We start from the raw sequence: 72,089 nt of genomic DNA on the forward strand, positions 1-72,089 counted from the left end.
CCGAGTAAATCCAAACACTTTCCATGCTAGATATATCATAGGCGGTTCCCAAACAGAAAATAAAGTTTACTACTTTTTCCACCATTCTTTCACAATCCATGGCTAGACGTATCCACGGGTGCCCTCCATACCAACACTTTCCAAGGAATTTATTATTTGACAACATAAACTAAATTCATTTTTCATTTCGGGACTGGGCATCCCTAATACCTTTGTCGTACTCTCGTGCAATGACAAGGTAATATACACTCATCTTGAGAATAACATATCCAGCATGGAAAATATTGGCCACCCCTACCGCTTCATGAGCGGTACGAGCACACAAAAGGTAAATTTTATTTTGAAAATTAGAGATGGCACATACAAATTTGCTTAGAACGGCATGGAAATACCGCATATAGGTAGGTATGGTGGACTCATATGGCAAAACTGGGTTTAAGGATTTTGGATGCACAAGTAGTATTTCTACTTAGTACAAGTGGAGGCTAGCAAAAAGATTGAGAAGCAACCAACCAAGAAATGAAAAATCACATAAGAGAGCATTAAGCATAACTAACACCGAATAATGCACCACAAGTAGGATGTAATTTCATTGCACAACTATTGACTTTCGTGCTTGCGTAGGGAATCACAAACCTTAACACCAATATTCTTACTAAAGCATCATTACTCATCAACATGACTCACATATCACTATCATCATATCTCAAAACTATTACAAAGAATCAAGTTTATTTTGTCCAATGATCTGCATGAAAGTTTTTATTATATCCCTCTTGAATATCTATCACCTTGGGACTAGTTTCATATGTTTCAATTGCTTTTTGACAAGCTCAAACAAATTTAAGTGAAGAACATGAGCATAAAAATTTTCATCTCTCAAAATAATATAAGTGAAGCATGATAGAATTGAAAAACTACTCCAAAAAGATATAAGTGAAGATCAAAAGAGTAGTTAAGTAAATGGGTAGCTATTTGAAGACTCTCTTATTTAAAAGTTTCAGATCTAAGTATTTTATTAAAACATCAAGCAAAACAAAATAAAATGACATTCCAAGAATAGCACAACTCATCTGAAGAAGCAAAAGCTTAGGCTCAACCGATACTAGCCGATAATTGTTGAAGAAGAAAGGTGGGATGCCTACCGAGGCATCCCCAAGCTTAGATGCTTGAGACTTCTTGAAATATTATCATGGGATGCCTTGGGCATCCCCAAGCTTGAACTTTTGTGTCTCCTTAATTCCTTTTATATCACGGTTTCCCTAAATCTTAAAAACTTCATCCACACAAAACTCAACAAGAACTCGTGAGGTAAGTTAGTATAAATCAATGCAAAACTTTATCATTCTCTACTGTAGCAAATCACTAAAATTAGTATTCAACATTGCATACTAAATTGATGTAGGGTAGAACCCTAGGTGCCCGATCTTTCACGAAATGGAGGGGATCCTACGACAAACACGAAGAAGACGAGGGGAAATACGAGGGAGAAACACTCAAACCAACAAGATTCGGTCACACATATGCTAGATCCTCGAAACACAAAGAGATACACGATCCAAATCCAACATAGGACGATACAAGCACTTCGGGTAGCCAGAATTCACACCTAGAGTATTTGTCATATAGTTGGTGCTCTTGAAGCTTTTCCAGTACAAGACGAAGATGTTCAACATGTTCTTCTTTATCCTTGGAATACATAAGGGTATCATCTAGATACACCATGATGAACTTGTCGAGGTATTCCATGAAGATATAGTTCATCAAATGAGAGAAGGTTGTTGGAGCATTGGTTAAGCCAAAAGACATGACGGTGTAATCGTATGAACCATAATGAGTAACGAATGCGGCCTTCCTTCACGAACCCGGATCTGGTGGTAACCCAACCTCAAGTCGAGCTTAGAGAAGACCGAGGAGCCAACAAGTGGATCATGACGATCGCTGATCTGAGGAAGCAGATACTTGTTATGAATTGTTGCTTGGTTGATAGGTCGGTAATCTTGGACCAAACGGTTCGTACCATCCTTTTTCTTGACAAAGAGATAAGGTGCTCCCCAAGCAGAGGAACTTCAAAAAATGAAACCTTTGCAAAGGGAATTGTCGATTTCCTCCTTAAGTTTAAGGAGTTCATGCAGCAGCATGTTGTAGGGTCGCTTGGCAATAGGAGTGGTGCCTGGTTTCAAGTCGATGACAAACTCGACAGCTCTAACTGGGGGTACTCCTGCAAGTTCTTTTGGAAAGACATCTTGGAAGTCGCAAATGACTGGAACGTGTTCAATTCCCTCTAGAGGTGATGCGTTCAACACATTCAAGGAATAAATCCGGGCTTCGACATTTTGAACAAGACGAGCATAGTAGCTTACTATCTCATTCGAAGGATGTAGGAGATGGACAGTTTTAGTGCCACAAATGATAGAAGCAGCATGTGCTTTGAACCAATTCATTCCCAGAATGAGGTCTATATTGGAAGACTTCAAAATAATGGGAGATACATGTAATTCCAACCCTTCAATTTCAATGGGGACGTTATGGCTAACCATGGAGGTTTGACATTGGCCCGCAGGAGTGTGTACCACTAGTGAAGTGTTCATGTTCTCACATTTAATGTCGTGCATGTATGCAAAAGCTTGTGACATGAATGAATGTGATGCTCTTGTATCAAATAAAACAGATGCTGGTACTGAATTAACAAGAAGAGTACCCATCACAGTAGCAGGCTGGCCTTGAGCTTCATTTAGATCAATGTGGTTAGCCTGACCACGACTACATAAATGTCTGGCATTGTTGTTGTTGTTGCAGGGCTGGTTGTTACCACGTCCATTACAACGGACGGTTGAAGGAAGTGCAAGTTGGTTTTGATTCTGATAGCATTCTCTGGCACGGTGACCTAGACAGCCACACTTGAAGCAAAACCCATCATTGGGACGAGGAGTAGGAGCTCGAGGTGGTGCAGCTCGAAGAGGCTGCCTCGATGGTGGAGGAGGCAGGCGAGGTGCAGCATAGGACGGCCTTGGTGCAGTGGTAGCTGGTTGATACATGTTGTAGGGGACCCATATACTATGCTTCTGTGATGATGAGCCCGAAGATGAGCCAAATTCAGGGTTGCGCTTGAAGGCTTCCTTGTGTTCCTGCAGACCAGTCTCTACCTGAATGGCCTTGTTCACCAAGGTGGCGAAGTCTTGAACAAGGAGCACGAGCTTGATATCAGGGGGAAGTCCTTCACAGAAATTTTCCTGTCTGCGAGCATCCGTAGCGATATCCTCTTCAGCATAGCGGGACAAGTAAAGGAACTCCCGCTGATAAGCATCTACGGTCTTATTGCCCTGTGCGAGGTCGCGGTACTCTCGCTTCTTCCTGTCCATAATTCCCTGCGGAATGTAGCGGGCATGAAAAGCAGCTTGGAACTCCAGCGAGGTAATGACTGTTCCAACAGGTTGTGAACGCCTGTGACTAACCCACCATTGAGCAGCGGGACCCTTGAGGAAATAGGATGCGAAAGTGACATAGTTGGCAGGGTCAACATTTGCAGACTCCAACTCATAAGTGATGTCGCGGAGCCAATCACCAGCATCAAGGGACTGAGTTGAACTACGGTAGATAATAGGGTTGAGACGCATAAATTCCTGCAGAGTTACTAGGGCTAGCTGTTGAATCATATTAGTCGCGGAAACTGAGCCACACTACAAAAAAACCACTTCCATGATGATACGTATTTGTCACAGTAGGTCACGTTTTCTGTCATGCATGTACATCCATGACGATTTTATGACAGAATCAAGATAGTCATACATGTGCTGTCGTATGTTCCACAACAATACCAAAATTAACATCACGGAAGTGTCCACTTCCATGACGATAAATGGCGTGTCATGGAAGTGCTTTCATCAAGGGTTATCGACACGTGGTATCGACCGTAATGGGTCGCCATTAAGCTATCAGGTTCTGGTTTGGATCTGATAACCCATTAACAGTCGGGACCAATGGGGACTTTCCATGTGTAAAATTCTCATTGGCTATAGCAACCATGTACCAGCTCCGTGACGGGAAAGATGCCAACCACCCAATGGACAGGAGTCACCTATGATACATCGACACGTTGCAAGGCCCAACAACGGCCCATTTATGTTAAAAAGACCGGCCCAGTCAAAATTAGCGGGCTGGCCCATTAACGGCCTGCTTGCAGACAACCCATTCACAGTTAAGGCTCGTATGAATAGTGCCAAATCGGCCTATCGACGGCCCGTTCTATTTTTGTCATCATTGCGGCCCATGGTCACTACTGGACTTCCACCCTATTGTGTTTTTCAGCATGTTAACGTCTGATGAAATACATGGGCCATATGTGGCCCAACGTCACATCAGGCCTATTAACGGCCCATATAAACGCTAATACTAATCAAGCCCGACCGCACTTCCGGCCTAGTAAAGGCTCGTGTAGTAGGTCGGCGCATTTACGGCCTTTCTGAATTTCGGCATGTGAACGATCTGCATTGTAAATGGGCCACCATGAGCTGAGATACATTTCGGCCTGCTAATGACCAGTGGGTTATTCAGCACATTTCAAGCCCAATGATCTTTCAGCCTCCTAAAAGCAATGGGCATAATCTGGCACAATTAGGGCCCAATCTCACTTTTGGCTTATTAAAGGCCCATGTTATTTATGGGCCATATTAGGCCTGTGAGATATTTACACATGTCAACGGCATGTTGTTACTGAGGGCCCAAATTATGTTTAGGCTTGTTATAGACCCGTTGTGGGCACATGCCTACCAAAAATAAGAAAGCTTATGTTGATTTAGGGCCAGATATTTTTAGTGGGCTACATGCCGATTACAACCCATAATCGTTTTAGCCCAATTGGAATTGTGGGCCTGACGAATGCTAGCACGTTGTGCTCCGACGAAGCTTTCGGCTGAAAGGAGATCGATGATGCCGAATAAATTACTAAGATAAACCTACACTATACAAAAATAGCATCGTAATTTCTATAGCCTTTGGCATCACGATAAATGTTGTATCACAACAAAATAAATTACAACCATACAACAAAAGGCCTGTTGGCATAAAGTTTATAGTCCTTGCAGAAAAAAGCGCCATCAGATGTATAGAAGCACCGATCATTCTACCTGAGTGCTAATGTTTCAGGCTATAGAATCTGATGAAACAGCATGATCTTACCGTTTTTTCCGCCATTGCTCTTGAACAACAAAGCAAATGTATGATAGACTAGTTTCAAAACCATTCATATCTTGATGACATTTGTCAACCACTATTCTTGCTTCATTAACGACCTCAATTAGGGATTGAACTTGTGTCTGGAGCACAAATATATTGTGAGCCTCAATTCCGCAATAAATCACAGAATAGCCCAAAGTCACACCAGCCCCAAAATCAGAACGGCTGGGGGACTTCCTTGATATTTATAACCAGTACAAACATAATATTACATCAGGTTGAGCCAGAGTGCTCAACATTCTGTTACAAACTTGCAATATAGGTGGTGGTGGAATACAACGGTGGTGTGACGGTGATACAACACTGATTCAATAAAATAAAGCCAAACATCAGAGTGAGGCTTGACTATTTTATTCGTGAAGTGGAAGCACTATGGATGATACATGTGGTAGAATCCAAGACAACAGATGACTAACTAGGAACACCTCTAAGCGTCGGGCTTGCTAGCGCAATCTCCCTCCCCAACCTCGTCCTCCTCTAGGTCTGGCCAATAAAATAGCTAGGGACAAGCCTGTGAGTACGTTGGAATGTACTTGCAAACATTATGAACAAAATATATAGTGAAAGAAAATGCTCATGATAGGCTATGCCAAATGCACATGCTGATCCGAATTAAATCATGGCATGATAATGTTAACCTGGTGTGGATAAACAACATACAACGTTAGTAATAACCAAGTAATTAAAGTGGAACATCAGGCATTAGACCGCCCAAGGAATTCCAAGAAAAACGCCAAACAGGTGACTGAAAGCGACGCCTCGAGAGGTCTTGAAAAGAAATGCCAAACGGGTGTCTAAAAGAGAATCAGTCGAGACAGGACCGCACGAGAACTCAAGCGACGCCACAAGAGGTCTTGAAAATAAATCGAGTGTATGAGGTAGTCCAGCCATCCCTTGAGACACTAAGGAAATAAAAAAAAGGGAAGTGGTTTAGTCCACAATAATATTGAAAATGATAGCAATACTCATAACAATAGTATTCAAAATAACCATGACAACGTTGGTTATGATAATAATATCCTGCAAATAGTTCATGCTCAAATTAATTATTTCCTCCAAAGACTGACACCGGGACCGATACTTGACCCTTCCCAACTATATCCTTGACCGTGGACACGGCTATTTGAATCTATGTAACTCTGAAGAGGGTGTACTCTTTACCCATGTGTATAGGATTTCTTTAGACAACACCAAGAAGCTGACTAATTCCCATTACGGTCTTTGGGTTGAAAACACACCTGACCAGCACACACCAGAATAACTTTCCAAATGCCAGGAATCACCCAAGGCATCTTTCAAGAAAAACTCTAAGTCGGGGAGACCATCGTCTCGAGTAGCATGGGCTCACTATTAACACACGCGGATTACAAGGGGTGCCCCCCTCTCGGCCCAGCCGGATACACCCATGCCACCTGACCTGATGACTGGCATTAGACCATGGTCGTGGAACCCTCATCGTGGTCTCTCTAAGTGATGTGCACATGGAAAGGGGTTAACAACTTACTAAGTCGCACTCCCCTTGCGGGAAGACAAGTGGCAGCACGGTATTTCGTTAGGCTTAAGGGAACAAGACTCTATCTAGGTCGACTCAGGATGTGTTGTTATTAAGACTGACATGTCTCACATGCCACAATGACAACGTCGTGTCATACCACAGCCCGTACCCATCAGCACGTCCAAGGCAGGAGATACACTCCTGGATTCTTCCCATATTCGCATGTTAGCAAAATTCCTGATGAATGCAATAGTGCCCACATGGCATGTAATAGTGTTCATGCAATAGTGCTCAAATTGACATGACTAGTGTATGCTTCTACTATACCTACTATACGGTGCAAAATACTCCGATGCAACCATGCAGGCAATTCATTATAACCCAAGTCCAATAATGCTTGCCTTGACCAAAGTAATCAGCAAGGGGTTCTTTGAAATTTCCGGTAAAGTATCCCTCTTCTCAAAATATTTTTAATTAAATACTAAAATAAACTAGAGTGAAAAACAAGAATTTCAGAAAAAGAATTAGTTGAAAATGATCCGTGGTTTAAAAGTTATTAAGGATTTAAAACCAGGGACCTCTTTGTCAAAAAAATATCTGCCAGTGGGTCCCTGAGGTAAAAACTAAAAGCGCCTCTGATGGGAATACGCTTCCCAGCGTAGAAAATGTAAAGAGGCAAAAGACACTTTCATAAACAAACAGAAACGAACATAACACTAACGGGTGGGCCCCACCCGTCAGGTTTGAAATTCGAATGCGCTCTACGCGTGCGTGAATAGAGGGGATGCGGTGGTCACCGGTGGCGATCACCGGTGTTCTAGGAGGCGGTGATGATCGGGATGTGTTCGGGGTGGTACCCTGCATCGGTGGGTGGTGATGGTGGTCGCCGACGAGCACCAGAAAAACGGCGAGGTCGTCTCCGGTGGACGGCAGCGGCGGGTGGCTGTGGGCTTCACCGGAGGGGGTTTCGATTGTCAAATTGAAGCGTGGGATCGATGAGTGGGTATGTTGTGAGGCTACTGGTAGATTTTTGGAGGTGGAGGTGAAGTAACGGCTTCGTGCTGGTCAGGGAGGGTGGCGGCGGATCGGTGGTCGAAGCCGGGGAAGAAGACCTCCCCGAGGTCGTTCGACCCCTCTCCGTGGCGATTGGGGAGGGGTGGAGGTGCAGTGAGTGTTGAACAGGGCTCGGGGTGGCCTTTTATAGGCGGCCCAAGGAGGTCAGAGGCGGAGTGGATCATGTTGGAGTTAATCCGGCCGATGAGGTTGGTTTGGACGACAGGCACAGTCGGCGTGGAGTGGATGAGGTTGAGAGAGTCTCTTGAAGTGCCAGCATGATGAGTCTTAAGTTCTATGGCCTTATCTGTGGTGCGGCTTGTGCACGGGCATGGCGGCGAGGATCGGCTCTGGTGACTGCCAGACGGGCGCAGAGCGGTTCGAGCGGTGGGTCAATGATGTAGAGGAGGTGTCGCATGGAGAGGAGGTAGGCAGGGGAGTGATACGTCTCCAACGTATCTATAATTTTTGCTTGTTCCATGCTATTATATTATCATTCTTAGATGTTTTACAATCATTTTATAGCAACTTTATATCATTTTTTGGGACTAACCTATTGACATAGTGCCCAGTGCCAGTTGTTGTTTTTTGCTTGTTTTTTACTTCGCAGAAAATCTATACCAAACGAAGTCCAAATGCAGCAAAACTTTTTCGAGAATTTTTCTGGACTAGAAGGAACAACTTGGGACAAAGAAGTACCAGAGGGGTGCCCCGAGGGGGCACAACCCCCTCCCCCCAGGTGGGTTGTGCCCACCTTGGTGGCCTCCCGCACCGCCTCTTTGCTCTATAAATACCCCAAAAATCCAAAAACCCTAGGAGAGTCGACGAAACACAATTCTAGCCGCCGCAAGTTCCAGAACCACAAGATCCAATCTAGACACCATCACGGAGGGGTTCGTCATCCTCATTGGTGCCTCTCCAATGATGCATGAGTAGTTCATAGTAGTAGATGCAGGCAGGAGTCGGTCTACCAATCTTGGATGTGATGCCTATATAATGATCATTGCCTGGATATCCTCATAATTATTTGAAGTTTTATCAATTGCCCAACAGTAACTTGTTTACCCACCGTATGCTATTTTTCTCGAGAGACTAGTGAAATTACGGCCCCGGGGTCTATTCCTTATCATATTTGCTTTCCAATCTATTATTTGCCTCTTTTATTTTTAGATCTATTTTTCCAAAAACCCAAAAATACCTTGCTGTAAATTTTTGTTATATATTTTATTTCGCGTTTCCACGAGATCTATTTATCCAATCTACTACAAAATAATTTATCTTTTACCCGGGAGGGATTGACAACCCCTCTTACGTGTCGGGTTGCAGGTATTTGCTCTTTGTGTGCAGGTACTGTTTTATAGTGTTGCTTGGTTCTCCTACTGGTTCGATAACCTTGGTCTCATCACTGGGGGAAAAGCCTACCGTAGTTGTGCCGCATCATCCCTTCCTCTTCGGGGAAAATACTGACACGGACAAATGCCATCAGGAGCGGTGGGGAGTGAAGGCGTGGGTCGGCCATGTTGATCCTGTTCGGTCGCCGTGGCTGAGGGCGGTGGCAGGTGCACCGGCCATCCACTGTGCTGTCATCGGCGAGTGGCCGACCAGAAGGGCCCCGGCGACCCATTAGTGATGGGAGGAGCCGTGGACGAGGAGGACATGCGATTGAGTGGAGTGCACAACGTCATTTTCCCCTCCTCTGTCTGCTTCTGAAGTTAACTAAATTTTACTGAAGTTTTTTACAGTGGTGAACAGTGCACAGAAGGTGTTTGATGAAATGCTAGAGAGCTCTAGGCATTTTAGAAATTTCTGAGAATTTTCGTGGTGCTGTGTTGATGCACAAGAATGAGTTTGGCAAAGTTTCAGAATTTTTGGAGTAAGGAAAATTGGGTTTTGACCATGAAATGTGAATCTGGTCCAAATTTGAATTGCCTGAATTTGAAAATTTTGAACTGTGGAACCTCATGTTTTTGGTGAAATGGGTGGTGGGTACTGTATAGTTGTTGGGGAAATTTTTGTGGATGCAGAAGAGTCATAGAGAATAGGGTTCCTTTGTAAACCAAAGAAACCCTGATAAATATAAATTCCAACTTGGGAATTTAATCAAAATGAGAAAAATATTTTTGTGGAGAGCAGAGGTGTTGGACACTGTCCTAGAATGTGAGAATGATTAGGATAGTAATTTATCAAGACAAAATAAATTTTTGGGAAGAGTTAAAATTATTTGAAAAGAGTGAAGTGACCAAATCCTTGGAATATTTTTAATGCCACGGAAACTCTTCTAATATGATAAATGCATTTGATATTTAAAAAGTTACCAAACCAAAAATTCATCCAAATAAGAACCATTTTAAAATTTTGAAAATCCAAAGGAATAATTTTTGGGTGTTACATATATCACTCTGTCTAGCCGGAAGATTTTGCTGAGTGGGCGATTTGGACGAGGTTACCTGGACAACCAACCCAGAATTACGCAGGAAGGTGCTTTTGCACTGTTAGTGGAGAGATACTAATGCACTGCAGCAAGAGGTGACATTGTGCTTGTGGTAGTCTCGTCACCTTCAGGTGGTTGTGGCTGTTCAATCATTTGTTCCATAGCTTGCTGAAAGTTTGAATTTGTAGATTAGTGTACCAGATAAGTTACTAATGAGACAAAAACAAACAAAATAGGTTTCACATTTATACATGTATTTTGGTGAACTACTGTAATACATTAGCATGTATTGTAGTGCCAACTACATAATGAAATCACTTTCGGAACATGTGTCCATGTAGCATGCCTACTGTATTGTCTATTTCCTCACATTCATTGTCATCTAAGGATAAAGAGACATGGTTTAAAGTAGGATGGGCATAGTATGACATCATTCATATCACAGACAAGCAGATATCAAACAAATAAGCTATTGTATCATTGTGTGGGCATGCGAACATCACAACGCCTTCACTCATGGAGTCGTATGTACCATCGCCGTTGAAGATCATGGTGCGCTTGTTGGTACACTCAAAGGACTTGTGGCCTCGGCCGCCCCATGTGAAGCATTTGAAGGAACTTGTCTTGATGGTCTCATCTGTTGGAGTAGATGATGATGAAGGTCTTGGCTTGAAGTTGCTTGTAGTAGGAGGACGACTTAAGGTGGTCGAAGTTGTCTTGTAACTTGACTTGTCGACGTTGCTTGTAGATGGCTTCGTTGAGGTAGAAGGTGTTGGAGTCATTGAAGCTTGGGTGTTGGAGAAGCCATAGGACTTGGATGAGAACTTGGCATACTTGAAGTCATCTTGCACTTGACGTTCCGCCTTGGTAGCTTGGTGCACTAGATCGATGAGGTTCGAGTATGGTTGGAAGTCGGTGATCTCCTTGATAGGATGATTGAGTCCATTCAAGAAATGTTCCATAGTTTGCTCATCATCTTCCGTGACATTGGCTTGTATCATGGCAATCTCCATTTACTTGTAGTACTCTTCAATGCTTTTGATTCCTTGCTTGAGGAGTTGGAGTTTCTTGAAGAGGTCGCGGTTGTAGTAGGTTGGCATGAAACATGCTCTCATGACATCCTTCATTTGCGCCCAAGTTGTGATGGGTGGTTCACCTCTTGCCTCTCGGCGCTCAATGACTTGTTCCCACCAAATGAGGACGTAATCTTGGAACTCAAGGGACGCCATGGCCATCTTCTTCTCTTCCTCATAATTGTGCAAACGAAAGATCTTGTCGACCTTGAATGCCCATGAAAGGTACTCTTTGGGATCATCGCTGCCGGAAAACTTGGGCATGGTGAATTTTAGCTTGCCGTAGCGTTGCTCTTCATTGTGTTGGGGTCAAGGGTGATGACGACCTTGACGAGGAGGATTGTCTCTCTCAACTTTCTCTTGTCTTGGAGGATTTCCATTGTCTTCTTGCACTTGGTGAACTTTAGGTTCTTGTCGAGCTTGTGGAGGAGCTTGAGGAACTTGACGATGCTCTCGTGATTGATAATTCCTTTATTGAACTTCATTGCGAAGTGCTTCTTCTTGCTCGCGTCTATGGCAGTTGCGTGTGGCAACTGTGCGACTTGTGTCGTGGAGTGCACGTTGCGCCTTGCGCTGCTTGTTGTTGTTGTTCTTGATGTTGGGCCTCGGCATCTTGTTCATCTTGGTGTTGGCGTGCTCGTTCTTCCTCTTGTAGGCATAGACGGTGACGTTCTTGTGGTTGTGCAAGGGTAGCTTGGTTTTGACGATGTCGATGCTCTTGCGCTCGAAGTTGCTCTTGAGCATCGGTTCCGTGTAGAGGATTGCGGTTAGCTCGACGGTCTTGGCGCGCGGCTCGGTGAAGAGTGTTTGATGTCGGTGTACTCGAGTCGGAGATGGTGTCGTCGGAGTGTTGACTTGAGCGGCTCTGTCTTGAGTAGGACGAAGAGGTAGAAGAACGGTTGACCAACAAGGCACGAATCTCGTCCATTCTTGCATTACCCTCTTGCTTTTGTTCATCGAGTTTGTTGTCAAAGTAGTCTCTTGTACGTTGCTTGGAGAGTCGCAAGTCAGTGGTGAGATGGTCGATGCGGTCGCTCATTGCTTGTTGTTCTTGATGCAAAGCTCGTTGTGCACCGAAGAGGTGGTTCTTGGTGACGTAGGAAGTCATGTCGTCCTCTTGCTCGATGAAGAGTGGGTTGGTAGAAGTACTTGGCCTATCTATCATTCCAAGAAAATATGTGAGTGGGAGAAAGAGAAGAACTTATACCAAATGTACCTTGACCGGTGTTGAAGATGTATCAATGATCACTCAAATGTGTAACAAGGAAATAACACAATTGGTACCAATTTTTTTTGATTCTCACACCTACACAAATAAAAGCTTATGGTGGAGCTCAGTTAGTATGGTGGCACAAAATTTGATGCAATTGTTAGTGAGCCACAATAATGTTGGAAAAGATTCACAAATTTGCAAATGCAACAAGTAGACCAATAGCAAGATATGGTTCACGAAAACACACATGCAAATAGATAAGTGGGGTCGTGCAACCAAGGAATGAGCCAAAATGTGGAATCCACGAAAATGCTCTTGTTGCACAACACTAGAGAGACGCTAGCACGATTGCACAATAGGCGGATACGAAACTTGTGCACAACCTACTAAGCAAAAATGCAATGACTTCTATCCCAACTATGTTATATGTATGGTATTTCGATAATATGATCCAAGATGATTGAGTATGACAATCTTAATGATGTATGATGCTATGGTTCTTGCTTAAAAGCTCTTTGCTTATCTTTACTTTCTGCTCAAAAGCTTGGTTGGCTCTTTCTCTTTTGAGATCTTTTCTCATGCAAAACTTTACGAGCCAAGATAGCAAATGTGTATGCGATGACAACCTTGTGACACAAGAGATGATACCAAGATATGCACCACGATGATATGGTATGTATGGAATGGGAAACTATGGTCACTAATGTGCACAAGTAACATTGCCGACAATACTCAAAGGCTAGTCTCGATAGGCAAGGTACGCAAAATGGACTATGGGGTTATCAATGCAATGGCAAGAATGTACAATGATGTGTATCATGATACCAAGATGATTTGGAGGTTAATGTTGTTGCTTATGGTGAACGGTGTCAAAATGGTGAAGTGGTTGATGTCGAGTCCTTGGCGAAGATGAGCGGCAGTGATGACGATGTCGAACTGTTCCTAATTAACCAAAATACCCTAGGAAACGATGAACCGCGAGTCAAATCTCAAAACCAAATGTGTCAAAATTGTGTCGGAGTGCGAAACGAGTAAGCAATGGTGGGGCGGGAAACGAGTTGTGGTTTTGGAGTGCATATGCGGAAGTGGATGCGGAACGGTGGTGGTGGCCGAACTGAAATTTGTCAGTTTCGTTAGAGATCGTCGGACGTTCGATGATGGTTGGACGACCGGTACATGTCGGACGTCCGTTGCTTGGGCAATTTCGGGCACGTGATGAACTTGGGTTTTCAAGGTGGGGGTGGTAAAATTGGTCAAATTCAAATGATTTTGTGGATGGAAATGGTGGAGATGACGGGGGAAAGCTAGATCCACTCATGGCAAAGCAAATCCATGGATCAAATCCAATAAAACTTCATCATAGCAACAAATCCCAAAAAAATTGGGGCTATTTTTGGTGGGGATTTCTGAAATTGGGGAAGAACACAACAAAATCAATCTAGAAAACAAGATGTAGGGGCTCCTAATCCATGAACAATGTGGCTCATGATACCAAGATGATGTAGGGTGGCAACCCTCGGGCCGATCTTTCATGATTGGAGCGGATCCTACGAAGAACACGAGAGGGAAACGGGGGGAAGTACAAGAGAAATCACCCAAACCAACAAGATTTGGTCACACATATGCTATATGCTCGAAACACGAAGAGATACACGATCCAAATCCAACAAAGGACGATACATAGGGTCACTAGTTCTTTTCCGTGAGGAGGTCTTGAGGTCTTCCCGTTAGGGGTCTTGAATCCAAGTGGATCTTCTCCGAGGAGGCGACGGTCTCTCTCGGTGGAGTAGATCCGGATGGATAAGCGAGGCTTTATCTCACATATGAGCTATCACAACGCTAACCCTAGAAAGAGGGAGAAGGAGGTCTATTTATAGTCTAGAGTCACTAAAGGGTAAGTGGGCTTCGGCCCAACACGCGGGCGACATACAGGCGTTGGACGTCCGAACATCATCGCCGGTCCGGTAGCTCGCGGGGGATCGGACGTCCAACCAGGGTCTGTCGTCAAATGTTTTGGCTCTGTTGGCGCTTGGTCGATCGTCCGGTCGGGGTCAGATGTCTGGTGCGTAGGTCGTCCGGAGGTCTCCATTCTTCCAATGTTTTGGCTCGGACCCGTAGGTGTCGGATTTCCGGAGGGCGTCGGTTGTCCGATGGCTGGAGGGTGTCGGCCGTCCAGTAGCTGTCGGTCATCCGGCCACTAGAGCCTCTTCTGGCTGGGACTTGGGTCGGCTGGTTGATGCTCCAGGCATTGGTCGTCCGGTCAAAGTCGGTTCTCCGACGGCTGGGGACTTTCCGGCTGCTTCTCTTCTCGCTCCTTGTACTTGGTGCCCTCGCCATCTTGTCCCTTGGGTATAGCTGCTCCGTGGTTGTCCTCTAGGTACCTGATCACACATAGTGTTTCTGCTTGAGGTAGTAGCCATGTCTCACATGTAGTAAGTGGTAGTTCGGAGAGGAGCGAGTTCACCTTATCTTCGATAGCCCTTGCTTGAGCTCTTGTCATTGGTCCAAGTGGTGTCGTGGGAGACGTAGGTAGGTCCATGGGGATGACCTTGGGATGCTCCGCATCATCCACACCCCTGCCTGTGCACTTATTAGGACCTACCTCGACGATACCCGGTAGCGCATTTGGGACAGGCCCGGGGTCTTCTGTCGGCACAACAAACCCTGGGTCCGTTGCCCAGACTGTGCACAAGCACGAGAATAGATCACAGCACCAAGGTCACACCAAAGCACAAGAGATCAGATCTTCAAAGGGCCAACATGCAGCTCAAGAGGACCAAGACTAAGCTAGAGAAGTAAGATACTACTAAGAGAGAAGCCTCCTTTGTCGGGCAGGCGAGCCTGGCAAGGATGAGGTCGTCCCCAGAAGCAAGCCTCTGGTCGCTCGGCAGGCTTGCCGAGGCCTACGGAAGCAGAACCACCTCACCACACCACCTCATCACGACGCAAGTCATCGATTAGTGCTGTGTCAAGCCGCAAAGTGACTAAGTGACAGCCATTCGCCACATGGCAGCAACTCCCTACAGGCAATACCTACAAGTGACACCCGTCCTGCGACGTGTCGAGCGAGCAGGTGCGAAGCTGGCAAAATAGCCCGACAGGGCCTGCCGGGAAAGCAACGATGTGACGTTGAGCGGCGCATTTAATGCGCTTTCTCAGCCTGTAGAGTTAGGTATGATAGCACTGTTTGCTATCTAATCAGTGCATATTGACTGATTTGCCACTGTGGTGACCCCTTTGTCTCTAAAGGAGGCCCAAGGCAACAGTAGAAAGGGTTAGCGAGTCCACCCCTACACAGATTCATATGCGCGTAGCCGTTTTCGCCCAAAGGCAACCCTGCCGGGCAAAGCGTGTTGCGCTCGCCACCATTTTTCCACCATCAATACACCAAACGAGGGGTAGGGTTTTACGCCTCATGGTGGCCTGAACCTGGGTAAAGACTGCATGTGTGATCTCTGTCGTGCTGCTTGATGCTCCTTTGCTCTTTGCTCAACGTGCCATCCCCCCGCCAAACCAGCAAGGGACTCTTGGTCCCATAGGTGGCCGTGGTTTTCCATGACATTTGTTGTATTGCATCTTCTTACTTTACACATCATACCTGTGAATATGACAAGTGTTCATGTTTCTAGAATATACTATATCTGATTACACCATGTTCTTACATAAGACTATTGTTCTTGTGTATCCAACATCAGACACTTATGATGAGGCACCTTTAAGTCGCCACTGTGATATTGGTTGCGTCTTGCATATGATTTCTAGCATGCATTGCTTCTAATTTGTTGATATGTCAGACAATTTGAATTTGGCAGTGTGATACTGGTTGCTTCTTTCATATGGTGTCTAGCTTGCAGTCCTTCTAATATGTTGAAATGCCTTCTGCTTAGTTACCACATCATAGGTGTGAATATGTGCCGTCATGTTTTTCGTACATATTCCATCCTCGTATCGTGTGTTTGCCTTACATCTGAGTAGTGTTCATCAGTATCATGCATGAATGAGTTCTGAAGAGCGAATTTTATTCCTTTTTCTTATCGGTTTGACTACACAATGCAAAATCAATACATCGGAAGGAAATTAGTAAGGCAGTGGATGATGGTGGTCCTTCGGAGCAACTAGAACAAAGGGCCTCTACAAATTCTACTCCACCATCCTCCCAACAAGATTCGCAAGACAACACAAGGCTGGAGAATCAACGTAGTTGTGTAGATGATGAGCACATCTCCCCTACTCCACCATCACATGTATTTGCTCTAACTTGGCACTGTTATATGTGGTTTCGTGTTCCGTATGATGTCTAGTTTGTATTGCTTCTAATTTTGTTGAATTGCATCTGCGTAGCTTACAACTTACACCTGCATCAATCACTTACCCAGAAGACACATTTAACTTGGGAGTGTGATGTAGTTTGCATCTTGCATTGTCTTCTAGCTTGTACTGCTTCTCATTTGTTGAAATGGCACTTGTGACAAGACACTTTTTACCTGCTAGAGTGATATTGGTTGCATGTTCATATGGTGCCTAGCTTTCATTTCTTCTAATTTTGTTGAAATGCCTTCTACTTACTGTTTTCATACATATTCCATCCTCCTATCATAGGTGTGAATATGCAATGATGTCGTTTCTTGTATATATTCCATCCTCCTATCATGAGCTTGCCTTACATCAAAGTAGTGTTCGTTTGTATTATGCACCAACCAGTTATGCAGACTAATTTTATTCCTCTTCTTATGGTTTTGACTTCAGAAGGCAATATCAAAAAAGAGGAAGGAAAAGAGTAAGTTAGGGGATGTTTGATAGAGGCAAAGGTGTCCCATCTTTCGATGAGAAGGTGATTATAGTTTCGATGGAGTAGACTTTGACGATACGACAACACACCGGCAAGGACGGCGTGCCTTAGCAATCGCTAAACCAACTCCGAGAGGTTATTGACCACGCCGGAGCATGATCAACATGACCGTGAGGGTCTATTTCCTGCAAGCAAACGAAGAGCAAGCAAGAAACAGATATTGCGATCTGAATATTGCGAATATAAGATGAAAGCTTTATTGATCAAGGTGGGGTTCTGTGAAGCCTTGGTCTGGTCGTTGAACACAAAAGAAGTGTGTCAAGTTGCAGCTATGGCGAACTTTTAATCTAAACAAAACCCAAAGTCTAAACGACTCCCTAAGGGTTGTATATATGGAGGAAGAGGGGGGGAATTTCGTGGCCCTTGGAGGAGGGGTCTGAAACTAACCCTAACTCTTGTTTCCCCGCACATACAGACTCTAAAAACAACCTATACTTAAGTATTTTGAAATTACATGGGCCTGGCCCAATAATAAGGTGACATAACACCTAGAATAGCCTCTAGACAAAATTTATGAAGTGGCATCCTGTATATTTTGTCCAAGGCTTCATGCACTCCTTATGATGGCTTCAAAGTCCTGAAATCATCACTTGTAACTCCATCCTTATTCCCCTTGCACATGCCATCATCTCCATGCTTGGTCTTGCTCCAGTCTTCATCCCTCTTATCTGACAGAGGCGAAGGTGTCCCGATATTTTGATGAGATGGTGGCTATAGTTTCTGTGGGAGTCGACCTTGACGATCCGACTACAAATGTGCGAGACGTCGCGCCTTAGCAATCGCTAAACCAACTTCCGAGGGGTTATTGACCACGCCGGAGCATGATCAACCTGACCACGAGGGTCTGTTTCCTGCGAGCAAATGAAGAACAAGCAAGAACTGAGATTGCAATCTGGATATTGTGAATATAATATGAAAGCTTTATTGATCAAGGTGGGGTTCTGTGACGTCTTGGTCTGGTCGTTGGACACAAACGAAGTACGCGAAGTTGCAGCTATGGCAAGCTTTTAATCTAAACAAAACCCAAAGTCTAAACGATGCCCTAAGGGCTGTATATATGGAGGAGAGAGGGGGAATTTCGTGGCCATTTGTGGAGGGGTCCGAAACCAACCCTAACTCTTGTTTCCCCACACATACGGACTCTAAAAACAGCCTATACTTAAGTACTTCGAAAATACATGAGCCTGGCCCAATAATAAGGTGACACAGCACCTAGTATAGCCTCTGGACGAAATTTATGAAGTGGCATCTTGTATATTTCGTCCCATGCTTCATGCACTCATTATGGCGGCTTCAGAGTCCTGGAATCATCACTTGTAACTCCGTTCTTGTTCCCCTTGCGCATGCCATCATCTCCATGCTTGAACTTGCTCCAAGGTTCATCTTTCTTGTCCAAGCTAGGCCCTTCATTTGTTAGCAAAACAAATGTATCCAATTTAGGCAGCATCATATTCTCATGAACATTAGAATCGTTACCAAGAAACGAAAGTACCTGATAATTCAATTAGCATGCGCAAGCTCTAGTAATTGGTCCAGTATGTATAGCAGCAGGAGCTGTGGGTGTAACAATGGTATTTATGTCCTCATCATCCTCCCCTTCTTGAAATGAAGTCGTCCTCGATGAAAGTTCATCATCCTCACCCAAATAAGGCTTCAAATCTGCAATGTTAAAAGTGGGACTAACCCCAAAATCTGCAGGCAGCTCAAGTTTATATGCATTATCATTTATTTTCTCTAACACCTTAAAAGGACCATCAGCACGTGGCATTAGCTTTGATTTGCGCAAATTAGGAAATCTATCCTTACGCAAATGTAACCAAACAAGATCTCTAGGTGCAAACACAACATGTTTTCTACCCTTATCTCCAGCAAGTTTATATTTAGCATTCATACGCTCAATGTTTTCCTTAGTTAATTCATGCATTTTTAAAATCAATTCAGCATGTTCTTTAGCATCAAAATTAACCTTCTCCAAAGATGGAAGAGGCAACAAATCAATAGGTGCATGAGGTAGGAAACCATACACAATTTCAAAAGGGCACATCTTAGTAGTAGAATGCAATGAACGATTATAAGCAAATTCAATATGAGGCAAGCATTCTTCCCACATTTTCTTGTTATTCTTCAAAACAGCCCTAAGCATAGTAGACAATGTTCTATTGACTACTTTAGTTTGTCCATCAGTTTGGGGGTGACAAGTAGTACTAAAAAGCAGTTTAGTCCCCAACTTAGCCCATAAACATCTCCAAAAGTGGCTAAGAAATTTAGTATCACGATCTGAAACAATAGTGTTTGGCACACCATGCAAGCGAATAATTTCACGAAAGAACAAATCAGCAACATTAACAGCATCATCGCTTTTATGAGATGGTATAAAGTGTGCCATTTTTGAGAACCTATCCACGACAACAAATATGCTATCCCTCCCCTTCTTTGTTTGAGGTAAACCTAAAACAAAGTCCAGAGATATATCCTCCCAAGGAACACTAGGTACAGGCAAAGGCATATATAAACCATGAGGATTGAGTCGTGACTTAGCTTTTTGACATGTAGTGCAGCGAGCAACAAAACGCTCAACATCCCGTCTCATCTTTGGCCAAAAGAAATGTGTAGCAATTATATCCTCCGTCTTCTTGACGCCAAAGTGTCCCATTAATCCTCCTCCATGCGCCTCCTGCAACAACAAAAGACGAATGGAGCTAGCTGGAATGCATAGCTTGTTAGCACGAAACATAAATCCATCGTTAAGAATGAACTTGTTCCAAGTTCTCCCTTCCTTACAATTCTGCAATACATCTTTAAATTCAGCATCATGCACATATTGATCTTTGATGGTCTCCAAACCAAATATTTTAAAGTCAAGTTGTGAAAGCATAGTATAACGACGAGATAATGCATCAGCAATAACATTTTCTTTACCCTTCTTGTGTTTAATGACATAAGGGAAAGTCTCAATGAATTCAACCCATTTAGCATGTCTACGGTTCAGTTTTGCTTGACTTTTAATGTGTTTCAAAGATTCATGAGCAGAATGTATAACAAATTCCTTTGGCCATAAATAATGCTGCCATGTTTCTAAGGTCCGAACAAGAGCATATAATTCTTTATCATAAGTAGAATAGTTCAGACTAGGCCCACTCAATTTTTCAGAAAAGTATGCAACAGGTTTGCCATCTTGTAATAACACACCTCCTAATCCAATTCCACTAGCATCACATTCAAGCTCAAAAGTCTTATTAAAATTAGGAAGTTGGAGTAAAGGAGCATGTGTCAACTTATCTTTCAATACCGTGAAGGCTTCTTCCTGTGCGGTACCCCAAACAAAAGGCACATCCTTCTTTGTAAGCTCGTTGAGAGGTGCAACAATGGTGCTGAAATCTCTCACAAAACGCCTATAGAAACCAGTGAGGCCAAGAAAACTCCTCACTTGGGTGACCGTTTTGGGCTGCGGCCAACTCTCAATAGCTTCAATCTTGGCTTTATCAACTTCAATTCCCTGTGGAGTAACAACATAGCCAAGAAAAGATACTCGGTCGGTGCAAAAGGTGCACTTTCCAAGGTTACCAAACAAACATGCATCACGTAGAGCAATAAAAACAGCACGTAAATGTTCCAAATGTTCCTCCAAAGATTTGCTATAAATCAATATGTCATCAAAGTAAACTACCACAAATCGTCCAATGAAAGCACGTAGAACTTCATTCATTAACCTCATGAAAGTACTAGGTGCATTAGTTAACCCAAAAGGCATGACTAACCACTCATATAATCCAAACTTAGTTTTAAATGTTGTTTTCCATTCATCTCCCAATTTCATACGAATTTGATGGTATCCACTACGCAAATCAACTTTGGAGAATATTGTAGAGCCACTCAATTCATCAAGCATATCATCTAGCCTCGGAATAGGATGACGATAACGAATAGTAATATTATTAATGCCTCTACAATCAACGCACATACGCGACGTACCAACCTTTTTCAGCACTAAAATGATAGGAACAGCACAAGGACTAAGGGATTCGCGTATATAACCTTTGTCGAGCAGTTCTTGTACTTGACACATAATCTCCATCGTCTCCTCTGGATTGGTACGGTATGGTGCACGGTTGGGTAATGATGCACCGGAATTAAGTCAATTTGATGCTCAATCCCTCGAATAGGTGGTAATCCCGGTGGCACGTCTTGTGGAAAGACATCAGCGAACTCCTGCAAAATGTTAGTGACAGCAGGAGGCAAAGAGGAAGGCACGTCCTTGAATGAAAATAATGCCTCTTTGCACACAAAAGCATAGCAGATAGATTTGCTAAAATCTAAATCATCAATATCAGATTTGGTGGCAAGTAAACATGCACTTTTCAATTTAATTTCAGAAGCAACACTAGATGGTTTATTATTAGGTTGCATTTGTTGCTCAAATTCTTTTGCCACAATCTGATTTTCACTTTTATTTTTCTCCTGTTTTACTTTATTAGCTCTATTAATATCATCTTTCAAAATGGAATCAGGAGTCATAGGAAGCAAAGTAATATTTTTATCCTTATGAACAAGAGTATACTGATTGTTTCTACCATGGTGTATAGAATTTTTATCAAATTGCCATGGTCTGCCAAGTAATAAGGAACATGCTTGCATAGGTACCACATCACAATCAACATAATCAGCATATGTAGAGATACTAAAATGCACACGAATAGTACGTTTACCTTAACCTTGCCGATGTTGTTGAACCATTGGATGTAGTAAGGATGTGGATGTCGTCTTGTGGTGAGAGATAGCTTCTCCACCATCTCCATGCTAGCCAAGTTATTGCCGCTCCCTCCATCTATGATGACGCAAACAGAACGTTCCTGCACAACTCCCTTTGTATGGAACAAATTATGCCTCTGATTTTGCTCAGCTTGTGTAACCTGCACACTCAAAACACGTTGAGCAACTAAACATTCATACTTGTCAGCATCTTCAGCAGCCATGTATTGCGTCTCATGATCCGAATCCTCTCCACCGTGTTGTTCATGTGTAATAAGAGCCAAAGTCTCCTCATCATAGTCACTAGCGGACTCATACCCACCATCCTCAGTAGCAATCATCACACACTGAGATTGGCATTCTCTCGCAAAATGTCCTCTTCCCTTACAACGACGACAAATAATATCACTTGTGTGCCCTGTTGATGCCATGGAAGAAGAAAAGCTCTACATAGGTTCGGCAGGTGTGCTCTTGGTAGATAGTGGTGGTTGTGCCTGCTTTCTTGTATCACGGCTGGAGGTGGCACCTGATGGAGGTGCTGGTGGAGTGGAAGTAGAGGATGCACGTGGTGTCCATGATGAAGATCGACCTACAGAAAAGTTAGTTCACGCCAATGCCTGTCGATCCTGCACTTCACGTTCAGCTTTACAAGCAAGATGGAATAAACGAGTGATATTAGTATACTCCTTATACTCTAGAATGGTCTGAATCTCTCTATTTAATCCACCCATAAAACGTGCAAGCATAGCTTCATTCTCCTCAACAATACCACATCTAATCATGCCAGTTTGTAATTCCTGATAATATTCTTCTACAGAATTTTTTCCTTGTCTTAAGCACTGTAATTTTTGAAGTAATTCACGTTGATAATATGGTGGAACCCAACAAGTACGCATAGCAGTTTTCAAAGTAGCCCAAGTAGCTGGAATAGGATATAATCTACAATGTTTAGACCACCAAACACATGCAAAGCTAGTGAAAGCACAAACAGCAGCAGGAACACGTCTCTCCTCAGGATATTGTAAACATGTAAATCGTTGTTCAGTTTCTAACTCCCAAGTAAGATATATATCAGGAACATATCTACCCTCAAATGGTGGAATATTCAATTTTAGTTTAGGAAGATGGTCAGGTACCTCAGGTGGTGGTGCAGCCCTACCGTTGCGATGATATGCATGAGGACGCCTTGGTGGTGGTGGTGGTGCTGGTGGTTGCACGTAGTTCTAATTTTGATCAACCTCATCCTCGTAATGGTCCTCCACCTCTGCAGTAGCAGCAGGAGCGATAGAAGCACCAACAGTAGGTACAACAGCACCAGAAGTTTGACCAGGCTCAATGGGAACACGTTGTGCTCGTCCCACTTGATTTGGAAGATGATGTTGTTGTTGTTGTAGAGGTGCGACAGGTGCAGTGGGCGGTGGAAGACGTGCGAGCAATTCATTAAACCTGTTATCGAGCTTTGTTTCGAATGCCTTCTCAATGCCATCTATCTTCTCCATGGCCTCTTCAAATCTTTTTAGCACATCTTCCACATGTCCACTCATCATTTGCTGAAACTTATCATGTGACTCTTTGTTAGTCATCTTCTCCCAGTCAATCGTGTCGGGTTGTGATCCTCCCATGGTTAGCAGCAATAGAAACACACAAGAATATGATCCTGCAGACTACTAGAAAATAGCACTGGTGGAGTGTCACAAATCCGTCAAGCAAATCTCAAATTCTTACCAGTTCTTACCCAGCAGCAGGCGGTGATCGGCAACCGTCGTAGTCAAAATTCTCAAAGCTTGGATAGAGCGATTACCAGGGAGAGTCAAACGCACGACGTAGATGTATGTGGAGCTGGGAAGGCTTATAATATGGTAGCAAAAAGGGTCAGCAATAATCAATTCAGAGATGCAAAGTTGAATAAACGCTCAACGACGGTACTGTGCTGGTCCTAGGCTAGACCGTACTAGAGATGCGAGCCTAGAACACTAACAAAATCACGGCGCTGCACGTAAACAAGGGAGAAGCATGCTCTGATTTTTTTTCTTTTTTTGTCACTTTTTTTTGCACTTTTTTTTGCTTTTTTTTGCTCCGCAAAATTTTTTTCGAAAAAGTCTACAAATGGTCTAAAAACTACCTAGCCAGAATTTTCCAGACTTAGTTTTTTTTTGAGTTTGGAACTATTTTTCTTCTGCGGGTAGCACGGAATCTCAGGAGTCCTACTCTGTCACGACTCGAAGTATCGCGTGATCTGGAAATCGAAAACAAAGCAACAATTACTAGACTCGGACTAGGACTGGTGGTGAAGATGAATCTGGTGGAATCTCGGACTGGTGGCGGCGATGAATCTGGTGGAAATCGGACTGGTGGCGGATATATGTTGTAGGTGGACTCGGATTGGCGTGATGGCGGCGGATATGTGGTGGCGTATATGGACTCGGATTGGTGGTGAATATGTGGTGGTGAATATCACTTGATAGAGGCGAAGGTGTCCCGATGTTTCGATGAGATGGTGGCTATCGTTTCTGTGGGAGTCGACCTTAACGATCCAACAAAGAACGTGCGAGATGTCGCACCTTAGCAATCGCTAAACCAACTTCCGAGGGGTTATTGACCACGCCGGAGCATGATCAACCTGACCACGAGGGTCTGTTTCCTGCGAGCAAACGAAGAACAAGCAAGAAACTGAGATTGCAATCTGGATATTGCGAATATAAGATGAAAGCTTCATTGATCAAGGTGGGGTTCTGTGACGTCTTGGTCTGGTCGTTGGAAACAAACGAAGTACACGAAGTTGCAGCTATGGCGAACTTTTAATCTAAACAAAACCCAAAGTCTAAAAGATGCCCTAAGGGCTGTATATATGGAGGAGAGAGGGGGAATTTCGTGGCCCTTGGTGGAGGGGTCCGAAACCAACCCTAACTCTTATTTCCCCACAAATACGGGCTCTAAAAACAGCCTATACTTAAGTACTTCGCAAATACATGGGCCTGGCCCAATAATAAGGTGACGCAGCACCTAGAATAGCCTCTGGATGAAATTTATGAAGTGGCATCTTGTATATTTCGGCCCATGCTTCATGCACTCATTATGGTGGCTTCAGAGTCCTGGAATCATCACTTGTAACTCCGTTCTTGTTCCCCTTGCGCATGCCATCATCTCCATGCTTGAACTTGCTCCAAGGTTCATCTTTCTTGTCCAAGCTAGGCCCTTCATTTGTAAGCAAAACAAATGTATCCAATTTAGGCAGCATCATATTCTCATGAACATTAGAATCGTTACCAAGAAACGAAAGTACCTAATAATTCAATTGGCGTGCGCAAGCTCTAGTAATTGGTCCAGTATGTATAGCAGCAGGGGCTGTGGGTGTAACAATGGTATTGATGTCGTCATCATTATCCATGCCAGGCCCTTCATGTGTAAGCAAAACAAATGTATCCAATTTAGGCAGCATCATATTCTCATGAACATTAGAATCATTACAAAGAAACGGAAGTACCTGATAATTTAATTGGCGTGCGTGAGCTCTAGTAATTGGTCCAGTATATGTAGCAGTAGGGGCTGTGGGTGTAACAATGGTATTGATGTCCTCATCAATGTTGGTGGTCCTCCGGACCGAAACAAACAGAGGCTCTCTAGATTTGCCACTGCTACTGCTACTGCTACTGCAGTTAAAGTCCCAAGTCTATATGATGAATTCATCTCCCCTACTCCACCATCGCAGGTGCTTTCTCTAAGTTGACTATGTGATAATTGTTTTCATGTTGCATATGTTGTCTAGCTTGTATTTCTTCTATTTTGATTAAATTGCATCTGCTGAGTTTATACGTTATACATGTGCATATGACATGCCTTTCCGTGTCTAGAATACACTGCATCTATCTGTCATTCCATGTTCTTAAATCAAAGTACTGTTGTTGTGTGTCTCGCATCAATCACTTATGATTGGATGCTTTTAACTTGGCTGTGTGATAGTGGTTGCATCTTGCATTGATTTCTAGGTTGTACTGCTTCTAATTTTTTGAAATGCCACTTATGAAAAGACACTTTTAACTTGGCAAAGTGATGTTGGTTGCATCTTTTATATGGTGTCTAGCTTGCATTACTTCTAATTTCTTGAAAATCCTTCTGCTTAGTTTACACATCGTTAGTGTGAATATGTCATGCCGTCCTGTTTTTCTTACATATTCCATCCTCCTCATATGATTGTCTTACATCAAAGTATTGCTTGTCTGTATCATGCATCAATGAGTTCTGAAGAGCGATTTTATTCTTTTGTTCTGTGGGTGCGGCTTGACATGGCAAAGTCAAAAAAGAGCAAGGAAAAGAATATAGTAGGGAATGGTGATACTCGTTGGGTGCAATGGAAAAGGATCTTCCCTTGAGATTCTGCTAGTACTTATAGTGCAGTAGAAGGTGCAAGTCCACCGGCTAAATCTACAAACACAGTATCACCTTCTCCACCAGTTGCAGCATCCCCTTCAACTATACCGACATCTCAATGAGTTACTCGTTCGTTTGCTCCGCAACTGCCATGTTCCCAAGCTGCCTTCACACCTAACACTACTTTTGAAGCATTGTTGACACAACAGGACTTGGCAAGAACAAATGAACCTCATGAGCATCAACACAAAGATGGTACCTGACCGAGTCAAGTTGTTGTTGCATGCTCCTTTATATGTACTCTCACATTTTGATGTGCACTAACACTTTCCATATTCGTTGTTGAACTAGCACCACTGACAAGCGAAAATAGACATTAGGGACAATGCTTGACAGGTTAACAAAATCTAAAGGAGAAAGAATGGAGATTCATTTTGAGGTAGGCTTAAAAAGGCCACGTGATGCTACATAGTTAGCCAAGTTAGTATCAGAGGCAGCCGTTGCTATTAGGTATCATGCACGTATCCTCCCAATGTGGATCCACTACAGGAATGAGAAAGACGATACCCACTTTAACACCTTCCTTGACCATTTATCCGTAAGTAATGTTATTCATCACAATTTTTATATTCTCTTGCTCTGTCCCATACTTTCTAGATTCCTCCTAATAAGACTCACATTCTTTTTTCAATAGATGAGGTTCAAGTTAGATCTGAAAGATGATGCAACTAAACAAGCATGCACTCATGTTTTCCAGTCCGCTCTACTACAGTAACAGTATCACCATAGAAAAACTCACTTTGAAGGCAAGGCTAACAATGAAATCGCCCAAACATCTCCAGTGGAATATATTATAGATGAAGACTGGACAACCCTTGTTAAACACTAGTCTGATCCAAAGTATCAGGTAGGGTATATGTATTTGATCAAATCACATATTGAACTCGTATTTACGTATGTGCCTTACAAGTGTATCTTCTTCTAGGCTAACTATTTGAAGAACAAGACCAACTGTTCTAAAGTGAAATTCCAATAGACAACAGGATGTCATAGCTATATTGCACACCGTGGGGCTCTTGTAAATAGCTGCTAGTTCCTTCTTTTTCTGTGCCATATTATTGTATCTATATTAACTTGTTCCAATACAGAGGAAAGCCCGTGTGGACCAAAAAGAACCTGAACCGAATGCAGTGCAAATCTTCAAGGATTGCCACACCAGCAAGATGAAGGACGTGAGCACACTAGTTCAAGCCGCTGTTGTAAGTCCTCACTACTCCTGACTTTGAACTTCTTGTTATTGTGACATGTTCATTTAACTGCTTGGTTTGGAGCCAATGCCAGTTACTCTGTTCACTTTTATACATAGTTGTCTTAACATATAATTTCACCTTACATGGTTTAAAAGAGAGGAAGGATTTTCTTTTCGTCTTGATCTGTAATCTATGCCCCAAGCTCCAATTGGTCAAGATGAAGTACCCACATCCCTACAAAGTTCAATCGCTAAGCGACTCCGGCACTATCCAAGTCGATCATATGGTACAAGTTTCCTTCAAGATCGGAGCTTACGAAGACACTTTGGAGTGTGATGTCGTTCCGATGTCCATTTGCCACCTACTTCTTGATTGACCATGGAAATTTGATGCCGCACAAATTGGGTGCCTCCACAATGAGCGACAAGAAAAATCTAATCCTATTTGCCACCAAAAGTGAGATGAGAGAAGTGCGTGAGAACCCATCAAGCGTCATGCACTATGTCCTTTTTTACAAAGATGAGGCACCAAAAGCTAACACCTCTCACAATCTACCTTTACTGTTAGCTTCTCTATTGTAGGAATTCCAAGATGTTTTCCCCGACGAGCTACCTCTGGGTCTACCTCCACTACGAGGCAACGAACACCGAATCGACCTTATCCCCGGAGTACCCCTTCCTAACAAGGCTCCCTACCGCGTCAAACCCGAGGAAACTAAGGAGATCCAACGGCAAGTACAACAACTCATCGACAATGGCCATGTTCGAGAAAGTTTGATCCCTTGTGCCGTCCCGGTAATCCTTGTTCCCAAGAAAGATGGTACATAGCGCATGTGTTCCGATTATCGTCCTATCAATGCTATCACCGTGCGTTATCATTGCCCCATTCCATGCCTAGATGATATGCTAGATGAACTTAGCGAAGCCACCATTTTCTATAAAATTGATTTTAAAGTGGCTACTATCAAATACGCATCCAAGAAGGTGATGAATGGAAAACCACATTTAAGACCAAATTTGGCTTATATGAATGGCTTGTTATGCCAATGGGTTTATCTGAAGCACCCGGTACTTTTATGCGAGTCATGCACTTTGTTCTTAGGCCATATATTGGTGTATTTGTTGTGGTCTATTTTGACAATATTCTTGTGTTTAGCAAATCCCTCAAAGACCATGCCACCCATCTTAGAACCGTGTTGCAAACCCTTAGGAAAGAGCGCCTACGCTAATATGGATAAATGCCTTTTCGATGTTGATAAGCTTGTTTTCTTGGGTTTTGTTATGTCTTCTAAGGGTGTTCATGTCGATGAATCTAAGATCAATGCTATTAAAACTTGTCCCCAACCAACCAACTTGCAACAAGTGCATAGCTTCCTTGGTTTAGCCGATTCCTACCATAGATTTGTTAAGGATTTTAGCATCATTGCATCTCCTTTACATGCTTTGAGTAAGAAGAATGCACCCTTTGTTTGGGGACCATCTCAAGATAGCACATTTAATGAGCTTAAGAATTTGCTTACTCATGCTCCCGTGCTTGCATTACCCAACTTTGACAAACCCTTTGAAATTCATTGTGATGCTAGCGGTAATGGGATAGGAGGTTTGTTAATGCAAGAGAAGCGCCCCATAGCTTACTTTAGTGACAAACTTTCTGGAGCGCAACTCAATTACCCCATCTATGACAAAGAGCTATATGCTTTAGTGAAAGTTTTGCATGAATGGGAACATTATCTTTGCCCTCATGTGTTTGTCATCCATACCGACCATGAAACGCTTAAATACCTTAAGGGTCAAACCAAGTTGAACAAGCATCATCTTAAATGGAGTGAGTTCTTTCAATCATTTCCTTATGTCATCAAGTATATTAAAGGTAAGGAAAATGTTGTGGCGAATGCTCTTTCCCGCATATGCATGCTTGTCACCAAACTTGAATTGAATGCCATTGGCTTTGAGCACATAAAAGACTTGTATGTGGATGATCCTACTTTTGCTATTCCTTATGCCAAATTTTTGACGCATACATCTTGGGAATGATATTACATCAAAGATGATTATCTTATGAGAGCTAACAAACTATGCATCCCCGAGTCTTCTCTTCATTTGTTCCTTTTGCAAGAATCTCATGGAGGAGGACTAATGGGACACTTTCAATGTGACAAGATATTTGCTACGCTCTCCAAGAACTATTTTTGGCCCAAGATGTTCCACGACGTCTCATGTTTCACCAACCGATGCTCTACATGTCGCAAAGCTAAGTCTAAAGCTCAATCTCATGGCCTTTATATGCCACTTCCAATTCCATATCACCCATGGGAATATATTAGTATGGACTTTGTGCTTGGATTGCCTAGAACTAGAAATGGAAAGGACTCCGTGTTTGTTGTTGTGGACCGATTCTCTAAAATGGCACATTTCATACCATGCAACAAGATAGACGATGCTTCACATGTTGCAAATCTTTTTTGTAGGAAAATCTTGCGCCTACATGTAGTGCCTAAGACGATTGTATCGGACCGCGACGTCAAGTTCTTGAGTTACTTTTGGAAGACCTTATGCGCCAAGCTCGGAATCAAGATTTTGTTCTCTTCGGCATACCATCCTCAAACCAACGGCCAAACGGAGGTGACGAAACAAACGCTCTCCACTCTCCTACACGTGTTGATCAAGAAGAACATCAAGGAGTGGGAAGAGTGCCTACCCATCGCCGAGTACATCTACAACCACGCGAGACATTCGACTATTTGCAAGTCTCCTTTTGAGGTCGTCTACGGTTTCAACTCGTTGTCTCCATTGGACATTCTTCCTCTACCACTACAAGAGTGCATCAACATGGACGCGAGTGCCCGATTCACCTACCTCAAGAAGATTCATGAAGAAACAAGGCTCGTACACCATCCAGCGTCAAGTACAACGACTCCCGACCAAGCTCAACTTCAACAAGCAACCCAGGATATTAAACATTGGAGATCTCGTGTGGATACACCTTCCCAAGGACCGCTTCCCCAACGAACGCAAGTCCATACTTATACCACGAGCCGATGGACCCTTCAAGGTGCTGGCACGCTACAACAACAACGCTTACAAGATCGAGCTCCTGCAGGACAAGTACAACGTGAGTGACATCTTCAACGTCAAAGATCTAGCTCCCTACCATGGTGATGAAGAATTCGATCCGAGGTCGGATTTTCCCAAGGGGGGGAGATGATGCGGAGCATCCCTAGGTCATCCCCATGGAGCTACATACGTCTCCCACGACACCACTTGGACCAATGACAAGAGCTCGAGCAAAGTCTATCGAAGATAAGGTGAACCCGCTCCTCTATGAACTACCACTTACTACATGTGAGACATGGCTACTACCTCAACCGGAAACACTATGTGTGATCAGGTACCTAGAGGACAGCCACGGAGCAGCTACACCCAAAGGACAAGACGGCGAGGGCACTAAGTACAAGGAGCGAGAAGACAAGCAGCCTGAAAGTCCCCAGCCGTCGGACGACCGACCCCGACCGGACGACCGATGCCTGGAGCATCAACCAGCCGACCAAGTCCCAGCCAGAAGAGGCTCCACCATCCGGACGACCAATAGCTGCCAGACGGCCGACACCCTCTAGCCACTGGACGACCGACGCCCTCTGGAAATCCGACACCTACGGGTCCGAGCCAAAACATTGGAAGAATGGAGACCTCCGGACGACCGACGCACCGGACATCCGACCCCGACCGGACAAACGCGCAAGCACCAACAGAGCCAAACCATCGGATGACTGACCCTGGCCAGACGTCCGATCCCCCGTGAGCCACCGGACAACCGATAATGGTCGGAGGTCCGATGCCTGTATGCCACCCGCGAGTTGGGCCGAAGCCCACTTACCGTTTCGTGATTCTAGACTATAAATAGACCTCCTCCTCCCTCTTTCTAGGGTTAGCGTTGTGACAGCTCATATGTGAGATAGAGCCTATCTCATCCATCCGGATCTACTCCACCGAGAGAGATCGTCGCCTCCTCAGAGAAGATCCACATGGATTCAAGACCCCTAAAGGGAAGACCTCAAGACCTGATCACGGAGAAGAACTAGTGGCCCTATGTATCGTCCTTTATTGGATTTGGTTCATGTATCTCTTTGTGTTTCAAGAATCTAGCATATGTGTGACCAAATCTTGTTGGTTTGAGTGATTTCTCTTGTACTTCCCCTCGTTCCCCTCTCATGTTCTTCGTGGGATCCGCTCCAATCATGAAAGATCGGCCCAAGGATACGTGTAAGCAGCCAATGTCAATTGTAGATCTGGCCGCTTGTGTCCAAGAGGAAGGGGAGTCCACGACCCGTTTGGTCAAATGGGTCTTGACGATTTTGCATTCATCAGATCGTATCAATGCAGACACCGCAGTGTTAACGTTAGAGGGCAATTGTCGTTTCAAACCGTTGAAACAGAAGTTGGGAAGGCTCAAACGTCACTGCAACGACATGTCAACACTCATGGCCGCTTTGGTTAAATATGCGGATTCAGATAATACCAAGGATCCGGATTCAAAGGAGGACAAACCGGAGAAGGGTAAGAAGACCGGCAATGCCAAAGGCCAACAACACAATCCGGCAGGCCATGGAAACGCTTGTAAGCGCAAGGCCGACAGTGGTTTGGACTTTGTCGCAAATACCAATGCGCAGGAGAATGGCCAGCGCCGTAAAGGCAAGCAGCCCCAGAGGGGTGGAGGTCCAGGCAACAATTTGGAGCGTTTGTTAAATCAGCCCTGTCGAAAGCATGGATCGAAGGAGAAACCGGCATCACATCTCTAGAAAGATTGTTATATCATGCGGGATTTCAAGAATTCCAATATGTTCCAATATGACAACGGCCCGCCCGGTGGTTCAGGAGGAGGTTTCCACGGGCCGGGTTACGGAGGCGGTGGTTCCGGTTCAGGGTTTCCAGGCAATCAAACCGGACACGTCAATCAAGGACACCAAGGCAACCAGGGAGGTTACAACCATCAGGGTAGTCAGCAGCAGCAGCAGCAGTCGGGTTATTAGAGCAATCCCAAACAGCTGAACATCCGGCAATATCATGTCTTCACTACTAGTTTGTGCAAACGTGATCAGAAGCTTCACAAAAGGGCAGTCAACTCTATTGAGCCGGCAGTACCTCAGTATTTACGCTGGTCGGAGCAACCTATTTTCTGGAGCAGAGAGGATCACCCGCCCCGGGTTGATAATCCAGGTCATTTGGCCTTGGTGGTAGCCCCTCAAGTTGGGGGATACAAGTTCACTAAAGTGCTCATGGATGGGGGAAGTAGTATCAATATTTTGTATTATGATACATTCCACCGTATGGGGTTGAAAGATAAGGATCTTAAACCGTCAAATACGGTATTTCATGGTGTGGTGCCTGGTAAGTCTTCATATCCCGTTGGTAAGATAGCTTTGGAGGTAGCTTTTGGAGATGACTATGATTCAAGGTCAGAAACATTGACATTTGAGGTGGTGAAGATCAAAAGTCTGTACCACGCCTTGTTTGGGCGGCCGGTTTATGCTAAGTTTATGGCAAGGCCATGTTATGTTTACCTACAGCTTAAAATGCCAGGTCATAAGGGGACTATCACAGTACATGGAAGTAGAAAGATTGCTTTGGAGTGTGAAGAAGGCGATGCGGCTTATGCTGAGTCGGTTTGTGCCACGGAGGAGTTAAAATTCTATAAGGAGCAAGTTGATCCGGCAGACATGACCTCCTTAAAAAAGCCAACTACGGAACATGATCCAGCATTGAAGTTCAAATCAGCTACAGACACTAAGAAGCTTGACTTTGTCCCTGGCGATTCATCCAAACAGTTCAGCATCAGCGCTAACCTGGATCCCAAATAGGAAAGCACACTCATCGAGTTCATCCGTGAGAATCGGGACATCTTTGCATGGAAACCTTCTGACATGCCAGGTGTACCGAGAGAACTCGCTGAGCACACACTCAACATTGATCCTAAATTCAAACCGGTCCGACAGTTCCTCCGCCGTTTCAACGAGGAAAGGCACAAGGCTATAGGTGAAGAGGTCGCCCGTTTGTTGGCTGCTGGGTTTATTGTTGAAGTTTTTCATCCAGAGTGGTTAGCCAATCCGGTGCTGGTTCTTAAGAAAAACGGCACTTGGCGCATGTGTGTGGACTACACAGATTTAAACAAGGCTTGCCCTGCAGACCCCTTTGCTCTCCCTCGCATTGATCAGATAATTGATGCTACGGCGAGTTGTGACCATTTGTGTTTTTTGGATGCTTACTCTGGTTATCATCAGATCAAAATGGCAATTAAGTACCAGGAGAAGACAGCCTTTATAACTCCCTTTGGATCCTTCTGCTATGTTTCCATGCCCTTTGGACTCAAGAGTGCCCAGGCAACTTACCATCGATGTGTTCAGAATTGCCTTCATAAGCAAATTGGGCGCAATGTTCATGTGTATGTAGATGATATTGTGGTCAAATCTAGAAAGGAGGAGACTTTGATAGATGATCTACGGGAAACCTTTGACAATCTCTGGGTTTACAAGATCATGCTCAATCCAGAGAAGTGTGTTTTCGGTGTCCCGGCAGGCAAGCTCTTAGGCTTTCTGGTTTCAAACAGAGGCATTGAGGCTAATCCGGAAAAGATTGCAGCAATTACGTCCTTGGCTAAACCGGCGTGTATTAACGATGTGCAACGTCTGGTCGGCCAGATTACAGCCTTGAGCCAGTTTATCAGCCGCCTTGGAGAGAAGGCCATCCCCTTATATCAGATGCTCAAGAAAACGGATAACTTTGTCTGGAGTGAGACAGCTGATAAGGCGTTTGAAGATCTGAAGAGGCAGCTCGTGGAACCGCCCGTGCTGGCAGCACCGATCGATAAAGAGCCATTATTATTATATGTGGCTGCTAATGCCCGGGCTCTCAGCGTAGCCATTGTGGTAGAGCGCAAGGAGCCTGGCAAAGAGTATCCGGTTCAACGGCCGGTTTATTATATCAGTGAGGTGCTCATTGAGTCAAAGCAGAGGTATCCGCATTGGCAGAAACTGGTGTATGGGGCGTTTATGGCAAGCCGGAAGCTCAAACACTATTTTTAGGGCCATCCTATCACAGTGGTCAGTTTAGCTCCTCTGGGTGACATCATTCAAAACAGAGAGGCAACTGGCCGGATTGCCAAGTGGGCCATTGAGCTTGGACCCCACGGGCTCAAATATATACCCCGCATGGCGATCAAGTCCCAGGCACTCGTAGATTTCATCAATGATTGGACGGAGTTACAGGCACCTGAGGAGAAACCAGATAATACATATTGGACTATTCATTTTGATGGGTCCAGACAGTTAGAGGGTTCGGGGGCTGGAGTCGTATTAACTTCCCCACGAGGTGATAAGTTTTGTTATGTCCTCCGTTTGATGTTCCCTTGTACTAACAATGCAGCTGAATATGAGGCTTTACTCCACGGTCTTCGGATGGCTAAAGAGATGAATTTGAGCCGGGTTAAGTGCTTCGGCAATTCAGATCTAGTGGCTCAGCAAGTGTCTGGCACTTGGGATTCTAAGGACCCACTCATGGCTGCATATCGGCGAGAGGTGGACACAGTGGCTGGTCACTTTAAAGGTTATCAGGTGGACCATATAGACTGGCGGAAGAATGAAGCGATGGACGCTTTAAGTCGTCTTGGTTCCCAACGTAAACCGGTTCCGCCCAATGTCTTTCTTGATGTATTGCACAATCCGTCAGTCAAAATACCAACTGAAGAAGATTTGGCTATTCCTGATCCGGAGGCTCAGTTGGTGGAAGCTCTACATTCCATACCGGATTGGATGATCCCATATCTGGATTACATGAACCGGGGTGAGTTACCAACTGAGGAAACGTTGGCTCGACAGATAATCTGGCGTTCCAAGTCCATGACCATACTCAATGGGGAGTTACATCGTTACAGTGTTTCAGGAGCAATTCAGCGATGCGTTTCTCCTCAAGAAGGTTGTGAGATTTTGCGAGAAATTCATGAAGGGGGTTGCGGTCACCACGTCGGTTCAAAGTCGTTGGTTGCTAAAGCTTTTCTCCACGGTTTTTACTAGTTGACGGCGCATGCTGATGCGGAGGATTTAGTCAAAAGATGTGATGGATGTCAAAAGTTTGCCCGTCGTGCGCATGTTCCGGCTCAAGAGTTGCGAATGATTCCAATTACATGGCCGTTTGCAACTTGGGGGCTAGATATGGTTGGACCCTTCAAGCGCTCCAAGGACAAGAAGACCCATCTATTAGTAGCAGTTGATAAATTCACTAAATGGGTAGAGGCAGAGCCAGTCAGCAAGTGTGATGCAGCCACGACGGTTCAATTCATCAAAAAGGTGATATTCCGGTTTGGCTTTCCACATAGCATTATAACAGATAATGGCACTAACTTGTCAAAAGGAGAGATGGAAGAATTCTGTCAACGTGAGCACATCCGGCTTGATCTAGCATCAGTGGCTCACCCCCAATCTAATGGTCAAGCGGAAAGGGCAAATCAAGAAATTCTACGGGGTATCAAACCAAGGCTTATGGTTCCCTTAAAGCGGACGCCGGGTTGTTGGGTCGAGGAGCTACCTTCTGTGTTATGGAGCATCAACACCACACCCAATAGGTCTACGGGTTACACGCCTTTCTTCATGGTTTATGGAGCGGAGGCGGTCGTGTGGCAGCTTATGTTGAAGCTGATAATGAGAAGGCATGTCAGGATTCTCTGGACCTGTTGGATGAAGAGCGGGATCTTGCAGCAGCACGTTCGGCGATTTGTCAACAAGATCTTCGACGTTATCACAGCCGCCGGGTTAAAACTAGAACCTTTCAAGAAGGTGATTTGGTGCTCCAGCTCATCTAGGATCAGACTGATATGCACAAGTCCCCCCTTGGGAAGGACCCTTTGTGGTCAGCAAAAATCTGCACAACGGATCCTACTACCTCATTGATGTTCGAGAGCATGAGGACTCACGTCAATCGGAGGAGACAAAGCGGCCATGGCACATAGCTCTCCTTCGGCCTTACTATACTTGAAGCCATAGGCTCTTCACCTGTACATATTTATGATAGTGTATATACCATATAATAAACCGGAGCCTCCATTATAAGCGGGGTATCTGTTCTTTCTTATATCATGTGTGTGCTTTTCCAAGTTAACAGTCAAAGCGGAGTCTTTGTTAAACCGGCTTTAGCAGCTGCATAAAGATAAGGAAAATCACTAGGGGGCTTGGTCATGTTTGAACCACAGCTACACCTCTTGATAGGCATTTCGGCCACACAAGGAAAAATTTGTGGAGCCAAAGAGAGTATTGTACACAGTACAAACTCAAACATAGGCACACGCTGAGCATCGCTCACAAAGTTACTTGGGGGCTCTTTTTTGCAAAGCAACAAAGAGTTTGAAAGGACCCTCGTAATTGGCTATCAAGCCACGGCTTGGAAGCCTGGTGTATTCACCTAAAACCCCGGGTTAACTTGCCTTCATCAAGTAAGCCACTCCTATCCAGGTAATCCTGGCATGACCCATCGAACGTTTGACAAGTCAATCTTTTACAGACCCTGAACTTGTCACAGTTAAAACAATGATTGGTTAATTGGAGGCCCATCTTAAAAGGCTTTGTTAAATGGTTTAACTCAGAGGCCTGGCAGCCCATGAAAAGCCTCGATTTGGAGCCTGGCAGCTCGTAAAAAGCCTCGCATATTTTCCTATTTGAATTTTGTTTGTTGACAATCATAAGTATTTTTTAATAAACCGGCGTCCTTGACCCGGCTTGCTTTCCAACCACCAGTTGTTGGCACATGATCAATTATAAACCGGTGGTCATTGACCCGGTCTGGTTTGACTAAATCACCAGTGTTATGAAGAAAATCCGGTAGTTATACTGGTCCGGTTTAATAGATAGACCATCATTATGAAGATGAAATTATCAAACGTATCGGGTTGGTGTTAAACACCTTTGCTGTATACACGTTTGGTCAATCAATGAGACACTTTTTAAGTTTTTTGGACCCAGGAAGGCAAGTCATCATAGGCTATGCATAAAATATATCCTGAAGGGCGGCATAGATTGTCACAAAGTGTTATGAAACATGCTCGATGGCATGGCAGATAAACAAAGTTTCAGCTATCCTATTACATGAAGCTTCAAAGTGGCTCAAACAGTGCCATTGTTTTTCACAGTAGCCCTGTAAACCGGCGACCAGATTAGGACTCTTCATCACGACGGTTTGACGGTTGCGGATCAGTTGGTGTAGGCACTTCTTCATCCCTCCCAGCCGCTGGAAATCAGCCGTTGACCAATCAATTCCGGTTAAAGCTTGGAACACCACTTCCTCATGGATAAGATCAAAAAGGTTAATATCAGGGGCATAAGTGTGCTTACGAATCGGAGGCACAAGTTCTTCGACTTCATGGATCTCGGCTGGCTGTCTTCTCCCTTCTGCATCATAAAATGGTTGAACATGGGACAAATCGGTGTCCTCAGCCAATTTGCTGGCCGCTGGCCGCATCTGTTTGGTCAGCCGCCGAAGGTCATCATTGTCAAAGTTTAAACCGTCTTCTTTAACGCCTGGATATCCTTCAATGATATCCTCCGCTTCAAGGTCTGGAATCCAGGCCTTGGCTCGAATAAGGGCGGTTAATGCTCCTGCTCTCACAGCGGCTCTTTTCAACTCGACAATACGCGCCGGTAACATGCTCAGCTTCTCAAGGGTCTCTTTAATCAACGTTGGCGCCGGTTTGTTATAAGCCGTTGTACTAATGGCTCGCTGAGATCCAGAGTATAGCCGCTCAACCAATGTATATGCCGCTTTGAGCTTCATCCGCATATCTGCACCAAGATGGGTGATCCGAGTTCCTGCCAAAGATTTTAACAACATTTTGGTCAGTTTTAAGATTCATTGACTGGTGCAACATACGTAAGCAGATACTTACCAAAGATAGCAGAGGTCATAGCGTTGATTTGGTGCTTCAAACCGGCTAGTTCTTCAACCACCGGTTTCAGGGCTTCCTCGGCATCTACAGCTCTTTTGGTCAAACCGGCTTTTTCGGTTTCCCATTCAGCACGATCTTGATTAAAGGATTTTTTTCAATTTTTCCATTCCGGCTAGGGCCTGCGTCAGCTCCTCTTTGGCTTTTGCAGCTTCGGCTTGTTGAGACTTCACATTTTCTTGCAAGTCAGAGTTTTGGGCATCTTCGCTTCTCAGTTCAGCTTGCAACATTGAAGGTATATTCAACAAAACAACATATTTATGCACTAAGTATAAAGCATATAACAAGTTATCCACTTCATACTTGGGGGATAATGCCTATTTGCTCTCAAATACTACCCTGTATGCAAGTCTCCAGAACAATGCAAGCATTATCCTTGACACTTGGGGGCTAATGTACGTTTGTTCTAAACCGGCGGTGTGGATTAAAAACCGGATTAACTTGCCAAGTTAAACCGGCCTTTGGGGGCTATGCTGTAGAACATTATCTAATTTTTCAAACATGAGTCTTATCTATGATTGAGGACACGCCTTGGCAAGGATCAATGATGGGATGCTTAAAGTGTTACAAAGACCCGGTTCATGATTGACAATCATAAAACGGCTCTTGGAGGCTACTTGGAATAGTATTATAGCTATAAATCAATGTGCGAGGGAGAAGCATTTACCTCATATCGTTCTTTCATCAAATTCACCAAACCGGCTTCATAATCCCGGTTTGAGTGCAGACGGTTCAAGAAGCCGGAATGAAGCTCATCAGCGTTAAGATGAGCATAGTTTGATAAGTCGCTGCTCCATTTACCTTTATCCCTGGCAATTTGCTCTTCTTTGGCACTATGCTGAGCCAAAATGACAGGATGACCAGGAGAGTTGTGGCCTGCTCCAGTAATAATAACGTCGTCACCTTGGTCTTCAGGATTTTTGGTGGATGATAATGGAATTTCAGTGTCTTTCATTGGGTTAGCCCGGTTTGGTTCTGCCGGTTCAGTATCAGGGGCGGCAGGCTCAGCATCTGTTGGTTCTTCAGTATGTTGGCCGTCAAGGGGCGGATCATCAAAAGTTGTTTCCGGATGGAGGCCTTCCGGTTCACCAGTCTGCTCCGGTTCACCTCTTGGTTCTTCTTCTTCAGCAACAGGGTCTTCTGGCGGATTGGTGACCCGAGCTTTCTTGCTGGGTCTGGCTTTGGCCCTGCAAACAGAATAAAAAAGGATTAATATCATGTTCAAAAGATGTAGGGCGCATTGAAAGGAAAGGTTTTTCATAACTCACCCGGCCACAGTTTTCAAAGGGGGGAGTTGAGTTGCTATCGATTCACCAGAAGAGGAAGGAGGTGTCACCTGATAATTTGAATCGGACGGATTAAGAGGCTGTCTGAAATAACCTGCCTTGGGGTAAGAATGGTCAGAAGTAGGAGAGACCTCAGACCGGCGCTTCCGAACCGGAGTATCAGGTAAACCGGTAGAGGTGACCTGTTGGCCACTGTGTCGGGTTGTCCGGCGAGCTTCATGTTGTTGAGTCTTCAAAATAAATGTTGGATCCAAGTGAGCAAGAGGATGAGAAAAGCTTACTTCCGGATTGTTTGGCGAGTTTTTTGTGTTGGCATAGAGTATGAACCGGAGGAAAGGGTAATTACCTCTACGTCCTCAGCCTGACTAGATTCTGCCTCCTCCTGAGGAAGATCATTGTTAACAAGATGCATAAAAAGAGAGCCAAGTGAGTCAAGTTCTACCTCAACTTCTGGGTCATCAGTATCATCATCAAGTTCCATAGTAATCCGGTCAGCCGTTTTTCGCTTTGATGTCCGTTTTACGGCTTTGGTCTTCGGGCGGGTTGGTTTGACCACTTTATCTCTAGTTGGCTTTGCCGCTTTCTCTATGGATTTCCGTTTCCAAAAAGGGTCGTCACCCTATACATATAAAGAAGAAGGGTTACAGCTTGTATAAGTCAAAGATATTAGAGATGAAGAGGAAGTGTAATGCTTACAGCAGGCGGTTTGTTCTTGGTGTAGAAGGGATTCAGACCGGTTTGACTACAGACCAGTTCCGATTCATTCAGAATTTTCTTTACCCCTTCAGTAACTTCTTCCTCGGATAATTGGATGTTGCAGTGGCGTTGAGGATCGTCAACTTCACCGGTATATTCGCACATTAAACCGGGACGCCGGCTTAGCGGCAAGATACTCCAGGATATCCAACAGCGCACAAAATCCACACCTGTTAAACCGTTTGCCATAAAGGCCCGGAGCTTGGCGATTTGAGGAGCGTATTTTGCCCTTTCTGAAGAGCTCAGGCGTTGTGGCATTGGGTGAGTATTGGATAATCTATGATCACGGAAGCCTGGGAGGGGATTTTCATCCTTAGGCGAAGTGTCTCTCCAATAGAACCATGTTTGGTTCCATTCCTTTGGGTGGCTATGATGTTTGGCATGAGGAAATTCCACTTCTTTCCGCTTTTGAATCGAGACACCACCAAGCTCTGTGTTCGGGCCATTCACAAACTCTGTGCGCCGGTTTAAGTGAAAGAAATCCCGGAACAGTTCTGTAGTTGGTTCTTCTTGTAAATAGACTTCACAAAAGACTTGGAAATTGCATAAGTTGGAGACTGAGTTGGGACCAATATCTTGTGGATGCAGTTGGAAGCTGGCAAGCACATCTCGATAAAATTTTGACCCTGGCGGTTTGAAACCACGGCCTATATGGTCAACAAAGATTACCACTTCACCTTGTCTTGGGGTTGGAGGATTCTCAGTTCCTGGAACTCGCCATTTGATCTCAGTTTCTTAGGCAGAGAGCCGATGCTAACCATCTCATTCAATTGAGCCTCAGTAACCCGGGAACGAGCCCAGTTGCAGGCAGTGAATTGTTTGGCCATTGCAAAGCGAACAAACTGAAAATGAAAGGCTGGTTTATAAATTATGCATGATTATACAAAAGAGACAAGGGAGTAAGAAACATACTGATATGATAAATGGTACAACCCGGAGACTAGTATAATGAGAAAGAAAGGTAATGCTAGCGCTGGATTGATTAGACACTGTTAAACCAGAGCATAATTATGAAGGTAACATGCTCTTCCGGTTTATCAGAGGGCTAATGGCATAGACTATTTATACAATGATAAACCGCTTATATTGGTGCGAGGAGAAACGGATCTCACGGGAACATAGAAACAGATCTCATAGTGATGTATAAAACTTTCGGATCTAAAGATAAGACAGAAAAGCAAAAATAATTGGATCTTGAAGGGGTGCAGAACTGAAGCAATTTTTGACAGATAAGATCAGTTCTTTGCACATAAGGATTTGTGATGACCATGGTAGGTAAGCTACGGCAAGAGATGCATCAAGCATGAAGTGTCCATCTATTAAAGGAAGAACAGGGAAGAATAGCACTGATGAACTTCGGAAGGACTGCGAAGAATGTCGAAACCCTAGAACAAATCTATGGTGAAAAAGCAAAGAACTTACCGGAGCTGGTGAGGAAGCGGAAGGGCGCGGCAGTTTTCTGGTGCGTTCAGGGCGATGCAGCGGCCAAAGTTGGAGCAGAGACGATGGTCGATGATGGCAGCGGAGTTCCAGAGGCTGAGCGGCGCGAGGAAGATGACGCGAAGAGGCACGGGGGGAAACGGTGAAAATGACCCCTCGGTCCTATTTATAAGGCGAAGTGAAAAAATGGCAAATACGGGAATCAAGGAGCCCAAAAAATGGATAAGTTAATAAAGGTGTTGCCTCGATGACTAGATATATATTAAATGAAGGAAATCTCTGACATCAACGGATGGATGATGTCAGGACGGTTTATCGTAATTTTGAAGTATGACATCGCGGCGGTTTACAAGATCAAAAATGAAGATAAGAGAGAAGATTTTTTCTAAAGTGTGGAAGATTGACATGAACAAGTTCAAACCAATCTGGGGCCTAATGTTGGGGATATTACTACTGGAGGTAAACGGGCCTTATGTAGCTGGGTTGACTCTTTGAAGATTAGAAGCCCATGAAGATGTAAAGATGATGGCGCTTTATGGAGGGCCCAAAGGCGGGTTACAGTATGTAAATGTAAACCGGCCTAGTCATGTAACTTGTATAGTAAGATAGAAAGAGAGAGGCCGAACTGGATACGTTTATAAACCGGCTTCGGGACTCTGTAGCCCGGCGGGCGTCAACCTATGTATATAAAGGGACGACCCGGCCACGGTTTAGGGACAGATAACAACAACTCGAGAGCCAGACAAAGCGGATTCGCTCCCTGGCCTTCGAAACCCTAGCAATACCAATCGCAACTAGACATAGGCTTTTACCTTCATCGAAGGGGCCGAACTAGTATAAACTCCCGTGTCCCTTTGTCCGGTTTACCCCCTTTAAGCTAACCCGTTGCGATGGCTCCACGACTAAGTCCTTTCACGAGGACATCTGCCGTGACAAACCCACGACAGTTTCCACCCTAGATCAACTTGGTAACATGAGCCACATTGATCATGGATTTGGAGCCCCTACATCTTGTTTTCTAGCTCGATTTTGTTGTGTTCTTCCCCAATTTCGAAAATCCCCACCAAAAATAGCCCCAGTTTTTTTTTCTGATTTGTTGCTATGATGAAGTTTTGTTGGATTTGATCCATGGATTTGCTTTGCCACGAGTGGATCTAGCTTTCCCCCGTCATCTCCAGCATTTCCATCCACAAAATCGCTCGAATTTGACCAATTTTGCCACCCCACCTTGAAAACCTGTGTTCATCAAGTGCCCGAAATTGCCCAGGCACCGGATGTCCGGCCGTCTCCGGACGTCCGACATGTACCGGCCGTCCGACCATCATCGGACGTCCGACGATCCCTGACAAAACTGACAAATTTCAGTTCGGCCACCACCACCGTTCCACATCCACTTCCGCATACGCACTCCAAAACCACAACTCATTTCTCACCCCACCATTGCTTACTCGTTTCACACTCCGACACAATTTTGACACATTTGGTTTTGAGATTTAAGTTTAGGTTCATCGTTTCCTAGGGTATTTCAGTTAACTGGGAACGGTTCAACATCGTGATCACCGTCGCTCATCTTCGCCAAGGACTCGACATCAACCACTTCACCATTTTGACACCGTTCACCATAAGCAACAACAGTAACCTCCAAATCATCTTGGTATCGTGATACATCGTCATTGTACATTCTTTCCATTGCATTGATAACCCCATAGCCCATTTTGCGTACCTTGCCTATCGAGACTAGCCTTTTAGTATTGCCGGCAATGTTACTTGTGCACATTAGTGATCATAGTTTCCCATTCCATACATATCATATCATCGTGGTGCATATCTTGGTATCATCTCTTGTGTCATAAGGTTGTCATCGCATACACATTTGCTATCTTGGCTCGTGAAGTTTTGCATGAGAAAAGAGCTCAAAAGAAAAAGAGCCAACCAAGCTTTTAAGCCAAAATGAAAGATAAGCAAAGAGCTTTTAAGCAAGAACCATAGAATCATACGCCATTAAGATTGTCATACTCAATCATCTTGGATCATATCATCGAAATACCATACATATAGCATACTTGGGATAGAAGTCGTTGCATTTTTGCTTAGTAGGTTGTGCACAAGTTTCGTATATGCCTATTGTGCAATCGTGCTAGTGTCTCTCTAGTGTTGTGCAATAAGAGCATTTTCGTGGATTCCACATTTTGGCTCATTCCTTAGTTGCACGACCCCACTTATCTATTTGTGTGTGTGTTTCCGTGAACCATGTCTTGCTATTGGTCTACTTGTTGCATTTGCAAATTTGTGAATCTTTTCCAACATTATTGAGGCTCACTAACAATTGCATCAAATTTTGTGCCACCATAGTAATCGACCTCCACCATAAGCTTTTATTTGTGTAGGTGTGAGAACCGACAAGAATTGGTACCAATTGTGTTATTTCCTTGTTACACATTTGAGTGATCATTGATCCATCTTCAACATCGGTCAAGGTACATTTGGTATAAGTCCTTCTCTTTCTCCCACTCACATTTTTGCTTGGAATGATGGATAGGCCAAGTACTTCTACCAACCCACTCTTCATCGAGCAAGACGACGACATGACTTCCTACATCACCAAGAACCACCTCTTTGGTGCACTACGAGCTTTGCATCAAGAACAACAAGCAATGAGCGACCGCATCGACCATCTCGCCACCGACTTGCGACTCTCCGAGCAACGTACAAGAGACTACTTCGACAACAAACTCGACGAACAAAAGTCAAGAGGGTAATGCAAGAATGGAAAAGATTCGTGCCTTGTTGGTCAACCGTTCTTCTACCTCTTCGTCCTACTCAAGACAGAGCCACTCGAGTCGACACTCCGACGACACCATCTCTGGCTCGAGTACCCCGACATTAAGCACTCTTAGATGAGCCGCGCGCCTAGACCATCGAGCTAACCACAATCCTCTACATGGAACCGATTCTCAAGAGCAACTTCGAGCGCAAGAGCATCGACATCGTCAAAACCAAGCTACCCTTGCACAAGCACAAGAACGGCAACGTCTACGCCAACAGGAGGAAGAACGAGCATGCCAACACCAAGATGCACAAGATGCCGAGGCCCAATGTCAACAACAACAACAACAACAACAACAACAACAACAACAACAACAACAACAACAACAACAACAACAACAAGAAGTAGCGCAAGCACTTGAGGCGCAACATGCACTCCACGACACAAGTCGCACCATTGCCGCACGCAACCGCCATAGACGCGAGCAAGAAGAAGCACTTCGCGATGAAGTTCAAGAAAGGATTTATCAATCACGGGTGCATCGTCTAGTTCCTCAAGCTCCTCCACAAGCTCAACAAGAACCTCCAGTTCACCCAGAGCAAGAAGACAATGGAAATCCTCCAAGACAAGAGCAAGTTGAGGGAGACAATCCTCCTCGTCAAGGTCTTCATCACCCTCGACCCCAACACAATGAAGAGCAACGCTATGGCAAGCTAAAGTTCACCATGCCCAAGTTTTCTGGCAGCAATGATCCCAAAGAGTACCTTTCATGGGCATTGAAGGTCGACAAGATCTTTCGTTTGCACAATTATTAGGAAGATAAGAAGGTCGCCATGGCATCCCATGAGTTCCAAGATTATGTCTCATTTGGTGGGAACAAGTCATTGAGCGTCGAGAGGAAACAGGTGAACCACCCATCACAACTTGGGCGCAAATGAAGGATATCATGAGAGCACATCTCGTGCCAACCTACTACAACCGCGACCTCTTCAAGAAGCTCCAACTCCTCAAGCAAGTAACCAAAACATTGAAGAGTACTACAAGGAAATGGAGATTGCCATGATACGAGCCAATGTCATGGAAGATGATGAGCAAACTATGGCACGTTTCTTGAATGGACTCAATAATCCTATCAAGAAGATCACCGACTTGCAACCATACTCGAACCTCATCGAGCTAGTGGACCAACATACCAAGGCGGAACGTCAAGTGCAAGATGACTTCAAGTATGCCAAGTTCTCATCCACGTCCTATTGCTTCTCCAACTCCCATGCTTCAGTGACTCCAACACCTTCTACCTCAATGAAGCCTTCTACAAGCAACGTCGACAAGTCAAGTTACAAGACAACTTCGACCACCTCTAGTCGTCCTCCGACTACAAGCAACTTCAAGCCAAGAGCTCCATCATCATCTACTCCAACCGATGAGACCATCAAGACAAGTTCCTTCAAATGCTTCACATGCGGCGGCTGAGGCCACAAGTCCTTTGAGTGTACCAACAAGCGCACCATGATCTTCAACAACGATGGTACATACGACTCCATGAGTGAAGGCGAAATGGAAGCCCTTGAGAACGTGTCCATGCACCGGCAAGTGAATGAGGATGAAGATAATCAAGTCTTTTGTGATGAAGATCTGAGCCCCGCTCTTGTTGTCTCCATGGTCTTGACACTTCATCATCTACAAGAAGAAGACCAAAGATGTCATATCCTCCATACCAAGGCCGGCATCAATGCAGGGCCCGTCAAGGTCATCATTGATGGAGGGAGTTGCCATAACCTAGCACATGAAGAACTATGCTCCAAGCTCCAATTGGTCGAGATGAAGCACCCACATCCCTACAAAGTTCAATGGATAAGCATATCCAGCACTATCCAAGTCGAGTATATGGTACAGGTTTCCTTCAAGATCAGAGCTTACGAAGACACTCTGGAGTGTGATGTCGTTCCGATGTCCGTTTGTCACCTACTTCTTGGTCGACCATGGCAATTTGACGCCACAAGCCCAAATTGAGTACCTCCACTATGAGCAACAAGAAAAATCTAGTCCTATTTTCCACCAAAAGTGAGATGAGAGAAGTGCATGAGAAGCCATCAAGCATCATGCACTATGTCCTTTTGTACAAAGACGACGCACCAAAATGATGAGGACATCAATACCATTGTTACACCCACAGCCCCTACTGTTACATATACTGGACCAATTACTAGAGCTCGCGCACGCCAATTAAATTACCAGGTACTTTCGTTTCTTGGTAATGATTCTAATGTTCATGAGATTATGATGCTGCCTAAATTGGATACATTTGTTTTGCTTACAAATGAAGGGCCTAGCTTGGAGAAGGATGAACATTGGAGCAAGAACACGCATGGAGTTGATGGCATGCGCAAGGGGATCAAGAACGGAGTTACAAGTGATGATTTCAGGACTTTGAAGCCGCCATAAGGAGTGCATGAAGCCTTGGACGAAATATACAAGATGCCACTTCATAATATTCGTCCAGAGGCTATTCTAGGTGCTGCGTCACCTTATTAATGGGCCAGGCCTATGTAATTTCGAAATACGTAAGTATAGGCTATTTTTAGAGTCCGTATGTGTGGGGAAACAAGAGTTAGGGTTGGTTTCGGACCCCACCCTCAAGGGCCACGAAATTCCCCTCTCTTCCTCCATATATACAGCCCTTAGGGCGTCGTTTAGACTTGGGTTTTGTTTAGATTAAAAGTTCGCCATAGCTGCAACTTCGCGTACTTCGTTTGTGTCCAACGACCAGACCAAGACGTCACGGAACCCCACCTTGATCAATAAAGCTTTCATCTTATATTCGCAATATCCAGATTGCAATCTCAGTTTCTTGCTTGTTCTTCGTTTGCTCGCAGGAAACAGGCCCTCGTGGTCAGGTTGATCGTGCTCCGGCGTGGTCAATAACCCCTCGAAGTTGGTTTAGCGATTGCTAAGGCGCGACGTCTCGCACGTTCGTAGTCGGATCGTCAAGGTCGACTCCCACAGAAAACGATAGCCACCATCTCATCGAAACATCGGGACACCTTTGCCTCTATCAAGTGGTATCAGATTTCCAGGTTGCTCGATGAGATTTTACAGTTTTTCGTAGATTAGATCGAGTCTGTTCTTCATACCTACAGTCCACGAAAAAAAGCCACAGAAAAAAAATTAGGGTTAGTTCATCATATCCGAACCAATCTGAGCCTTTGCATAATCTTTTTAGGGTTTTTGCTTTGTTGAATTTGCGGTTGCATCGTCGTGTCAAGTTGCTGGTCTTAGAGTCTAGTCTTTTAGAGTTTCGAGTTCTGGTCACAAGTTGTCACGCTGCCGCCGCACCATCATCATCGCCCATCTACCACTTTTGCTTATCCGCCACCGCTCTGAATCCATATCCATATACCACCACCAATCCGTATCCATATACCACCATCAATCTCTATCCATATACCACCACCGCTACCATATACCACCACCGCTGCCATATACCACAACCATATATCCACCACCAATCCGAGTTCTTCTCATATTAGGTTTGTTCTTGAGATCAATCTCAATTCCGATTCGTGTTTCCTTGCCTGCGTAGGTCTCGGAAAAAAAAAAGTCTGGAGACCCCCGGGCAGTTTTTAGGCCAAAATTTTCACGGGCAAAAATATTTTTTCCCTATCCTATTTTTAGGCTTTTCTGAGTCTTTTGAGCCACGTGCCATCATAGTGATTTTTTGTCGCACTTTTTCGTCGTCGCTGCCCTGATTTCCGAAAAAAAAAGTGAAAAAAAAAATTTCGTGCCCATCCTATCAGTTTGACGAGGGAAGAGTTTTGAGACACTCGCCATTATAGTAATTTTTCGCAAAAAAAAAGAGGAGCGCAAAAAAAAAGAGGAGCGCAAAAAAAAAGGAGCGCAAAAAAAAAGCGAAAAAAAAAGTTCCAGAGTGTGCTTTTCCCTTATTTACGTGCAGCGCCGTGATTTTGTTAGTGTTCTAGGCTCGCGTCTCTAGCACGGTCTAGCCTAGGACCAGCACAGTACCGTCGTTGAGCGTTTATTCAACTTTGCATCTCTAATTGATTATTGCTGACCCTTTTTGCTACCATACTATAAGCCTTCCCAGCTCCACATACCTCTACGTCGTGCGTTTGACTCTCCCTGGCAATCGCTCTATCCAAGCTTTTGCGAGTTTTGACTACAACGGTTGCCGATCACCGCCTGCTGCTGGGTAAGAACTGGTAAGAATTTGAGATTTGCTTGACGGATTTGTGACACCCGCCACCACCACCTCTTGTTAGTATTCTGTAGGATCATATTCTTGTGTGTTTTCTATTGTTGCTAACCATGGCAGGATCACAAGCCGACGAGACTGACTGGGAGAACATGACGAATCAGGAGTTGCATGATAAATTTCAGCAAATGATGAATGGACAGGTGCAGGATGTGCTAAACAGATTTGAAGAGGCCATGGAGAAGATAGATGACATGGAGAAGACGTTCGAAACAAAGCTCGATGACAGGTTTAATGAATTGCTCGCGCGTCTTCCACCACCACCACCGGCTGCACCTAACGCACCTCTACAACAACAACGACGACGACTACCTACACATCGTGAAACAGCCCTCCGCCGAGCGAGCCGTCTCCCTCTTGCACCTGGCCAAACTATTGGTGCTGCTGTTGCTACTTCTGTGGCTCCTGCTGCTGATGCGGAGGAGGATGATTTTGCTGGCGATTATGAGGATGAGGTTGATCAAAATCAGAACTACGTGCCACCACCAGCACAACAACCATTAGGTCGTCCACATGCAAATAATGGCAATGGTAGGGCTCACCCTCAGGTACGAGATCATGACCATCTCCCTAAACTAAAATTGAATATTCCACCATTTGAGGGTAGATATGTTCCTGATATATATCTTACTTGGGAGTTAGAAACTGAACAACGATTTACATGTTTACAATATCCCGAAGAGAGACATGTTCCTGCTGCTGTTTGTGCATTCACTAGTTTTGCATGTGTTTGGTGGTCTGAGCATTGTAGATTATATCCCATTCCTGCTACTTGGGCTGCTTTGAAAACTGCTACGCGTACTCGTTGGGTTCCACCATATTATCAACGTGAATTACTTCAAAAATTGCAGCGCTTAAGACAGGGAAAAAATTCTGTAGAAGAATATTATCAGGAATTACAAACTGGCATGATTAGATGTGGTATTGTTGAGGAGAATGAAGCTATGCTTGCACGTTTTATGGGTGGATTAAATAGAGAGATTCAGACGGTTCTAGAGTATAAGGAGTATACTAATATCACTCGTTTATTCCATCTTGCTTGTAAAGCTGAACGTGAAGTGCAGGATCGATAGGCATTGGCGCGGACTAACTTTTCTGCAGGTCGACCTTCTTCATGGACACCACGTGCATCATCTACTTCCACACGTTCTGCTTCACCGGCGCCTCCGTCGGCTGCCACCTCCAACCGTGATACAATAAAGCAGGCACAATCACCACTATCTGCCAAGAGCACACCTTCTGGGCCTGCAAAGAGCTCTTCTTCATCCATGGCATCAACAGGGCAAACACATGATATTATTTGTCGACGTTGCAAGGGTGGAGGTCATTATGCGAGAGAATGCCCATCTAAGCGTGTGATGATTGTTACTGAGGATGGTGGGTATGAGTCCGCTAGTGACTATGATGAGGAGACTTTGGCTCTTATTACACGTGACGAACACGGTGGAGACGATTCTGATCATGAGACACAATACATGGCCCCTGAAGATGCTGACAGGTATGAATGTTTAGTTGCTCAACGTGTTTTGAGTGTGCAGGTTACACAAGCTGAGCAAAATCAGAGGCATAATTTGTTCCATACAAAGGGAGTTGTGAAGGAACGTTCTGTTCGCGTGATCATAGATGGAGGGAGTTGCAACAACTTGGCTAGCATCGAGATGGTGGAGAAGCTATCTCTCACCACAAGACCACATCCACATCCTTACTACATCCAATGGTTCAACAACAGCGGCAAGGTTAAGGTAACACGTACTGTTCGTGTGCATTTTAGTATCTCTACATATGCTGATTATGTTGATTGTGATGTGGTACCTATGCAAGCATGTTCCTTATTACTTGGTAGACCATGGCAGTTTGATAAAAATTCTATTCACCATTGGTAGAAACAATCAGTATACTCTTGTTCATAAGGATAAAAATATTACTTTGCTTCCTATGACTCCTGATTCCATTTTGAAAGATGATATTAATAGAGCTAATAAAGCAAAACAGGAGAAAACTAAGAGTGAAAATCAGATTGTGGCAAAAGAATTTGAGCAACAAATGCAGCCTAATAATAATAAACAATCTAGTGTTGCTTCTGAAATTAAATTGAAAAGTGCATGTTTACTTGCCACCAAATCTGATATTGATGATCTAGATTTTAGCAAATCTGTTTGCTATGCTTTTGTGTGCAAAGAGGCATTATTTTCATTCGAGGACGTGCCTTCCTCTTTGCCTCCTGCTGTCACTAACATTTTGCAGGAGTTCGCCGACGTCTTTCCACAAGACGTGCCACCGGGATTACCACCTATTCGCGGGATTGAGCATCAAATTGACTTAATTCCCGGTGCATCATTACCCAACCGTGCACCATACCGTACCAATCCAGAGGAGACGAAGGAGATTATGCGTCAAGTACAAGAACTGCTCGACAAAGGTTATATACGCGAATCCCTTAGTCCTTGTGCTGTTCCTATCATTTTAGTGCCGAAAAAGGATGGTACGTCGCGTATGTGCGTTGATTGTAGAGGCATTAATAATATTACTATTCGTTATCGTCATCCTATTCCTAGGCTAGATGATATGCTTGATGAATTGAGTGGCTCTACAATATTCTCCAAAGTTGATTTGCGTAGTGGTTACCATCAAATTCGTATGAAATTGGGAGATGAATGGAAAACAGCATTTAAAACTAAGTTTGGATTATATGAGTGGTTAGTCATGCCTTTTGGGTTAACTAATGCACCTAGTACTTTCATGAGGTTAATGAACGAAGTTTTACGTGCCTTCATTGGACGATTTGTGGTAGTTTACTTTGATGACATATTGATTTATAGCAAATCTTTGGAGGACCATTTGGAACATTTACGTGCTGTTTTTATTGCTCTACGTGATGCACGTTTGTTTGGTAACCTTGGAAAGTGCACCTTTTGCACCGACCGAGTATCTTTTCTTGGCTATGTTGTTACTCCACAGGGAATTGAAGTTGATAAAGCCAAGATTGAAGCTATTGAGAGTTGGCCGCAGCCCAAAACGGTCACACAAGTGAGGAGTTTCCTTGGCCTCGCTGGTTTCTATAGGCGTTTTGTGAGAGATTTCAGCACCATTGCTGCACCTCTCAACGAGCTTACAAAGAAGGATGTACCTTTTGTTTGGGGTACCGCACAGGAAGAAGCCTTCACGGTATTGAAAGATAAGTTGACACATGCTCCTTTACTCCAACTTCCTAATTTCAATAAGACTTTTGAGCTTGAATGTGATGCTAGTGGAATTGGATTAGGAGGTGTGTTATTACAAGATGGAAAACCTGTTGCATACTTTTCTGAAAAATTGAGTGGGCCTAGTCTGAACTATTCTACTTATGATAAAGAATTATATGCTCTTGTTCGGACCTTAGAAACATGGCAACATTATTTATGGCCCAAGGAATTTGTTATACATTCTGATCATGAATCTTTGAAACACATTAAAAGTCAAGCAAAACTGAACCGTAGACATGCTAAATGGGTTGAATTCATTGAGACTTTCCCTTATGTCATTAAACACAAGAAGGGTAAAGAAAATGTTATTGCTGATGCCTTGTCTCGTCGTTATACTATGCTTTCACAACTTGACTTTAAAATATTTGGTTTGGAGACCATCAAAGATCAATATGTTCATGATGCTGAATTTAAAGATGTATTGCAGAATTGTAAGGAAGGGAGAACTTGGAACAAGTTCGTTCTTAACGATGGATTTGTGTTTCGTGCTAACAAGCTATGCATTCCAGCTAGCTCCGTTCGTCTTTTGTTGTTGCAGGAGGCGCATGGAGGAGGATTAATGGGACACTTTGGCGTCAAGAAGACGGAGGATATACTTGCTACACATTTCTTTTGGCCAAAGATGAGACGGGATGTTGAGCGTTTTGTTGCTCGCTGCACTACATGTCAAAGAGCTAAGTCACGACTCAATCCTCATGGTTTATATATGCCTTTGCCTGTACCTAGTGTTCCTTGGGAGGATATATCTATGGACTTTGTTTTAGGTTTACCTCGAACAAAGAAGGGGAGGGATAGCATATTTGTTGTCGTGGATAGGTTCTCGAAAATGGCACACTTTATACCATGTCATAAAAGCGATGATGCTGTTAATGTTGCTGATTTGTTCTTTCGTGAAATTATTCGCTTACATGGTGTGCCAAATACTATTGTTTCAGATCGTGATACTAAATTTCTTAGCCACTTTTGGAGATGTTTATGGGCTAAGTTGGGGACTAAGCTGCTTTTTAGTACTACTTGTCACCCCCAAACTGATGGACAAACTGAAGTAGTCAATAGAACATTGTCTACTATGCTTAGGGCTGTTTTGAAGAATAACAAGAAAATGTGGGAAGAATGCTTGCCTCATATTGAATTTGCTTATAATCGTTCATTGCATTCTACTACTAAGATGTGCCCTTTTGAAATTGTGTATGGTTTCCTACCTCGTGCACCTATTGATTTGTTGCCTCTTCCATCTTCGGAGAAGGTTAATTTTGATGCTAAAGAACGTTCTGAATTGATTTTAAAAATGCATGAGTTAACTAAGGAAAACATTGAGCGTATGAATGCTAAATATAAACTTGCTGGAGATAAGGGTAGAAAACATGTTGTGTTTGCACCTGGAGATCTTGTTTGGTTACATTTGCGTAAAGATAGATTTCCTAATCTGCGCAAATCAAAGCTAATGCCACGTGCTGATGGTCCTTTTAAGGTTTTAGAGAAAATAAATGATAATGCATATAAACTTGAGCTACCTGCAGATTTTGGGGTTAGTCCCACTTTTAACATTGCAGATTTGAAGCCTTATTTGGGTGAGGAAGATGAGCTTCCGTCGAGGACGACTTCATTTCAAGAAGGGGAGGATGATGAGGACATCAATACCATTGTTACACCCACAGCCCCTACTGTTACATATACTGGACCAATTACTAGAGCTCGCGCACGCCAATTAAATTACCAGGTACTTTCGTTTCTTGGTAATGATTCTAATGTTCATGAGATTATGATGCTGCCTAAATTGGATACATTTGTTTTGCTTACAAATGAAGGGCCTAGCTTGGAGAAGGATGAACATTGGAGCAAGAACACGCATGGAGTTGATGGCATGCGCAAGGGGATCAAGAACGGAGTTACAAGTGATGATTTCAGGACTTTGAAGCCGCCATAAGGAGTGCATGAAGCCTTGGACGAAATATACAAGATGCCACTTCATAATATTCGTCCAGAGGCTATTCTAGGTGTTGCGTCACCTTATTAATGGGCCAGGCCCATGTAATTTCGAAATACGTAAGTATAGGCTATTTTTAGAGTCCGTATGTGTGGGGAAACAAGAGTTAGGGTTGGTTTCGGACCCCACCCTCAAGGGCCACGAAATTCCCCTCTCTTCCTCCATATATACAGCCCTTAGGGCGTCGTTTAGACTTGGGTTTTGTTTAGATTAAAAGTTCGCCATAGCTGCAACTTCGCGTACTTCGTTTGTGTCCAACGACCAGACCAAGACGTCACGGAACCCCACCTTGATCAATAAAGCTTTCATCTTATATTCGCAATATCCAGATTGCAATCTCAGTTTCTTGCTTGTTCTTCGTTTGCTCGCAGGAAACAGGCCCTCGTGGTCAGGTTGATCGTGCTCCGGCGTGGTCAATAACCCCTCGGAAGTTGGTTTAGCGATTGCTAAGGCGCGACGTCTCGCACGTTCGTAGTCGGATCGTCAAGGTCGACTCCCACAGAAAACGATAGCCACCATCTCATCGAAACATCGGGACACCTTTGCATCTATCACAAAAGCTAACACCTCTCACAATCTACCTTTAGTGTTATCTTCTCTATTGCAGGAATTCCAAGATATTTTCCCCGATGAGCTACCTCCGGGTCTACCTCCACTACGAGGCATCGAACACCGAATCGACCTCATCCCCGGAGCACCCCTTCCTAACAAGGCTCCCTACCGCGTCAAACCCGAGGAAACTAAGGAGATCCAACGGCAAGTAAAACAACTCATCGACAACGGCCATGTTCGAGAAAGTTTGAGCCCTTGTGCCATCCCGGTAATTCTTGTTCCCAATAAAGATGCTACATATCGCATGTGTTCCGATTGTCATCCTATCAATGCTATCACCGTGCATTATTGTTACCCCATTCCACGCCTAGATGATATGCTGGGTGAACTTAGCGGAGCCACCATTTTCTCTAAAATTGATCTTAAAAGTGGCTACTATCAAATACGCATCCAAGAAGGTGATGAATGGAAAACCACATTTAAGACCCAATTTGGCTTATATGAATGGCTTGTTATGCCAATGGGTTTATCCGAAGCACCCGGTACTTTCATACGAGTCATGCACTTTGTTCTTAGGCCATATATTGGTGTATTTGTTGTGGTCTATTTTGACAATATTCTTGTGTTTAACAAATCCCTCAAAGACCATGTCACCCATCTTAGAACCGTGTTGCAAACCCTTAGGATAGAAAGCCTTTATGTTAATATGGAGAAATTCCTTTTCGGTGTTGATAAGCTTGTTTTCTTGGGTTTTGTTGTGTCTTCTAAGGGTGTTCATGTTGATGAATCTAAGATCAATGCTATCAAAACTTGGCCCCATCCAACCAACTTGCAACAAGTGTGTAGCTTCCTTGGTTTAGCCGGTTTCTACCGTAGATTTGTTAAGGATTTTAGCACCATTGCATCTCCTTTACATGCTTTGAGTAAGAAGAATGCACCCTTTGTTTGGGGACCATCTCAAGATAGGGCATTTAATGAGCTTAAGAATTTTCTTAAACATGCTCCCGTGCTTGCATTACCCAACTTTGACAAACCCTTTGAAATTCATTGCGATGCTAGCGGTAATGGCATCGGAGGTTTGTAAACTCAAGAGAAGCACCCCATAGCTTACTTTAGTGAAAAACTTTTTGGAGCGCAACTCAATTACCCCATCTATGACAAAGAGCTATATGCTTTAGTGCGAGTTTTGCATGAATGGGAACATTATCTTCGCCCTCATGTATTTGTCATCCATACCGACCATGAAACGCTTAAATACCTTAAGTGTGAAACCAAGTTGAACAAGCGTCATGCTAAATGGAGTGAGTTCATTGAGTCATTTCCTTATGTCATCAAATATATTAAAAGTAAGGAAAATGTTGTGGCGAACGCTCTTTCCCGCATATGCATGCTTGTCACCAAACTTGAATTGAATGTCATTGGCTTTGAGCACATAAAAGACTTGTATGCGCATGATCCTACTTTTGCTATTCCTTATGCAAAAAATTTGATGCATACATCTTGGGAACGCTATTACATCAAAGATGATTATCTTATGAGAGCTAACAAACTAGGCATCCCCGAGTCTTCTCTTCATTTGTTCCTTTTGAAAGAATCTCATGGAGGAAGACTAATGGGACATTTTGGACGCAGCAAGACATTTGCTACGCTCTCCAAGAACTATTTTTGGTCCAAGATGTTTCGCGACGTCTCATGTTTCACCAAACAATGCTCTACATGTCGCAAAGCTAAGTCTAAAGCTCAATCTCATGGCCTTTATATGCCACTTCCAATTCCATATCACCCATGGGAGTATATTAGTATGGAGTTTGTGCTTGGTTTTCCTAGAACTAGAAAAGGACAGGACTCTGTGTTTGTTGTTGTGGACCGATTCTCTAAAATGGCACATTTCATACCATGCAAAAAGATAGACGATGCTTCACATGTTGCAAATCTTTTTTGTAAGGAAATCTTGAGCCTACATGGAGTGCCTAAGATGTCTCGGATCGCGGCGTCAAGTTCTTGAGTTACTTTTGGAAGACCTTATGTGCCAAGCTCGGAATCAATCTTTTGTTCTCTTCGGCATACCATCCTCAAACCGATGGCCAAATGGAGGTAACGAACCGAACAGTCTCCACTCTCCTACGTGTGTTGATCAAGACGAACATCAAGGAGTCGGAAGAGTGCCTACCCATCGCCAAGTACGCCTACAACCGCGCAAGACATTTGACTACCGGCAAGTCTCCTTTCAAGGTCGTCTATTGTATCAACCCGTTGTCTACATTGGACAATTTTCTCAACCACTACAAGAGCGCATCAACATGGACATGAGTGCCCGAGTCACCTACCTCAAGAAGATGCATGAAGATACAAGGCTCACACACGATCGAGCCTCAAGTACAACGACTCGCGCCCAAGCTCAACTTCAACAAGCAACCCAGGTTATTCAACATTAGAGATCTCGTATGGCTACACCTTCGCAAGGACCGCTTCCCCAATGAACGAAAGTCCGAAATTCTACCACGAGACGATGGACCCTTCAAGGTGCTAGCACGCTACAACAACAACGCTTACAAGATCGACCTCCTGCAGGACAAGTACAACGTGAGCGACATCTTCAACGTCAAAGATCTAGCTCCCTACCATGGTGATGAAGAATTCGATCCGAGGATGGATCTTTCCCAAGGGGGGAGATGATGCGGAGCATCCCAAGGTCATCCCCATTGACCTACCTACGTCTCCCATGACACCACTTGGACCAATGACAAGAGCTCGAGCAAAGGCTATCAAAGATAAGGTGAACTCGCTCCTCTCCGAACTACCACTTACTACATGTGAGACATGGAGACTACCTCAACCGGAAACACTATGTGTGAGCAGGTACCTAGAGGACAGCCACAGAGCAGCTACACCCAAGGGACAAGACGGCGAGGGCACCAACTACAAGGAGCGAGAAGATAAGCAGCCTGAAAGTCCCCAGCCGTCGAACGACCAACCCTGACCGGACGACCGATGCGTGGAGCATCAACTAGCTGACCAAGCCCCAGCCAGAAGAGGCTCCAGCACCCGGACGACCGACAGCTACCGGACGGCCGACACCCTCCAGCCACTAGAAGACCGACGCCCTCCTGAAATCCGACACGTACGGGTCCGAGCCAAAACATTGGAAGAATGGAGACCTCCGAACGACCGAGGAACCAGACATTCGACCCCAACCGGGTGACCGACCAAGCGCCAACAGAGCCAAAACATTGGACGACCGACCCTGGCCGGACGTCCGATCCCTCGCGAGCCACCAAACGACCGATGATGGTCGGACATCAGACGCCTTTATGTTGCCCGCGTGTTGGGTCAAAGCCCACTTACCCTTTCGTGACTCTAGACTATAAATAGACCTCCTCCTCCCTCTTTCTATGGTTAGCGTTGTGATAGCTCATGTGTGAGATAGAGCCTCGCTCATCCATCCGGATCTACTCCACCACGAGAGACCGTCACCTCCTTGGAGAAGATCCACTTGGATTCAAGTCCCCTAACGGGAAGACCTCAGGACCTCCTCGCGGAGAAGAACTAGTGACTCTATGTATCGTCCCTTGTTGGATTTGGATCGTGTATCTCTTTGTGTTTCGAGAATCTAGCATATGTGTAACCGAATCTTGTTGGTTTGAGTGATTTCTCTTTTACTTCCCCCTGTTTCCCTCTCATGTTCTTCATAGGATCCGCTCCAATCGTGAAAGATCGGCCCAAGGGTTTCCACCCTACATCAGTGGAGGTGGCTGGTCCCTTGAGATCTTCTTTGCTTCTTCACTAATCTTGAGTCCGGGCCAGTTTTCGATTTTTCCCGCACGTCGCGTCAAGCCAATCATGGTGGTGCCACTCTTGTAATGGCCCGTGAATGACTTTAACGCATGGGGTAGAAACCGCCAATTCACTCTTTCCACCACGCCCTTATCCTTAGCCACGTATGTTGCATGCATCGCGTGGGGTAGGCAACGGAGGCGCGTGGTGCGGGAAAGCATCACGGCGGGGGACCGGCCTTCTGGAATTGGTGGAGGAGGGCGGCAGTCGCCCATTTGAGGGCGCAGCTCTCCTCCTCGACCCTCCTATAAAAGGAGGGGCGAGGGGAGAACGGAGTCATCCATCCTTGCATCCCGTCTCCATCTTCTGCCTTCTGCTGGTTATGCTGAGGATAAGAGCCTGGAGCCAGGCCCCAGGCAGTAGCTTGAGGTTGGCGACGCCAAATGCTCGTACTAGTGTTCGGGGAGTGAGTCTGGTCCATGCTCGGAGAAGAAGCAGTGGACGAGCCCTCCGTGGTACGGGAGATAGCAAGCTCTCCCATTGTGGGGGAGTGCTTGTCTCTTCTGCCACGGTTGGCGGTCCGTCGGTGACGCGACGTCTTGCCTTGACCAGCTGCCGCTCGTTGGCTCGGCGGCAAGGTTCTCAGCGTCATCGTCGTCCTTCCATGAGGCAGGGCTGGAGATCGTTGGTAATCCCAGCACTGCCCCTTCTGGAGGCCCTGGGGCTGATGTTGATGAGAGGCGTGCCTTCCTGCCCGTCAAGGTGGGAAGCGACGCGCCCCGAGCCCCCTGGCTGTCTTGGTCTTCAACTACTCCTCTGGGGAAGGCGCTGGGCCGGGGTCCTGGCACTTCTCTGGAGTGGCAGTGAGGAAGAGAAAACGTGGGAAGATGGAGAAGGAGGGTGGCAGGACATCAGGTCGGAGTATGATGGCGTGGATGCCTTCGCCTCCGACTGTCATCCTGCTGCCTCATCTTTCCGCTCTTCCCCTCCCTCCCCGGCACCATCATCACCAGTCTCTTTAGGTGATAGCCGGGGAGGGATGTTCCCTTGGTGCCTTCTCCTCCCCTCCGGCAATCTTCCGGTTGAGCTTTGGTGGATGACTCCACGGGTGCTCAAGCCGGGGCTTCTTGCTGGTCGTCGAGGTGGTGACCAGGGCACCGCCACTCTGCTCTCTGTGCCCCTCCTTCACAGCCTCGCCACTCCCAGTCTTGTCAGGCCGCGCCCGGCAAGTCATGGTGGGACCGGGATGGGCTCCTGCTTGGGTGTCCCTTTCATCCTCATCTCTTCCACCGCAATACCTATTGGGGGGGAAACGAAAATAGGAGATTACGAGGCACTTATCTTTTTTCAATCTTAAATCGTAGGCACTTTCCAAATTTTAGTTCAAATAATGTAATCTCTCGAGTCCATGTTTGTGTCCTGTAAGGTCTGTACTTGTTTGATCAGCATTTCAATGAAACAGATGACCCTTGCCGGGAACCCGTGCATATATATGTCCATGCAGAGGTGGAATGCCTCTTTATTTGTAAATAAAAGAGTTTCCTCTGGCAGGCTATCCTACCGGTACCCTCTATTTTGTTGTCAGGGACTAAGCCTACCGGGCACAAATTCTGATGAGGGGCCAGCCCCCCGCCAACCAATTTTTTTATCAAAGGCCACTACGACCATCCTGATCGAAGCAGCATTCGATTCAAGTAATGGGAGCACCTAAGTTTCAAAAAAGGTGGCGAGGTTTTCCTATGCACAAGTATTTTGCTTACAGAACACGTATGGACAAGAGATAGAACTTATCTATTTGGCTTGCCTAGATTGCAGTGTTGGTTCATCTTTCCAGCTTCCTGTAGAGGCCAAGCTCACGACAGGAACCTACAGTTTTATGTAGATGGAAATGATGCAATATGCAACCTTATCTATATGCATATGCAATGCTCATGAAATGATTATGCATGCAATGCTCATGAAATGCTTATGCATGCATGCAACTTGTCGGGGCCCCCCAGCGCTTCATTCATTTTCTCTGTTGCTCAGGGTCTGCGTCTGGCTTTGTGCAAGGGGTTACATGCAACTGAGGCAAGGCCTATACAAAAGGGTGGTTGCCGGGCAGGTCCCGACAGCCGCACCTTACGGGTAGAACTTGCGAAGATGCTCAATATTCCATGAGTTTTGCAATCCGGTCTCCAGACGGACTGCGCCAGGTCTGATGACTCGAACTACCTGGTAAAGGCCTTCCCACTTCAGCGTCAACTTGTTTGTACCCTTGGCAGACTGAACGCGCCTAAGGACAAGGTCGCCTTCCTCAAAACACCGGGCATGAACGTTGTGGCTGTGGTAGCGATGCAGGGCTTGCTGATAGCATGCAGCACGCATAGCAGCCCAGAGACGGTTCTCCTCGAGTAGGACAACGTCATCACGCGGGTGCTGATCTTGCGCTACTTCATCGTAGGTAAGCACTCGAGGTGACCCGTAAATGAGTTCCGTGGGGATAACTGCTTCTACCCCATAGAATAGGGACAAGGGAGTCTGCCCAGTAGCTCGATTTGGTGTCATTTTGAGGGACCAGAGATCTACCGGTAACTCATCGATCCACCGCTTGTCGTGCTTCTGCAGCGTATCAAATGTTCTCATTTTGAGTCCTTGCAGCACTTCGGCATTCTCCCTCTCAGCTTGTCCATTGCTTCTGGGACGTGCAACAGAGGCAAATGTGATCTTGCTTCCTCGGGCATGAACATATTGCATGAAGGCGCGGCTCGTGAACTAGGTGCCGTTGTCGGTAATGATCCTTGCCGGGACTCCAAAATGGCACACCAATTCTTTCAAGAACTTGATAGCTGACTGAGCAGTCACCTTTCTCACGGCAGCAACTTTCGGCCACTTTATAAACTTGTCGATAGCAACGAACAAGAATTCAAAGCCCTCGGCAGCTCGGGGGGGAGGGCCGAGGATACGAGCCCCCAGACCGAAAATAGTCATGACAAAGGGATTGTCTAAAGAGCTTGTGCAGGCAGGTGGATACTTTTGGAATGGAACTGGCAGGCTTCAAATTTGTGACTAGCTCGTCCGCATCTTGGAGGGCTGTGGGCCAATAGAATCCTTGCTAGAATGCTTTCCCAACTAATGCCCTTGATCCAATGTGGGAGCCGCACATGCCTTTGTGTATTTCAGCCAGCAGTTCCTTTCCTTCTTCCCGGCAGATGCACTTCAATTTCACATTGTTGGGCCTCCTTTTGTATAGAGTGTAATCGACAAACTGATACATATTGACCCTCCGAGCTACTCTTTCAGCCTCATCTTGGTCATGGGAAGTTCTCCGGTTTGTAGGAAATGGACTATGTGCCTTGCCCAAGTTGGAGCCTGGGGCTCGGCAACAAGGACTAGCGGCACCTCCTCATCTGCGGGGGCACGTTCCTGTTCGTGGGGACCATTGGCCCGGCTGGAGGGTGTGGTCCAGCAGGTAATGGGGAGTTGTTTCCAGTAGGGTCCCTGCCAGGAGCCCCGGGAGGCTCTACTGGGAGAGGCTTACTGGAATCCATTTTCCTCCTTTTTTGGGCCATTGTTGTTGGGGATACAGAGGGCTGAGTAAGATGGAGAACAAAAGTCCCTGGTTCCATAGGAAGCTTCGGCGCAGCACACTTTGACAGATGATCAGCTATGTTGTTTTCCGCATGGAGTACGTGCTCTAGTTCCAATCCATCAAAGCGCTCCTCCAATCTTCTCACTTCCTCAACGTATGCTTCCATCAATGGACTTTGGTAATCCTTGTTCACTTGTCTCGCCACAAGCTGTGAATCTCCTCGAATGGTCAGCTTCTTGATTCCCAATTATGTTGCAATCCCGAGCCCGGCAAGGAGCCCTTCATACTCTGTTGTATTATTTGTTGCCTCCTCCCGAGGAAAGTGCATCTGGACGACGTACTTCAAGTTCTCCCCAGTGGGGGCAACGAGAAGCACGCCATCCCCTACACCTTGTAGGGAGAATGCTCCATCAAAATACATAATCCATTCTTGGGGTGCTTCCTTGCTAGGGATAACTGTCTCCAACACTTCTTCGTCAGGGGTTGGCATCCATTCTGCAATAAACTCTGCCCATGCCCTGCTCTGAATTGTTGACGTGCTCTCAAACTTCAGGCCAAAGATGGATAACTCTAAATCCCACTCCACTATTTGGCCGGTAGCCTCAAGGTTTTGGAGTATCCTTTGCAATGGGAAGCGGGTGACAATCGTGATCTCATGGGCTTGGAAGTAGTGGCACAGTTTCCTTGAGGCCATGATGAGGCCAAAAATCAACTATTGCATGCCAGAGTACCTTGATCGAGCCCCCTGTAATAGGGAACTGACGAAATACACTGGGTGTTGCACCACTTTCTTCCTTGCCGCATCCTTGGGGTTGCCCCTACTGTCGTGTTCCTCTCTGCCCTGATCCTCATCTAGTCCTAGTGGGCTTTGCTCACTCTCTGGCTCCTCTACTTCTCGCTGTGCCACTAGGGCTGCACTGACCACTTGTTTGGTTGTCGCCAGGTACAGCAACAACGGCTCTTGTGGTTTTTGGGCAACCAAAGTGGGCACAGAGGACAAGTAGGCCTTCAACTCTTGCAAACTTGTGTCTGCTTCTGGGGTCCACTTCATGGTCCCTGTCTTCATAAAAAAAATTGAAGAACGGCAGGGCATGCTCGGTAGACATGGAGATGAATCTGCTAAGCGCGACAACGCACCCTGTCAACGCCTCACATCCTTGATTGTCCTGGGTGCCTGTATCTGCTCGACAGCCTTGATCTTGTCGGGCTTGGCTTCGATCCCATGATGGGACACAAAGAACCCAAGTAGCTTGTCGGAGGGAACGCCAATCACACACTTATCCAGATTTAGCTTCAAGTTGATCCTGCGCAGATTAGCAATTGTCCCCTCCAAATCCTGAATGAGGGTTGATCTGTCCTTGGTCTTAACCACACTATCATCCATATAAGCTTCAATGTTTCTGTGCAACTGTGTTTCAAAACCAATCTGGACTGCTCTTGCAAAGGTGGATCCAGCACTCTTTAACCTGAAAGGCATGCGCACGAAGCAGTACATACCACATGGGGTGATGAACGAGGTCTTCTCTTCATCTTCTTTGGACATGAAGATTTGATGATACCCAGAGTATGCATACAAAAAGGAGAGAAAATCACAGCCTAAAGTGGAGTCCATGATCTGGTCGATGCTTGGCAAGGGAAATGGGTCCTTCAGGCAAGCCTTGTTGAGATCTGTAAAATCTATGCAAAGCCTCCATTTCCCGTTAGCCTTGCGAACAACCACTAGATTTGCTAACCACGTTGGATGTAGCACTACTCTCACCAAACCAGCTGCCTCAAGCTTCTTAATCTCCTCTACAATGAATTGTTACCTCTCCAAGGCCTGCTTTTGAACCTTCTGCTTGACAGGTCAGGCATGTTGGCAGACAGCAACGTGGTGGTCGATTATCTCATTGGGAACACCGGGGATATCAGATGGTTGCCAGGAAAACACATCGATATTCGCTCGCAAGAAGGCAACAAGCGAGCTTTCCTATTTGTCGTCAAGGGTGGCGCTGATAGTGAAAGTACCATCAACGCCAGCCAGCCTTGTCGGGACCTTCATCACATGTGATGCAGCAACCTTGGATCTCTTACTGTTGGAACTCTCCGGCAAGTCATCAACAGGCGCAGTGCACTCTGAAGAGGTACGCTTCCCGGATTCCTTGTTGGTGACCCTGTTATCCTTCTTCTTTCCTCTGTTCTCCTTGGCAAAAACTGCTACTACCACTGCCTCTGTCGCGACTGCGTCCCGGTACATCTTATCCACACAAATGATTGTGTCCCTCTCATTTGATGGGATGGAAATGACTCCTACCGGCCCAGGCATCTTCAAGGTGTTCTAGGCATAGTGGGATGCCGCCATGAATTTTGCCAGAGCTGGGCGTCCAAGGATCCCATTGGACGGCAGGGGGAGGTCGACCACATCAAACATAACCTTCTCAGTACGATAGTTCAGTTCTCCCCCAAACATCACTGGCAACGTGATCTTTCCCTTCGGATGACTCCTGCCAGGATTGACTCCTCGAAACATGCATGTGACCTTGAGCTCTTCCTCTGATATCTGAAGCTTGCTAATGACCTTTGGGGAAATCAGATTCAACCCGGCTCCACCGTCAACCAACATATTTGTGACTTTGAGGTTGCGAATTGTTGGAGAGACCAACAATGGCAAACATCCTACCGTGGTGGTGCGGTCAGGAAGGTCATCTTCGGCAAAGATGATGGGCGCGCCTGACCATTTGAGCGGCTTCCGAGCCTCTGCCGCTGGCTCCAAGGCATGGACCTCACATCCCCACCGTTCAAGTTGGCGGTGAGAGGAGTGCAGGGATGCACCCCCGTCAATGCATAGGACGTCAGTGGCCGTCTGGAACTCCTGCTCACTGGTTTCCTCTTCATCCCCTCCATCACTCTCATCATTGCAAACTTCCTTCTATCGACCCCTAGTGGGTTTTCCTTGGTTCTGAAAGGGTTTGCCGAGGCGATTTTCTTCACCGTCTCGGCCCTTCCTGCCAGCGCCATTCTGACCTTTTTCCTTATCATGCTTCTCATATTCAGCTCTCTGCCTCTTGACAAGCTGTTCAACCTGATGACACTCTTGAAGATCATGGCCCTTGGTCTGATGGATCTTCTTGTACAGCCCATCACCTTTCCCAGCCTTCTCGGCAGCCGTAGCCTCCCGGCAGTTAGTGCACATGGCAGCTTCCTTGCCGGGGGCTTCGGCTTTAGCCTTCTTGCCGGTACTAAGTGTGCCCGATCCTTCGATAGTCATCACTGCCTTAGCCTTGCGCCTCTTGCTGCGCTTCTTGCTCTTCTTCTGACTGGTGGATTCATCGTCATCCTCCGAGTCAACATTGATGCAATCCTCTTCTCATGGGAGTTTCCTTCCCTCCTCCATCCGAGCACACTTGTCCACCAAGGTATAAAGCTGCTTCACAGTCTTGGGCAACCGCACGTTCATCTTGGAAAGAATCTTGCAGTTGCGCACATTGGACTGGGAGGCAGCTATCACGGTCGCTGGATGGGTATTCGGGATATTCCTGTGGACTCTGTTGAATCTCTGCAAATACTTGCGAAGAGTTTCTCCTTCTTTCTGTTGGAGAAGCTACAAGTCGCTAGGCCACCCTGGTTCTTGATGGTCGCCAGTGAAGGCGCCAATGAACTCATGGCACAGGTCAGCCCATGATGAGATGGAGTTCTCCGGCATGTGCATCACCCAAGACCTAACATTGGACTTGAGTGCCAACTGGAAGTAGTTGGCAAACACCTTCTCATCTCTTCCTCCGGTAGCTTGAACAACGATGGTGTAGATGCTCAAGAACTCTGCTGGGTTCAGCCTCCCATCATACTTCTCGAGTATCTCTGGCTTGAATGTGCGAGCAGATGGCCAATGGACTTGCTGCAGCTCACGAGTAAAGGCAGGACACCCAAGCTCAAAAGGCAGGTACCTACCATCCTCGAGCGCAGGCTCGTCGACATCGTGACCATCGCACCCATTGGGCTGACGGTGGTCGTCGCGGAGTTGCTCGATGACGACGCACGTGTCTCCCCTCCGCCTGTCCTCTGGGGCTCTCCATTGTATTGGACGTGCTCCCAAGGCCATCAAGACATCATCTAGTTCTTGATTCTGCCGCGCCCGTGCTGGTTGCCGCGATGGGGACTGCACCATGGGGGTGGCCCCTTTCGTACGACTAGCAGCGCGATCCGTTGTCATTGCTTGGGGAGGCCGTGACAGGCCAGCACGTTGTGAGCCCCTAGCCTTGGCGAAGCCAATCAAGCTTTGGATGGTGGATCACCACTCATCCATCTGATCGGCTGCCGGCGGGAACCTCAGTAGCAGCTGAGCCCGCGCCATGGCGTTCGTAGCGATGCTTGGCATGGGTGATGATGATGTGGACCGCACCATTGCTCGGCTTCTGACAATGTCGGTGGTGACAGTGCCGCGCCATCGCTGTTGCGAGTCGGCCACTTGGATGGCACGGTGACATGGTGAAGGTGCTTGAAGGCCAGCAGCTCCATTGGGCATGGTGGCTGGATCAACCCGCTCTGGAAGAGGCACACGCACTGGGGTCGTGCCCGTGGCGGGGGCGGCCGGAGGGCGGCGATTCGCCCTGGACCGGGTGCCACCACTGTGGTTGTGCCCTTCTATGAGGGAAAGGGGCACAGATGGAATAAGCCCTTCGCTCGTACCTCATGGAGCATGGCCACCGGGATGTTGTTGGTGCTGCTCTCCTCCAGTGCCTCCTGCTCCTGCTTCGGCTGCGGGGGAGGTGGTGACAACACCGCCTGTGCCGACCGCATCCCTCATAGCACCCACATCCTCGTGCACCTCCGTGTCCCCCGCAGCTTCTGTGGCCGTGGGTGGCGGAGCCTTCGAGGTGTACGGGTGAGCCGAAACACCGGGTTTCTTCTTGGGCGCCATAGTCGATGGCACCGTCGAAGACGAAGATGGCGATGAAGATGGCGTGCTACTCATGCTTTCAGGTTCGTGCAAGTGATCCCCCTACCTGGCGCGCCAAAGATGCCATGGGAAACCACGACCACCTATGGTACCAAGAGTCCCTTGCTGGTTCAGCGGGGGGATGGCACGTTTCAAGCAACACTGTAGAGATCACACGCAATCTTTACCCAGGGGCCGCCGTGAGGCGTAAAACCCTACTCCTGCTTAGGCGGATTGATGGTGGAAAAATGGTGGCGAGCGCAACATGCTTTGCCCGGCAGGGTTGCCTCGGGGTGAAAACGGCTACGCGCGTATGAATGTGTGTAGGGGTGGACTCGCTAACCCTTTCTACGGTTGCCTTGGGACTCCTTTTATAGACAAAGGGGTCACCACAGTGGCAAATCAGTCATTATGCACTGATTAGATAGCAAACATTGCTATCATACCTAACTCTGCGGGCTAATAGAGCGCATTAAATGAGCCGCTCAACATCACATCGTTGCTTGCCCGGTAGGCCCTTCCGGCCTATTTTGCCAGGTTCACGCCTGCTCGCTCGACACGTCGCGGGACGGGTGTCACTTGTAGGTATTGCATGTAGGAAGTTGCTGCCATCTGGCGAATGGCTGCCACTTAGTCACTTTGCGGCTTGACACCGCACTGATCGATGACTTGCGTCATGATGAGGTGGTTCTGCTTCCGTAGGCCTCGGCAGGCCTGCCTGACCTGAGGCTTGCTTCCAGGGACGACCTCGTCCTTGTCAGGCTCACCTGCCCGGCAAAGGAGGTTTCTCTCTTGGCAGTATCTTACTTCTCTGGCTTAGTCTTGGTCCTCTTGAGCTGCATGTTGGCCCTTTGAAGATCTGATCTCTTGTGCTCTGGTCTAACCTTGGTGTTGTGATCTATTCTCGTGCATGTGCACAGTCTGGGCAACGGACCCAGGGTTTCTTGCACCAACAACAAAGTTAGAAGCAACACAAGCTAGACATCATACGCAACATGCAACCACATATAATACTGCCAAGTTAGAGCAAACACCTGTGATGGTGGAGTAGGGGACATGTGCTCATCATCTACACAACTACATTGACTGTCTAGCCTTGCTTGTCTTGCGAATATTTTTGGGAGGATGGCGGAGTAGAATCTATAGAGACCCCCCATTTTAGTTGCTCGGAAGGACAATCATCATCCAATGCCTTACCAATTTCCTTCTGCTTTGTTGATTTTGCATTGTGAGGTCAAACCGAGAAGGAAAAGGAATAAAATTCACTCTTCAGAACTCATTGATGCATGATACTTGATACGTCTCCAACGTATCTATAATTTTTGATTGTTCCATGCTATTATATTATCCATCTTGGATGTTTTATATGCATTTATATGCTATTTTATATTATTTTTGGGACTAATCTATTAACCTAGAGCCAGTGTCAGTCTCTGTTTTTTCCTTTTTTTGAGTTTTGCAGAAAAGGAATATCAAACGGAGTCCAAATGAGCTGAAAACTTACGGTGATTTTTTATGGACCAGAAGAAGCCCCTGAAGCACAAGAGTTGGGCCAGAAGAGTCCCGAGTGAACGACAAGGGTGGAGGATGCGCCCACCCCCCTAGGGCGCGCCCCCTGCCTTGTCGCTGACTCGTGGACCCCCTTGACGTGAAACCGACGCCAAAAATTCCTATAAATCCAGAAACCCCCAGAAAGAAACCTAGATCAAGAGTTCCGCATCGCAAGCCTCTGTAGCCACGAAAAACCAATCGGGAGCCCGTTCCGGCACCCTGCCAGAGGGGAAAACCATCATCGATGGACATCTTCATCATCTCGGCGGTCTCCATGACGAGGAGGGAGTAGTTCACCCTCAGGGCTGAGGGTATGTACCAGTAGCTATGTGTTTGATCTCTTTCCCTAGTGTTCTTTATTTGGCACGATCTTGATGTACCGTGAGTATTGTTACTATAGTTGAATCATATGGTGTTTCTCCCCCTCCATCTTCTTGTGATGAATTGAGTTTTACCTTTGAGGTTTCACTATTATCGAATTGAATACTATTATGGATTTGAGAACACTTGATGTATGTCTTGGGTGGGATACCTATGGTAACAATGGGGTGTTCTATTGATTCACTTGATGTATGTGTTGGCACTCAACTTGCGGATTCCCGAGGTGACATTGGGGTAATCTATGCATAGGGGTTCATGCACGTTTTCGTCCTTGTTTCTCCGGCAGAAATATTGGGGCACTCTTTGAGGTTCTTTGTGTTGGATTGAATATTATGAATCTGAAGTTGTTTGATGCATGTCGTATAATTGACCCACGGATACTTGTGGTGACATTAGAGTATCTAGGTGACATTAGGGTTGATTAATGTGTGTCTGAAGGAAATATGCCCTAGAGGCAATAAGAAAGTTGTTATTTATATTTCCATATATCATGATAAATGCTTGTTATTCATGCTAGAATTGTATTAACCGGAAACTTAGTACATGTGTGAATACATAGACAAACAGAGTGTCACTAGTTTGCCTCTACTTGACTAGCTCGTTGAATCAATGATGGTTATGTTTCCTAACCATAGACATGAGTTGTCATTTGATTAACGGTATCACATCATTAGATAATGATGTGCTTGACTTGACCCATCCGTTAGCTTAGCACGATGATCATTTAGTTTTTTGCTATTGCTTTCTCCATAACTATACATATTCCTATGACTATGAGATCATGCAACTCCCGAATACCGGAGGAACACTTTGTGTGCTACCAAACGTCACAACGTAACTGGGTGATTATAAAGGTGCTCTACAGGTGTCTCCGATGGTGTTTGTTGAGTTGGCATGGATCAAAATTAGGATTTGTCACTCCGATTGTCGGAGAGGTATCTCTGGGCCCTCTCGGTAATGTACATCACAATAAGCCTTGCAAGCAATGTAGCTAATGAGTTAGTTACGGGATGTAGAATTATGGAATGAGTAAAGAGACTTGCCGGTAATGAGATTGAACTAGGTATTGAGATACCGACGATCGAATCTCGGGCAAGTAACATACCGATGACAAAGGGAATAACGTATACCGTTATGCGGTTTGACCGACAAAGATTTTCGTAGAATATGTAGGAGCCAATATGAGCATCCAGGTTCCGCTATTTGTTATTGATCGGAGACGAGTCTCGGTCATGTCTACATAGTTCTTGAACCCATAGGGTCCGCATGCTTAACGTTCGGTGACGATCGGTAATATGAGTTTATGTGTTTTGATGTACCGAAGGTAGTCCGGAGTCCCGGATATTATCACGGATATGACGAGGAGTCTCGAAATGGTCGATACATAAAGATCGATATATTGGATGACTATGTTTGAACTTCAGAAGGGTTCCGGGCAAGTTCGGACAAATACAGGAGTACCGGGGGTTACCGGAACCCCCCAGGGAGTGTAATGGGCCTTTTGGGCCTAAGTGGAGAAGTGGAGGGGCGGCCAGGGCAGGCCGCGTGCCCCCTCCCCCTCTAGTCCGAATTGGACAAGGAGGGGGCGGCGCCCTCCTTTCCTTCCCCCTCTCTCCTCCTTCCCTCTCTCCTACTCCTACTCTTGGAAGGGTTGGAGTCCTACTCCCGGTGGGAGTAGGACTCCCTTTTGGGGCGCTCCTAGGAGGGTCGGCCCCTCCCCCTCCTCCACTCCTTTATATAAGGGGGGGTGCACCCCATAGACACACAAGTTGATCATTGATCTTTTAGCCGTGTGCGATGCCCCCCTCCACCATAATCCACCTCGGTTATATTGTAGCGGTGCTTAGGCGAAGCCCTGTTCCGGTAGCATCATCATCACCGTCATCACGTCGTCGTGCTGATGAAACTCTCCCTCAAAGCTCTACTAGATCGTGAGTTTGTGGGACGTCACTGAGCTGAACATGTGCAGATCGCAGAGGTGTCGTACCTTCGGTGCTAGATCGGTCGATCATGAAGACGTACGACTACATCAACCGCGTTGTCAGAATGCTTCCGCTTACGGTCTACGAGGGTACGTAGATGATACTCTCCCTTCTTGTTGGTATGCATCACCATGATCTTGCGTGTGCGTAGGAAATTTTTTGAAATTACTGCATTCCCCAACAGTGGCATCCAAGCCAGGTTTATGCGTAGATGTCATATGCACGAGTAGAACACAAAGGAGTTGCAGGCGTGGGTATATACATATTGCTTGTCGTCACTAGTTGATTCTTGATTCAACGGCATTGTTGGATGAAGTGGCCCAGATCGACATTACGCGTATGCTTACGCGAGACTGGTTCTACCGACGTGCTTTGCACATAGGTGGCTAGTGGGTGTCTGTTTCTCCAGCTTTAGTTGAATCGGATTCAATGAATAGGGTTCTTTCTGAAGATCAAAAATCAATCAATATACCGTGTTGTGGTTTTTGATGCGTAGGTAAGAACGGTTCTTGCTCAGCCCATAGCAGCCACATAAAACTTGCAACAACAAAGTAGAGGACGTCTAACTTGTTTTTGCATGGCATTTTGTCATGTGATATGGTCAAGACATGATGCTAAATTTTATTGTATGAGATGCCCATGTTTTGTAACACAGTTATCGGCAACTAGCAGGAGCCATATGGTTGTCGCTTTATTGTACGAAATGCAATCGCCATGTAATTACTTTACTTTATCACTAAGCGGTAGCGATAGTCGTGGAGGCAATAGTTGGCGTGATGACAACGATGCTTAGATGGAGATCAAGGTGTCAAGCCGGTGACAATGGTGATCATGACGGTGCTTTGGAGATGGAGATCAAATGCACAAGATGATGATGGCCATATCATATCACTTATATTGATTGCATGTGATGTTTATC

Source organism: Triticum urartu, chromosome 6 (assembly GCF_003073215.2).
Source record: "Triticum urartu cultivar G1812 chromosome 6, Tu2.1, whole genome shotgun sequence".
NCBI classification, from domain to species: Eukaryota; Viridiplantae; Streptophyta; class Magnoliopsida; order Poales; family Poaceae; genus Triticum; species Triticum urartu.